This window comes from Hemicordylus capensis, chromosome 1 (genome assembly GCF_027244095.1).
Source record: "Hemicordylus capensis ecotype Gifberg chromosome 1, rHemCap1.1.pri, whole genome shotgun sequence".
In the NCBI taxonomy this organism is placed as follows: Eukaryota; Metazoa; Chordata; class Lepidosauria; order Squamata; family Cordylidae; genus Hemicordylus; species Hemicordylus capensis.
The window spans coordinates 144651737-144723353 of NC_069657.1; the positions used below are offsets into that span (position 1 = coordinate 144651737).

At 44.1% G+C, this 71617-nt stretch overlaps 6 protein-coding genes across 6 annotated transcripts in view; 4 read left to right on the forward strand and 2 right to left on the reverse strand.

The window, feature by feature from the left end:
• The window catches only part of LOC128326877 (olfactory receptor-like protein COR4), a 10394-nt gene extending 6282 nt beyond the window's left edge, over positions 1 to 4112 (forward strand). The window contains exon 2 of the mRNA XM_053254729.1: positions 3674 to 4112. Within this exon, the coding sequence (XP_053110704.1) occupies positions 3674 to 4112 (439 nt within the window). The remainder of the gene's footprint in view (positions 1 to 3673) is intronic.
• A 10525-nt stretch (positions 4113 to 14637) lies between these two features.
• On the forward strand, positions 14638 to 15579 carry LOC128326922 (olfactory receptor 1020-like). Its single transcript, XM_053254850.1, has one exon. The coding sequence runs from the start codon at positions 14638 to 14640 to the stop codon at positions 15577 to 15579; it is 942 nt and encodes a 313-aa protein (XP_053110825.1).
• A 14283-nt stretch (positions 15580 to 29862) lies between these two features.
• On the forward strand, positions 29863 to 30801 carry LOC128340445 (olfactory receptor 1052-like). Its single transcript, XM_053285546.1, has one exon. The coding sequence runs from the start codon at positions 29863 to 29865 to the stop codon at positions 30799 to 30801; it is 939 nt and encodes a 312-aa protein (XP_053141521.1).
• Positions 30802 to 43484: 12683 nt separating this feature from the next.
• Positions 43485 to 45651, forward strand: LOC128339376 (olfactory receptor 1052-like). The gene is made up of 2 exons (XM_053283173.1): positions 43485 to 43500; positions 44726 to 45651. Exon 2 carries the CDS (start codon positions 44731 to 44733, stop codon positions 45649 to 45651), a length of 921 nt encoding a protein of 306 aa, XP_053139148.1. The 5' UTR covers positions 43485 to 43500; positions 44726 to 44730.
• Positions 45652 to 57280: 11629 nt separating this feature from the next.
• On the reverse strand, positions 57281 to 58216 carry LOC128326967 (olfactory receptor 1019-like). The gene has a single exon (XM_053254971.1). The coding sequence runs from the start codon at positions 58214 to 58216 to the stop codon at positions 57281 to 57283; it is 936 nt and encodes a 311-aa protein (XP_053110946.1).
• Positions 58217 to 68604: 10388 nt separating this feature from the next.
• On the reverse strand, positions 68605 to 69543 carry LOC128340919 (olfactory receptor 1019-like). Its single transcript, XM_053286784.1, has one exon. It carries the CDS (start codon positions 69541 to 69543, stop codon positions 68605 to 68607), a length of 939 nt encoding a protein of 312 aa, XP_053142759.1.
• Between the last annotated feature and the right edge of the window lie 2074 nt (positions 69544 to 71617).

Genomic DNA, 71617 nt, shown 5'->3' on the forward strand with positions numbered 1-71617 from the left:
GGAAAGAGCTGCTAGCTGACCTACAGCACAAGGAAACACAAGTGGCTGGAGCACTGCACTGCCTACACTTCTCTGTGTGTATCACTTATGCTGTTGCAAAACAGGGCAATTCTGCTTCACTGTAAAGCAGCACAAACTCAGTTACATGACACACATTGAAAATGATGGGTGTTGTGTTGCACAACTGCTTTTGCGCAACTTTCCACTGAACTGTCACAAGCTTACTTGACGGAAGATGCTGGCCAGAAATATATGACACAATAGCCAGTAGCTCAAGTTTCCATTTTACTCCTAAATAATCAGGTTTAACAGTCTCACCAAGAATACAGAAGTAAGGAGTGAGAAGCCCAGATTCCAAAGTCACAATCTCTCCGACAAAAGCTCCAAGCAGATTTGATGTGTTGTTTCCAGCAGTCTGCTCAAGGTACAGGCTGCCTGATTTATAGTCAGCAGCCACATGCACTTAATCAACACTCCACCCCCACCAGCTGCCATAGATTCAATCCGGCTCCTGCTGCCTCCTTGTGAGCCGAAGACTCCTCTGTAATTCCCTCACCTGCTGCTGATATTTTCCCCATCTGTGTCCTTGAGGAGATAGTGGCTGTTCAAACTCTGGCTCAGATCCTGACCCTTCTCTTCAAAGCCCTGCTGGCCCCTCCTGTGCCAAACACTCTCCCTGGCCTGTCTCAGTTACTTCCCCATTCACATCACCGGCCTGCTCCTCCTCAGGTACCTCCACACTTTCTAGTAAGTCGCCTGCCTCCTACTCCTCTCCAATGTCCTTGAGTAGGGGCCTGGCATGAACGGAACCTCCCTGTTCTCCAACACTGTTGGCAGTGTTTATACTGACATAGGAGTGTGGGGCAGTATTCCAACTACTTGCATTTACTTCTGGAGTATGTCAGACACTAAGCCTAACTACACAGGGTTTCTGTGAGTACAGATTTGAAAACATAGCTTGTAAAGTGTTATGCAATTAATATAAGAGTATTAGGAAGTAAACATTGTTAGGTAAAGGCTGCATTCTCCCAATGACGGCAAACATGGTTAAAGAATTAACCAAGATTGGCAAGCCCCTGTGGAGTGTAATGTGAGAATGCAGATTTCCTGGGAAATCCTGGTCAAATTGCTGAGCTAGATATTGATCTATCATCGACAGCATCTGAGCCAAAAGAGAGCAGAAATTTGGAACACAGCAGGACTAAGAAATATACAAAGATCACCTGTGGACTGAAGGAGTATTTCACCACAGGGATAAATAAAACATTCAGAATTACTCTTGAGGTCAATTGCCTGGGGTTTTTTTAGAAACACACCACAGGGAGGAACCCTAATTGTCTTGAAGATGCACTAGGGATTTAAAAAATAACAAAAAAACAAAACACATCACAACATATGATTTGTCTTGAATCTTTCTGTGCTAGATATAAGCACTTCAGTAAGCCATGTCTTTATTATCTGAATGAGTTTTGAAGCTATAGAAGATGTTTCTCCTTCCTTCCACAGGTAGGCATCACATTTTTTCTACAAGAGTTTTCTTCCTAGAGTTATCTAAATATTCTGTATAGCTCAGCTGCAGTTTTTATAGACATAAAACCAAATGTGGTGTAGTAGTCAACTTAATCCGTGGCTGACTCTGCTTCCTTTATTACAAATTTGGAAAGCATAAAAGGAACCTTAAGGAGAGGAGAGCTGGTCTTGTGGTAGCAAGCATGACTTGTCCCCATAGCTAAGCAGGGTTGCATCTGAATGGGAGACTTGATGTGTGAGCACTGCAAGATATTCCCCTCAAGGGATGAAGCCGCTCTGGGAAGAGCATAAGGTTTCAAGTTCCCTCCCTGGCTTCTCCAAGATAGCGCTGAGAGAGATTCCTGCCTGCAACCTTGGAGAAGCCACTGCCAGTCTGTGAAGACAATACTGAGCTAGATAAACCAATGGTCTGACTCAGTATATGGCCGTTTCCTATGTTCCTATGTAACCTCTGAATAACCTGGACTCAACATCAGGCGTCTACAACATCAGATCAGCCAAGACAAAAGAAGCCCACCAGTGAATGGTTAAACCATTTGGTTTTACTGTCTACCTTCAACTTCAAAATCAGCAGCTGGAGCAGAGTTCAAACACCTGGCTGGCCAATGCAGGCTTGAACCAATGCTCCCCCACGCAATTTCTGAAATCCAAGGAGGCAGCAAGATCAAAACAGTGGGTCACAAGTTGAGGTCGTTCTCACAACCTCTGGCTGCTACTTGGAAGGGCTGTGGGGAAAGCAGGAGCTCGACCATCTTCCCCAGCAGATGTGTGGTGGCCACCTTTGCCTTTGCCATGCCACCCACCCAAACAAGCGGCAGTGCAGCATAGGCAAACACTGGAAGCAGGAGAACTTCCCCCTCCCACTTCCCAGAGTGCCTCACGCTAAGTGTGCAGTGGCTGTTCTCATTAGAGCAGCCGCTGCACTTGACATGGCTGCTCCTTCCTCCCCCTGGCTCCCTGCCGGAAATGGCGGCAGGACGGGGGAAGCTTTTTTCTCTAGCAGTGATCATCCATATGGTCGCCTATGAAATTTAAACAATCCACAGGTTTGTTTAACCTCGGTTAAACCCTGGGACACAATGTCGGGCTACCCAGGACTGCAGTAGCTGAGAGTGGAGGGCTCCCAGTGCTCCAGACAACACAAGCCGCCTGGGTTACCCCAGATGGCTCGTGTCGTGTACATAGCTTTGTTGTGTTGGGAAGTCATTTTTTTGCTTATTTCACATTGTTTCCATAGTTGGTTAGGTTTTTGGTTTAGCTTTTTAGTGATAACTTTTAATTTCTGTTTTAAAACTTGTTATTTTAATTGTGGCTTTAGCTTTTAACTTTTTAAGATTATTAATTTTTTAGCTTATATTGTTTCTATTTTATTAATGTTGTAAGCCACCCCAACAGTAGTGCACTGAAAGGGTGGGGTATAAATATTGAAAATAATAATAAGTAATAATAATACGTCTCCTGGGTCTCCATGATCAAAAAAGCAGGTACAGTATGGGTCAGTGGATACCTAGGTTAGTTTAATGGTGAGCACCTTAAGGCATATGTTTGGCATGACAAAGAGTTCTAGTCATTCCCTAGAGGTTTTTTGGCTAATGGAGTTTATATGTGGGTGGGGGAACACTGCCAACCTCAAAGGCTGCAGAGCTTGGTGGGGCAATGTCCTCTGCCAAAACCTTGACCTTGTCAGGATGTCTAAGAAGAGTAGCAAACAAATTTAGGGCTGTGGTACTGCTCTGAGCCAGGGTGTAATCACCTATAAAACACAGGCTAGGGGCTCATAGCTGGACCTTTCTATTATTCATTATAATCAAGGGTGGAGCGCCAATCCCCTTCATCTTCTCTAATAACTGAGTATTCTGAATTAATAGAGTTATGGCCCATCTTATCCAATTTTGTTGCCTCATTTGCCTTCATTGGGTGTGGGGGCAAAGTTAATTTCCACCAACACTCAACTGCTAAGCTTGCTTTTGGGTTGTGTTAGCTTTCAAATTACAATCTAAAAGTAGCAAAGTAAGTTTCCATCGTTAATCTGGGTGCTATTAAGCTAATTTCAGTGGGTCACTGATTAAATTTAGGGCTATGCATGGATGAAATTATTGGATCCAATCTGATGCAAGCTTTACACTGCTGTCATGACAAAGAGACTTTGCGCAGGGCTGGTGGCAGGATCGTACCTTTGGGGTTTGGTGAACTCTCTGATTCACACAGGTGGATTGTTGAGATTATCCTTTCGTGGCTCCAACATCATCAATCACTATTTTTGTGATCTCACACCCCTCCTGAAACTGTCTTGCAGTGATATTTATATAAATGAGATGCTTCTTTTTACTTTTGGCAGCTTGTTTGAAATGAGCACCTTGCTGATCATTATCGTCTCTTACATATTCATCCTAATGGCTGTTCTGAGGATTCGCTCTGCTAAGGGGAGGCATAAAGCATTTTCCACCTGTGCTTCCCATCTCACAGCTGTGGCCATATTCCACGGGACCATTTTGTTCATGTATTTCCATCCCAGTTCCAGCTATTCGCTTGACACTGACAAAATGGCCTCTGTGTTTTACACTGTGATAATACCCATGTAGAACCCCTTGATCTACAGCTTGAGGAACAAGGATGTGAAATGTGCTGTAAAAAAAGTGATGGGGAGAAAAGTGTTGTCTTAATAAATATATTTTCTGGAGAGTGACCAGGAATACCTGAAAAATGTGCATAGCTTTCACTAAAATACCTAGCTCTGACCTTGACTTGTATTAATAAGAACATATCTAAATGTCTTACATTTAGTAATGCAGAATTACATAAGAATAAACTCCTGGCATTGTAATTTATTCAGTCTTCATATGTAGCGCTTTAAGACTTCATGAAGCTTCAGTGGTCAGACTTCAGCGGACCATCAATTCTTGGAACCATCAGTTCTCTGCAAATAAGGAACTGATACACTCATAAGAGATGCTATTCAGTCTCATACAACATACTTTTACTGTCCAGCTTTAATGTGTGGCCAACTTTATTAAACATGGAAATCCATTTGTTAGTTGTTGCAGTTTAGTTTTCAGGAAAATCTGTTCTTAGGGACAAAGTAACTTGGTAGAAGAGCAAGGAGAGGATCTCTTCATTCGTTTTTCCTCTTCTTACTTAATCATTACACATTTATTGGAAAAGCAAAAAAAGAACAAGTCTTTAGAATTCTGCATTAGGGTCCTGAGGGAATCGGGGACCAGTTCTGCAGAAATACAAAAATACCCTGCGTTCAATCCTGAGGGAGAAACAGCTTCATTTTTCCTACAGTGCCCCCCCCCCACACACACTCTTTTTAGCAAAGAGCAACTTCAGTAAGTGTGACCAAGACTAAAAAGGACAGGAGAGGGCACTATACAGGAGCTTTAGAAATAGATTTTACCATCTGTAAGGCTTTGTGGGTTGAGGCGTAACTATAGGGGGGCATTACCAGAGGCGTAACTATAGGGGGCACGGGGGGCACGTGCCCCGGGCGCCATCTTTTCTGGTCACGTGGGGGGTGCCGCCATGATAAAAAAAAATTTGTTAATACAAATGTTTCCTGCTCAGTGCAGCAGCGCTGCAGCAGTCAAGGGAGTGTGTCAGCGCCCCCTCCCCCACAAGCGGTCCCTTGCACGCAGCCCGTCCCCCCCCCCATTGCTTTGCTGGAGCCTGGCGGCCAGTCAGTGGCCTGGCTTGGCGGCGGCGTCCGGCACTTGTGAGGAAAAACCTAAGTATAATGTAGTATGTTGGGGGGGGCGGGGGGCACCATTTCAGTGCTTGCCCTGGGCGCCGTTTTCCCTAGTTACACTTCTGGATTTTACCATCTGTAAGGCTTTGTGGGTTGATGTTGCATATAGATTATTTCTGTGGAGCAACTTGAAGGCACTGCACTGGCTACCAGTCTATTTCCAGGTACAATTCAAGGTGCTGGTTATTATCTTTAAAGCCCTAAAAACTGGCTTGGGCCCTGGGTACCTTAGGGACCACTGGCTCCCAAATGTATCTACCCACCTGACTAGATCAGCTGGGAGAGCTCTGCTCCACATGCCAACACCTGCTGAGGCCTGTTTGTCAAGAATGAAGGACAGGCTGCCCCCAGGCTGTGGAACTAGCTGGCAGATGTGACCCACATGGCAAACTCACTTGTGGGTAAGACCTGCACAGCTCCCTGAACAGCATGGTTTGTGATGATACCATGCAGCCCAATGCAAGATGGTGGCTGTGTGGAAAGTAGGAAGTGGTGCACCTAGGTGATTTTGGAGCCTGGACCTAAAGGCCTTTGGAGCCCCCCACCCCCCACCCCGCCACACACACACACACACACACACACACACACACTCCCACCCACTGCAAGTTAAGCATCATCACCTAAAGGCCTTTGGAGCTCCTCTCCACAGAAAGTTAAGCATCATCCTACACATTTACACACACTGTGATACTCACAGTATTTTAAAGACATGGATTCTTGAGCACACAAACAGCAACTAAACTCACAAGAATGTAAGAATATTTACCTGAAGTATATTTAAGCAAATATGCATTAACAGAAACATTATAACACGCAACTTAACATATTCCCATTCCATCCGACATGTTTCTTTCCACACTCCCCACTTTGTCTTTAAAGGATCAAATTTAAGCAACTGAACCCCCCAAACCAGACTAAAAATGAAACAGGCATGATCAATTTTGATATTATTATTATTTATTATTATTATTATTATTATTATTATTATTATTATTAATTCATTCAATTTCTATACCGCCCTTCCAAAAATGGCTCAGGGCAGTTTACACAGAGAAATAATAAGATGGCTCCCTGTCCCCAAAGGGCTCACAATCTAAAAGAAACATAAAACAGACACCAGCAACAGTCACTGGAGGTACTGTGCTGGGGGTGGATAGGGCCAGTTACTCTCCCCTGCTAAATAAAGAGATATCTCCACATTAAAAGGTGCCTCTCTGCCAAGTTAGCAGGGGTTTCAAATGGGGGATGAAAAGACCAAGAAAAGACCCCCGGCTCAGCTTGAATTTGAGCCAGTTCAGGGGTTCTAAAGTAAAAAGAAAAGGAAAAGAAAAAACACTCACCATTGGATCTGGTGGTCTCTGGGGGTGCTGCTGCTGGGTGGGGTTCTCTGCCATTTCTTGCTCTTCCAAGGGCCATTGCACATGCACCCTGGCCATTTGCATGGTCTGGGTCATGACCTGACCACAACAGGGGGCATGCACAGTGGCCTCTAAAATGGCCACTACCCCTGGAGAAAGTGCCAGAAAGGCACGAAAATGGGCCGAAATGGCCTTTCACGGCTGCGGAGGGGGACTTGGCGGGAGGGACAGCAATACACACACAGAGAGCCATAGCAGCACCCTGGAGACCACCGGACCTGGCAGTGACTGAGTTTTTAAATATATATATATATATATATATATATATATATATATATATATATATATAACATTAGACCCCCTGAACCAGCCCTGAGCCAGCCCGGGGGGATCGGCTCAAGGTCAAGCCGAATCAATTCGATGGTGAATCAGCTCGACCTTGAGCCGGTTTGCACATCCCTAACTAGCAGAAACATTCCAACGTGTAATTTGAAATAGTCAAGTCAGGAGAAAGGGTGGGCAAAGGGCCCAATGGGGGAATGGATCACAACTAGGCTTGTGCCCGAAACGTTTCGGCGGCCATTGAAAAGGCCGCCGAAACATTTCGGGTGTGGGGGCTGATTCGGTGATTCGGCGCCAGCGGGGGTAGGGCTTTAAGGGTGGGGGAGAGTGTACTCACCCCCCGCCACGTTTACCCCACCGGCGCTCTCCGAATTTGAAGCCCCTCGGGGCGGCAGCGTTCCTCCCTGCAGCCCCATTCCCCCTGTCGGCCGGAAGTGTCCGGAAGTCCTGGGCGTGCGCACAACGGGCGCACGCGTGCTCGGGACTTCCAGCCACTTCCGGCTGATGGGGGGAATGGGGCGGCAGGGAGGAACGCTGCTGCCCCGAGGGGCTTCAAATTCGGAGAGCGCCGGTGGGGGAAACGTGGGGGGGTGAGTAAACTCTCCCCCACCCTTAAAGCCCTACCCCCGCCAGCACCAAGAATTTTTCGTGCACATCCCTAATCACAATGCCCCTCCCCTCCTGCTTTATCAATGAATGTAAGCATTCCATCTTTGTAATGCGCCCTGGCAATACTAATTCATCTGAACTGCAAATTCAGAACTTAAAGCAAGCTCCTTGCACCCCCCACCCCCACCCAACAACCAATCTTTTATTTTCTGAAGGCCTTTTCTTGCAAATGGCAGACATGTTTACTTTTTACAGACTTTCTATTTTTGCTAGCCTGCCTTTCCTCTTATCTTTGCTCCTTGGAGGGGGAAACTAGCTGTGGGGTGTTGTATTTAGTGGGAAAGCCAGAAGAGGGAAAGCCAAACTTCCTACCCTTTCCCACCCTGTGCTGCTGCTCTGCTTTAGATTTCAGTCTCATCAGCATCTGCATTTTATCAAAGGAAGAAACCTCCAACATTTGAGAACAGTTTGGTTCTCAACAGCTTCTACTAATTTTTAAAGCTTTCAAATTTCCCAAGGGCTCTCCTATCCTCCAAGAATTTCGCTCAACTTATTCACCAACCACTCATAACTCAGGGGAACTCTCTCAGTCACTCTAGAGCCCCTCCAACACCCCCACCATCCTCCCTCCATGGCCTTCCAAGACCCCAGACCACACAGCCACCATAGCATAACAGACAGGAGAGGAGAATAACCAGAGGCGTATCTAGGGAAAATAGCGCCTAGGGCAAGCACTCAAATTGCACCCCCTGTCCAAACATCGGACACCCATCTTTCAGATAACTTGACCATAATATCAGCTGAAAAATACAAGTCAAGCTCGTTAATCTTTTAATATTTCAAAAATGATTTAGCAGTGGACATAGGCAGACCAAAAATGCTGGAAAACTACAAATTTCAGTATGCTGGGGCTCATGAATACCCAAATACTATGTGGAGGTATACTTAGAAAAATAAACAGAAGTGCCTGTCTAATTCTCTACTATGCATTGTAGCATCTTTATTACATACATTTTAAAAATAAATGGAGAATTTGACTTTTCCCAGATACTCTGAAAATAATTCAAAGATATACAGAGTAAACTGTGTCACTGCTTGGAATACATTCTAGTATTTCAGAAAGACAGTTAAAAAGAGAGAAAGAGAGCAAGAAACTCCCAGTGGGCCTTAATACTAAGGATTTCACACTGATTCAAAGACAAACTTACCATTAATAGCCATATTATTAAGACATCACATTTAACTCACTTATCACAAGAAGCAAAGTAAGAGCAAATGAATACAATCCTAGCCCATAAGCTTCAGCTCAGTATTCACAAGCCCTGATTCTCTTTATATAGTGCCAATCTGAATATGTGTACAGTGACATATTATATTAATTTTTAAACAAAAAATTACTTGTAGCCTCTTTGGGGGGCTTCCTAAAGGCCATGGGGGGTCCGGCAAAGGTTCCTCCTCCCCCCGCTGGCCTCTAGGGCCTCACAGGGACCATTTGAGCATGTGCTGTGGCCATTTTTTTTAAAAAAAATATTTAATGGCCGCTGAAAACAAAATGGCCACCACGCATGCTCAGATGGCCTCTGTGAGGCCTGGCATGGCCTAGGGCCTCACAGAGGCCATTTGAGCATGTGTGGTGGCCATTTTGTTTTCCACAGCCATTTTTAATTTTTTTTTATTTTTAAAAATGGCTCCCTCCTTCAACTGGTGCCCAGGGCATGTGCCCTGCCTGCCCTACGCTAGACACACCCCTGAGAATAACATAGACAGACTGAGTGATTTTACTGGCTCATTCGCTGATCTCTCACTAAAAAAAAAAGTAAAACCTTTAAAGATAGTTCCATACCACTACTGGGCAGGGAATGAGTGAGTGAGTGAGTAATTATATATAATTTTGCATTTACAACAGAGATAGTGAGGGGATCAAAATATATATGTTGTGTCAGTGACAAACCTTCAATGCTACTTAGATTTTGTAAATCTATTGTCAATTCACAATTTCATGAACAATATGGGCAATGTATCAGGTAGCAATTTTTACCAAGCCGGTTTAGTTCAGCCTGTTATGTCCCATGTAAAACACAGATACCTTCTGCTCATATGAGAGGGACAATTAACTAGTTTCAACTAATAATGCATGCAGCTGCCCAGCAGAAACCAATTAGACTTTTAACTTAATGCACTGTCCTAATTCAAATCCAAAGACTGATCAGAACTCATTGCTCTATACTCAAGAGCATAAGGATTCCACAGAAAGTAGTCTGCAATAACTGAGAAACACAAGGTCCAATGAGAATTGAGGGTTAATTGCTGTGTAAACCTTTGAGAGTGGAAGGTGTTGTAGAAAACATTAAAGGCTGCTTATCAAAGGAACCAAACAAGAAACTGTCCCTTGAATTTCCCATTTCTCAAGAACCTTGAACACCAGTTCTCCAGTATTTCAAGGGCAGCTATATACAGGAGAGAAGGATGTATAAGCAGTACTACCATGGAAGTACTACCTTCTGCAGTCCAAACCAAGGCAGCAAGCTGCACTTCTGAACGATTAAATGACAATGAAAAACTCATTTTGGACGTTGCTTGAGGAAGATACAGAGAAGCTGCTGAAGCTTGGAGGTAGGTTTTTAGCTGGATAGATTTTTAGATTAAATAATTTTCCAGTGTCCCTTCTAGTCATTTTGTAGTACAACTCGTCAAAGGTTCACACAAGTGCTTCAAAAAGGCGCATTAAGGTCTTGTTTGCATACAATACGAACAATATGATATGATAAAATAAATCTTTATTGTCATTGTCCTGTACAGAACAACGAGATTGAAAGAATCTACAACAACCTCTACAGGACCTAACAAGAAATAGCTAAATATATCCCAATATACCCCGCCCCCCCCATATACCCATTGCCCTAAAAAACTCTAAAAAGAAACACTGTATTTTGCTGCATTCAAAGCTAAAACCGCTTTTGGATAGAAACTATTTCTCAAGCGGCTGGTCCTGGCCTTTATGACCCTGTACCTCCTTCTCGAAGGCAGAAGCTGAAAGAGATCATTTCCAGGGTGCGTGGGATCCTGCACTATCTCTACCGCTTTGTTAAAACTCCTGGTGGCATAAATTTGGTCTAAAGTGGGAAGGGTACACCCAATTATTCTCTCCGCAGTCTTGACAACCTTGGACAGCAGTGCTCTTTCCCTGACTGTGCAACTCCCAAACCACACACAGATCCCATAGGTTAACACACTCTCTATGGTACAGCAGTAGAACATCAGCAGTAGATTATTTGAAAGACTATTCTTCCTGAGAATTCTCAAGAAGTATAATCTCCGCTGTGCTCTCTTCACCAAATCTTTGGTGTTTGCTCCCCAAGTCAGATCATCTCTCAACTCCATTCCCAGAAATCTAAACACTGAAACCCGTTCCACACAAATCCCTTCAATAATGAGTGGCTGAATGTCCGAATTACATTTCCTAAAATCCACAATGATCTCCTTTGTTTTTTTTAAATTGAGGAATAAGTTATTCTCCCCACACCACTCTGTCAGCCCCTCCACTTCCTTCCTGTAGGCCGACTCCCCTTCTCCAGCAGTAATCAGGCCAATCACAGTTGTGTCGTCTGCAAACTTAATGATCTTATTGCTGGGGTATTTGGGAACACATTCATATGTGTAAAGCGTGTACAAAAGTGGGCTCAACACGCACCCCTGCGGCGTCCCCGTGTTTATACTGAGATCCGCCGAGACATGAGAACCCATCCTAACCCGTTGAGAACGATCTAATAAAAAATCTAATATCCACCTGCATAAGCACGGTGGAAGCCCCAGATCTAATAATTTGGGCACCAATCTATGTGGAAGAATAGTATTAAATGCAGAGCTAAAGTCCACAAAAAGCAATCTTGCATAGCTCCCTTGTTCCTCCAGGTGGGTCAGGACAGTGTGTAGGGCCATAGCCACAGCATCCTCCGTGGATCTCTTCTTCTTATATGCAAATTGACCGGAGTCAAGTCCAACTGGCAGACACGCCATAATACGATTTTGCACCAATTTCTCAAAACATTTCATTATAATGGGTGTAAGTGCCACAGGACGAAAGTCATTCAGACTATCTATGTTAGATTTTTTTGGTAACGGTATAATGGTAGAGGATTTCAGGCAAGGTGGAACAGTAGCTTGGGACAGAGATCGATTAAAAATCTTCATAAAAATTTCAGCCAGTTGTTCCGAGCAGTCTCTCAGCGCCCTACCAAACACTCCGTCAGGGCCCATGGCCTTCCTCGTATTTATTTCCTTCAGTATCCATCTCACTTCCCCCTCTTCCACCTTAACAACAACTGGACACAAAATGGACACATAGGACACAAAATGAGGTGGAAATGGTGAGCTGTCAACTCAAAATGAACCTATGTCTGGATATCCCCCCCCCTTAACATTTCCTTATTTCATCTTGTCAAGCCATTAAAATGTCCAGAAATCTTTTCATTAATCACCTGGAGGCTCATATTGATTTCCGGAGACTCCAGGTTAATTCTGGACAGTTGGCTAATCTATGGAAATCAGATGGTAAGATAAACTGGGTTGTATCACTTCAGAGTGCAGATGGGGGAATTACACTAAAAAGAAAAATGTCCCCTTATATAGAGGGGGGAAAACCCAACCACTGTAAAGGGACATACCAGCAGTTTGGACTAGAATCTTTCTCTCCACAGTCTCTCTCCCAACTGTGCTGGTTTCTTTTGGTTACAAAAAGCAGTCCATCTGGAAACAAGCTGGGGTCTGCAAATGTGCGCTCTCTTTGCACTTTCTTTTGATTTTAAAAAAATCAACCCGTTCATCCAGGAACTGTGGTGCTGGTATTTGTGAATCTGGGACTTCTTTGCCCATTTTCCTGGCCATAGCCCACACACATGTCAGGGAGGAGAGCTGGTCTTGTGGTAGCAAGCATGACTTGACCCCATAGCTAAGCAGGGTCTGCCCTGGTTGCATATGAATGGGAGATTACATGTGTGAGCACTACAAGATATTCCCCTTATGGGATGGAGCTGCTCTGGGTTCCAAGTTCCCTCCTTGGCATCTCTAAGACAGGGCTGAGAGAGATTACTGCCTGCAACCTTGGAGAAGCCGCTGACAGTCTGTGCAGACAATACTGAGCTAGATGGACCTGTGGTCTGACTCAGTATATGGCAGCTTCCTATGTTCCTATACCCCTGTGTTGTTGTTGTTGTTGTTGTTGTTGTTGTTTGGGGGGGGGATCTCCAAGAATGACTTCAGCTGGAGTTGGCAACCTTACACCCCAGCATCCTATTTCCTGATCTCAGTTATGCCTTTAACAGTGGCATAAAGAGCAGGAACTTAACAGGTGGAGCTTTCCCCAAAATGGAGATGCAGGGATGTATGCAGCATATCTCAAATTTGTAGTTATAGAACTCTTGTCAAGAGGGGAAAAGGCACTCCCCCCACATAACACCTTTCAACATTCAACAGCTAACAAGCTGGGGGAGAAGGATGGTTCTTTAGGTGTTTCATCTTCTATTTTGATTTTACCTTGTATTATCTACAGGAATGTGGGAGATGGGGACTTGAACTGACACAGACATTGCAGAAAGAGAATAAGGCTATTCACACAATCAGCCTAACCCAGGCTAGGACAGCCTGGGTTAGGCTGCTCGTGTGCAGTGCTGGGATTGGAACTGCCCAGTGGCCCGATGAATAGCCTTAATATATAATATACAACATGGAGAAATTGAACTTACAATAAGGTTTATGTGAATTATCTCACTTTGTTCCAGAGCATGCATACTGCCATTTCCAAGTTCGGATGGAGTCACCATGATTTGGCTGCAAGTGTTTGGGCAGAGGGGAATGGCTGAGTAGTTGAGGAGAGTGTCTGGTCCAGTTGCTGTCAACTTCACTTAAAATGATCTTGGGTAGCTGCAGGATAGAGAAAGACTCCTGTTCCAGACCACACAGCATTGCTACTAGCCAATCAGACGGTACTAGACTAGAGAAGCAAAACTGCCATGCTGTGCTGGGCTACTAGACAGACAATTCTGTACTCCCACTCCTCTTTTCTTTAGGATTCGAGCAAGCCAAACAAGTATTTCTTCAGCGGTTGGATAAGATGGAATACCGAAATAGAATACCGCAGAATATGAAAGTTTGGGCTGTAAACTTTGTATGGGGACCTGCAAACTACCTAACAATGCTTCATTTCTCAGGTAACGGAAGGAGTTATTTTGGCTAAACAGAATGTTCTCCCTTCTGCACTCCTGCAGGGTGGATACTCCAAAGTGCCATTAGTGAAGTGGATTTGCCCATGTGGGTCAATGATGCAGCATGTTTTGCTGTAATGTCCCTTCTATAAGGACTCCTGTACAAAGAATATCACTCCTCAGTTGTTGAGGAATCCAGGTAGGTTGGAGGGGTTTTATATTATGTTACTACTTTCAGATACAGATCAATCTACAACCTGTAAGGTAGCTACGTTTTGCATAGCTGTGGTGAAAATACGACAACAATGGACTCACTCATGATCCAGTTGGATGTGATACTTTTGTGTTTGTTGCTGTCCTCAAATTTTGTATTGATCCTTGATTGTAAATAAAGATTGGATTGGACAATTCTCCCAGTCAGACTATACTGGGCTAGATAAACAAATGATCAGACTATGTCAGGCAGTATAGACTGGGAGGATTGTCTGTCTAGCCCAGCACAGCTTGGCAGTTTTGCTTTCTAGTCCAGTCCAGTATGACTGACTTGCAGCAATGCTGTGTGGTTTGGAACAGGAGTCTTTCTCTATCCTGCAGCTACCCAAGATCATTTTAAGTGAAGATGTATGACTTAATTCGCTCTGTTGAACCATCTGGACCATTATGCTGTACTGCAGTATAACCTGGCTCAAGTGAGCTGCTCTGTAGAGAGGTTAACAGACATAGGGAATAATGCTTGGTTAGGTCACAGGAAGCTGTTTAGAATAAGACAGCCATCCAGCTTTATTATCCCATCAATCAATGTTCTGTCAAGCCATTTCTGTCCCTTTCTTGGAAGGTTTCACAGAGAGATATGACTGCCAAAGGGAACAATACCTCAGTGACCCATTTCATCCTGCTGGGCCTCACAGCCCAAGCACACCTACAACCACTACTCTTTGGGATCTTCCTATTGATCTACCTTGTTACGCTAACTGGAAACCTGGGCTTGATAGCCCTGATCAGTACAGACCCTAACCTTAACACTCCCATGTATTTCTTTCTCTGTGCCCTCTCTTTCATTGATGCCTGTTACTCCTCAGTTGTCACTCCCAGGCTTCTGGCTGATCTCATGGCCACAGACAAGTCGATCTCATATACAAGTTGTGTGGCACAGATGGCCTTCCTAGTCCTCCATGGCACGTTAGAGTGCCTAATGCTGGCTGCTATGGCCTATGATAGGTATGTGGCCATCTGCCATCCCCTCTTCTACCATCGGCTTATGTCCAAGAGTGTGTGTGTGAAACTGGTAGCAGTTGCCTATGCCTTGGGCATTGCCAACGCAGCAGTGCAGACCCAAAATGTGTTTCGACTATCCTACTGTGGCCTCAACCGTGTCAATCACTACTTCTGTGACATCCCTCCGGTGCTACAGCTTGCTTGTGGAGACACCAGCCAAGCCAGAATAATCCTCTATATCTTCTCTGCCTTGGCCACAGTCACTACATTTTCTGGCATTGTGATCTCCTACATGTACATCCTGGTCACTGTTGGAAGAATGAGCTCAACTACAGGCCGACAGAAAGCTCTCTCTACCTGTGCCTCCCACTTCACAGCTATCACACTGTTCTACGGAACAGTCTTCTTCATGTACATCAAGCCCAGCACAGGGGATTCAATGGACCAAGACAAAGTGGTTTCAGTGTTCTACTCCATAATCATCCCCATGCTAAACCCATTGATCTACAGCCTGAGGAACAAGGAAGTGAAGGAGGCCTTGAAGAGGAAGACCCATGGGAAGATATTCACACAATAAGAGGAGGACAAATAAGAAAAACTGTCCCCACTGAATTATTCAGTGCAATGCTGGAGAGTTGAGAGAAGTTAAACTATTATTTACACACGCAAACAAACACAAACACAACACAGAGGGAAGTGAAGCTCAGTGAATGGGAAGATGGTTATGTTTCATGGGGCAGTGGTGGTTCTTGGGGTAGGGTCGGCACTAGGCAGGGGTGTTGATGGGTGGAACCAATTGTGGGAGGAGCTGGGGCAGAGCTAGGACTTGGGAGGTGAATTCATGGTAACTATCAATGTTAAGTAATTTTTAGAGCTACCAGAGTATCCCAACGTGTCTGAACAAATAGTTTGAGAGCCCCTGCCATAAGCACTAAGAAGCCGGCAAACTAGATTTTAAGCTTAATGCATGATATAAGGAACAAGTAAAATTAAAATTAAAACACATAAAATAAAAATAGTAACCCATGTGTGACATCCTCTGCACGAGAAAGCTATAGAAGGTTGAGCCACACAATACCATAGTAATCTCCTAAGGAAACACCAAGGAATACATTTAAATGATGCATTTAACATCATGCTACGTTTGCCATGGGGCCAGAAAGCAGAAAAAGGAAAATGATAACAAAAGCAGCCAACATTTAGTTGAAAACAGTTAAAATATTGTGGGACATGGTTAGAGTGTTGAACTAGGACTGGGGAGATCCAAGTTCAATCCCATTTCAGTTCTGAAACTCATTGGGTAATTCTGCGACAGTCACTTTTCTCTCAGCCTAACCTACCTCACAGGGTTGTTGTCAGGATAAACATATTTAAAAAATCAATATGGACTACTATGGGCTCATTGGAGGAGACCAAGTCATATAGTAAATGCCTTAATAGATCAGGTTCATGCTTTCAGGTCAAGGATTTGCTAAAGTCATTAAGAGCAACAGTGACAATGTCCAGATTTGTACAATGTTTTCATATGTGCATCTAATATGAGACAACACATTACAATTTTGGCTGTTAAGGAAAAATAAACTACAAAACAATCCCTGCAAATGCCATAAGGTGTGCATTTATCATTTTTAATACACATTTTGAATGCTTCCAAAAGAGATTAAAAATAAGTATGCCAAAAGACATACTATAGACTATACATATTAACCTTTAATAACTTATAGCTAACAGTTATTAAAGGTTAATCACAGGAGACTATCTTTAAAAGAAGACACACACAGTTTGAGTTTTGGTCAACAAATCTGTCCAGCCATTTTCATTCCTTTATGCCATCTCTCTTCATGATACTGGCTGTGGCTGCTACATATGGCAAAAGTCCACTTCTGTCTAGGGATGTGCGTTTTGTTTCGGATACAAAACGTTTTGTGCACAAAACAGGCCATTGCGGCTGTTTTGTAGCCAAAACAAAACACCCAATGCTCAAAACAGAAAATTTTGTAGTCAAAACAAAACGTCCCTGTTTCAGATACAAAATATTTTGTTGTTTTGGCTGTTTTGGAACTCCATTTTGCAATCGCAAAAAGTCTTTCTGCTTCAGTCTCCATTTTGAGTTTTGACGTCTGTTTGAATTTTCAGCCCTTCCAGCCTGCAGATTGGCCAATAAAAGTGTGGGCCGGTCTGTTGGCAATTGCCTCCTTATTCCTTTTAAGCAAATTTAAGGGTAAATTTTACCCTCATTGGCTAGTGGGGCAGTGTGCATTTACTGTCATTGGCCAGTGGGGCAGTGTGGATTTCGTTGTTGTTGTTTCACACTGTTGTGTGTAGATCAATTGCATTTCGGGTGGGGGTGGGACGTGGATGTGCATGACCTTTGGAAATCTGCCTGATTTTTCCAAAGCTCTGCTGTTGTTAGTGTATGATGTTGATGTTATTTGGGGTGGATTTGGGCAGAAAGGGGGATTTGGAGGCAGAAGAGTAGTTCAGGTGGTAGTGCCCCAATGGGTGCCTGCTGCCACCCCGATTCCAAAGGAATTGGGAAAAGGGGTGATTTTTAAAGAATTTCTGAAGTTGACATGTCTTTGGGGCAGATTCGGGGCAGAAAGGGGGCCTGAGGGGAAAAACAGTGGGTTGGGTGACAGTGCCCCAAGGGGTGCCTGCCACAACCCAGATTCCAAAGGAATAGGGCAAAGGGCTGATTTCTTAGGAATTGTTAAAGTTTACACTTCTTTAAGGCCCCCCCCCAGGAATAATGGAGGTTTCAGCAGACCCATAACTCCAACTGGGGGGCACTGGGGTGGCCAGGAGCGAGTGGTGGTGTAGTGCACATAGGGTGCCAACCACCCCCATGGGTTGCTAACCCATGGGGTGCTGGGTTCTATTGTTTCTGAGGTGTTCTGAGTGTAGATTCTCTGGTAGTATATGAGATTTTCAACAACGAACCATGAATCCACTCTCATATGCTACCAAAGAATTTGAATCTACACTCAACCATGTCAGAAACAACAGAACCCAGTACCTCATGGGTTAGCAACCCATGGGGGTGGTTGGTACCCTATGTGCTCTACACCACCACTCACCCTGGTGCCCCCGAAGTGCAGTTATGGGGCAGGAATTAGGGAGGTCCATCATTCCCTATGGGGAAGAACTTTACAGACGCGCAGACTCCATTACATCTTTAAAAATCAGCCCTCTGCCCAATTCCTTTGAAATAATTCTGGCAGCTTCCTTGCCCCCACTGGGCACTACCACCCACCCTACTCTGCTCTGGGCCACCCCTTCCCCCGCCACACACATGAAGCTATACTTTTGCTGAAACCTCCATTCTTCCCTATGGGAAAAATCCTATGCTTCAAAAATTCACCAAAAATCAACCCTTTGCCCAATTCCTCTGAAATTTGGGTGGTAGTTTCCACCCATTGGACACTACCACCCCCACCCACTAGTTTTTCCCTGGGGCCATTTTTTAAAATCCAAAATGTTTCGGATTTGGATTTTGCAGTTTCGGACAAAGAACAAAATTGGGGTGTTTCGGATTGGCTGATTTCAAACAAAGAACAAAATGGCGGTTTCGGATTTGGGCAAAAAACAAAACAGAAAACAAAACAAAATGCACAACCCTACTTCTGTCATTATTTATTTATTTATTTATTTATTTATCAAATTTATCCCCCACCCAAACTTACGTCTCTGGGTGGCCTTTATTATGTTTTTAAATTAAGCAGACCTGTTGTCACTTCTACTGCAAATGGAGATTTTGAAACCCAATTTTGATTCAACCCCTCCCCCTGTCAGAAACTCTCACTATTCAGCTTTATTTTAGGACACAAGACGCAACAAGGGAGCTCTCTTCTTCTATCTTGTATTGCGCTGATATCAAGATGCTCCTATCAGGTCAAACAAACCTTCATTATGCTCGTGGAAAAGATGCTATAATTAATTTTCCAGATAGTGACTCCATTATTTCATTTAGTTACCCCTTTAGTGCATGTTGTAGTGGAATAAAACCTTTGTCTCAGAGCAAGCTCACGTGAGGGAAATAAATACTGACTCATTCCGGCCAAGCTTTCTGGCAAAGGTTGCTCCTAAAACTCTTCTTTATTTCTGGTGGGTTCTAAAGACTGCCACCACCACCACCACCACCACCACCACCACCCGCTTCTCGATAGAGCTTGACCACCACCACCCCTGGGCTTGGATGGAAAACCCAGGGAAAACTCTCTTTATTTTACTTTTGGAAAAATGCACAAAAATCCTCCACATGCAACCCTACACATGGTGTGAAAACTAATAGCTGCTGAACTCTTGAAGCGTGTTTTGCACAAGAGAAAAAGCCCCCTTTCAGCCCCTCCTTTCTCCTGAGTTAAAAATAGACTCGAATAAGGCTTGTAAAAGAAAAGAACAAAAAGAAAAACAGTTTTATTCAACTGCCACAGACTGCTTCCATCAGTGGTTTTCTCAGGTAAAAATACTCAGTAGGTTACAAGAATACTTCAAAAAGCACCCCAGATGAAGTTGGGGCAGCATGCTCTAGAAATCGTTGTTACACAGTTGTAAGGAACAGGTATGTAGGAAAATACAAAAACACAATTAAAACTTACTGAGTCTTTTGCAACGCCCTGGCTGGATGGGTGAAGGCTAGTGTTCCTTAGTTTAGTTACGTTACAGATAAATAATAATAGACCAGTATCGGGGATATGCAAAACACAGACCAAAGAAACAGAAAGTCTAACGCAAAATCTGACTAAACAAACTTTCCCTAGACTAAATTTCCTGCAGCCAAAACCCTGGCTTTCTTTGTCTTGAACTCACCAAACCCTGGATTGAGAATTCTCAATTGCAATTCTATATTTTATCTACCAGTTGCAGGGGAGTAACAGCAGGAGAGAGGGCATGCCCTCAACTCCTGCCTCTAGACTTCCAGCGGCATCTGGTGGGCCACTGTGTGAAACAGGATGCTCGACTAGATGGGCCTTGGGCCTGATCCAGGAGGGCTGTTCTTATGTTCTTATCTTCGAAGAACTGCAGTCATCTTCCTGCAGACATCCTCCATGGCTGCATGTGTCCTCCTCTCCACACTCCCAGCCTGCTTCTTCTAATAAAGAAACACTCTCTTCCGCCTAACAGTTCCCTAGGTCCCACCCTCCTGGTGTGATGATTGGCTGATCCCTGGAGTTCACCAGCCTGTCATTCAGGACAGGGTTCACTTCCAGTTAACTTTTTAGGGGAGGGCTGGCTGGTCACTGCACATATCAGTTCTGGAAATGAAGTATTTTTTGAAGCATTAATCATTTCACACTTTACTACAATACAGTCAAGAATGGAAACCAAGATTTCTTATGCCACAGGCAAAAGTTTGTTCACCTCATCTGGGCTACAGTGGGGTTGAAGGGAAGGAGAAAGAAGAGAGGAAGTAGGTAGGAAAGGAGGGCAGGAGGGCAGGCAGGGAAGGAAAGATGGGTGGTTGGCAGGCCGAAAAGCAGGCAATTTGGGCTAAGGGGTGGGAAAAGCTGCCAAGTATTCTTTGTGCACCAATGGGCCAGCAGCCCCAAAACACAGTTCCAAATAAGTTAGAGAAGAAGGACGAATCTAGGGCACTTTGACTTTTGCCTCAGGCACATGCCTCTTGCTAGCATTCGGCCACAGCCCCCTAGCAAGCCCAGCAGTAGCACAGATTTCTTTTTGCCTTTCAACCTGTACTTCTAAGGAGACTGACCTTCTCACTAAACACTGCAATCCTCTGGCATATGCTCTTTGCTGCAGAGGTTGTGCTGCACCGAGGCAAGAACCCACTGACTGCTCTGTCTGTGTTCCCAAGTCCCCCACTTTCCCCTCTTTTGCTCTGTGTGAGCAGCATTTAGTGTCTGAAATATGAATTGCAAATAAATAGCATTTTAGTTGGTTTATGTGCTTTTAAAATTGCCTGTGCAGTAGTAGTAATGTTCTTTTCCCTCTCTATTTGAAAGTTGACAGGTGTGATCTATTGGAGTAGTAGTAAAATGACTAAAAATGTCATGCTGAATTGGATGGTAAAGAAGTTACAGGCAGAAGAAAAGCCACTGAGTCTTTCACTGAAAACAATGCTAAATAAAAACAAATGAGAGTAATGAAAATGAATTAAATCGTTGAAATGAATGTAGTTGTAATGAGTCAAATTTCTTCTGAAAATTTAGATGCCACAAACACACACAGTGCTCAGATGAATTCCCATCCATTTTGAATTCCTTCCTCAGTTATTATTTCAGGTTACTAGCTGAACCCGCACAGAGCATCTGTGCAGTAGTTTACTTAGTTTTTGGAGTTTAGTTGCGAGAATTTGTGTGGTTGTTCAGTTGTATCTTCAGTTTCTGATGTGTATTCGATGTTTTTTTGCAGTCCTTTCTGCGCATCAGTGCACTTTGGTCTTGGATTTTTGGGGGGTGGGGGGGGTATTTCAAGTATTTGGTCAGGAGTTGTTGTTTTTTGTCACTGCTGTTTCATTGTTGTTGTCCCCCCCCCCCCAGTTGTTTTTGGCTTGGGTTTTGGTGTGTCTTTGCTTGTTAGTGTATAGTCATCGAGGATTTGATTTGCTGTTCTTCACTTTTTGTGCTTTTCTTGTCTGTGTTCTCTGCAGTCATTTCTTCATTGCTGGTCATGGTGTCTGTAGTATGTGTGGATGGTTTTTTAAAATGTTTTTTGTCAGATGGTCTAAGCATTTTCATAGGGTTTTTTTGTTTTTGTTTTGCTTGAGCAAAGGTGTTGCTCTTCCTGCTTGTTTGGTGTTTTATGCTGGGTTTTCTATGTTATTTAGTATATGTTTGTTTGTTGTGGCTTTTTTGTGTAGTCTTCATTTTGTTTTTGTGTCTGTGTTAATTTTATGCATTTCTCTTTGCAGAGCAGTTTGGTAGAAGTGTGGGGTTGTTTTTGTTACCTGTAGAACCTAGATTAGGACATGATCAGGCCTGGCAGGTTATCAAGCAGCATATTGCTGATACAGAATTACAAGTGGATACAGCCTGTCTAAAGAGCGGTATCTATCTGGGGGAACAACTTTTTAATTCCAAACCTGCAGCATATTTAGATAATATTCTTATCCCTAAATTTAGGCGCCCATTTACTCTTGCCTGCCTAAATGCCCTTCCGACGGCAGTTAGGGATGGTAGATATAAAGGGATTCTATATAATTTATGGATTTGCCCCTGTGGAATGGGTGCTGTAGAAACTACCCCTCATGTTATTTTATATTGTAAATTTTATAGCAATGCTCATTTAAAACTAATTTCTCCTCTCTTGGGGGAGTTTCCAGGTCACGCTGATGAATTTTACTTAGAGTTTTTGTTATCTAACTTTTGTAAAGAGATCACTTTCAACGTGGCTAGGTTTTGTTACATTATTTGTATTATATGCTCTAGTCTTATGTAATGTTTTTTGTTGTACTGTCTGTAATAAAGTTTATCTATCTATCTTTCAGTTAGAGTTCCACAGTTATGTTCTGCAATGCTGTCTTCTGTATAGATATTTGTGGCATCAGGATGGTGGTCTAGTAATCTACATTGTTTTGCTTGTCTTTCTTTGATTAATCGTTCTCTGGATTCTAAACTCTCATTCCTCCATTTCCTTTTTTTGTGCCTGATTTTTGCATTGTTTTTTCTGTTCATTGCGTGTGTTTTCTTTGTTAGCCTCTTTGTTGTAGTCTGCTTGATGATGTTTAGACATTATTTGCTTTATGTCCTCCCCCGCTTTCTGATCTGGTTTTGCTATTTTCTGTGCATTGTAATGAGGGTGTTGTGTTTTTGAATAAGGCAACTCTTTATCTGTTTTCTGTCTTTTGTTAATCTTTTCTGTTTTTAGATTTCTGTCACATAGATTTCTTTCAGTTTTTCTCTGTTCTGCTTCTTCTGCAGATTCATTTTTTCGCTCTAGTCTTCTTTTGGTATTATAGGTGATTTTATATGTTGGGGGGGGCATGTTTTTAACATGCTGTGGTTCTGTTGTGTCAGAAGGCAATTCTCCTTCTGTCCTCTGTCTGGTTTTTTTCTTTCTTATCTGTTCTTTGCTTTCTATCATGTAGATTTCTTTCAGGGGTTTTTTTTGGGGGGGGTTGCATCATAGACAATGTAATATGTTCTTTTTGCTCTCTCCTTCAACTGCTGTTGATCTTGCCTGACCTATATTTGGTTGTCCAGGGAAAATATAAAGTTGAAATAGTTTATCAGAGTAGAGTCTCTCCGTGGCCTTTGTTGAGGTTGCCCCTAGACAAAGGGCAAAATCAATCTGCACTACCAATCACTCTCTGCAGTGGTTCAATTAAAAAAATATTATTATTGGAGCAACTTATAGGGAGCAATCATCCCAAAACCCAACATGCAGCCAGAGGAGGGTTGTCAAAGACTTATGGGTGCAACCTCCCCCCTCCCACTATTTTTTCTTTGGCGGGAAGCTTTGCAACAGTTCGTTCTCACTGTCCCAAGCTGGTTTATTCGTGTGTGTGTGTGTGTGTGTGTGTGTGTGTGTGTGTGTATCAGGCCTTAAAAGAGCTCTGGGGGCTTTGGTAACATATTGTCAGGAGGAACATCTGGTCATCAATTATTCCAAAATGAAAATAGTTTGCTTTAACAATAAAGCTAAGAGTTTTAGATGGACTGTTCGGGGACATCAAGTTGAACAAGTAAAGCAAATAAAACATCTTGGTGTGATATTTCAATATAACAGCAGGTAATGCGCCCATGCTTGAATGGTTTCTGATCTGGCTGAACGAAGCACGGTAGCTATTCTGAGATTTCACCATGTGCAGGGCGGAGGATATATTCCTGCCGCCATTAAATTGTTCCTCGCTAAAACTGTCCCACAACTTTTGTATGGAGTTCAATTGGGCCCCTTTGATAGTTTTATGCCCCTAGAGCGGGTACAGTTGGGCTTTCTAAGAACGCTTTTTGGTACACCTAGATGCACCCCTAATGTTGTGCTATGACAGGAGGCTGGGTTGTGGAGGATTGAGACCAGGGCATGGTTGCAGATTATTTTCTACTGGCTGAAGCGTCACCTCCAGCCAGTGGGACTTGTGCCTGGATTTCTTTCTGCTACACCCCAGCCTATTTGGCTGGTAACAATTATAGATAAACTTTCCAGTATTAGCCTAGATCCTGAATTTTTATTAGAAACTGACCGAGTGAATGCAAAAAAATTAGTTCATCCACGTCTAAATGATATGGTGTTTCAGAACCAGTTGGCTTGTCTGCCAGCATTTTACAGTCAGTTTAAGGCCAGGGTGGGTTTCCCCCCGGCTTATCATAACTGACAGAAAGTTCTGCTGGGCTTTTTCAAGAGCACGCTTTAATGCCTTTCCTTCAGCTGTATTAATGGGGAGATTTCATCATCTACCCCTGGAGGCCCGCTTGTGCCCTTGTGGTTTGGGTGAACCTGAATCAATCGCTCACATTTTATTACGCTGTAGATTCTACAGTAACATTAGATTCATTTGATTCTGCCACTTCTTTCTAGGTTTCAACATCAATCAGATGATTTTCTGGTGAAATTTTTACTTGAAGATAATGTAATTTGTATCTCTCATGTGTTAGCAAAATTTTGTTACATCGCGATTAGAATTCATAGTTCATTGATTGATGCTAAAGTTAATGACTGAGTTAATGATGAATGCTGGAATGTATTCTTTGTGTTGTTGTTTTGTTTTGGCCATTGGCCGTAAATAAAGTATCTATCTATCTAGCTATATATATATTTATTGGTGGACAGACTGGCCACTGTTAGGGCTAATAGTCCCAAGGGTTTAGGGGGGCAGGAAGATTGTCAGTTGTTGGCCCTCACAGTTCATAGGTTATGTTTAAAGTTGTTATTATTATTTGGTTGGCCAGACTGGCTGCTGTTGCCCTTTTCAGTGGCTTGGAGGCGGGGAGGGGAGTCTGGCTGCTGTTGGCCTTCACAGTCTCAAGGTTTTTATCATTTTTATTTTGTTGGACAAACTGGCTGCTGTTGGCCCTTGCAGTCCCCCCTCCGCCTTTTTTTAAGGGAAGGGGAGTCTGGCAGAGAGTCTCCATCTCTTCTTTTTGTGTGTGTTTATGGGCAGAGTGGCTGTTGTTGGCCCTCACAGTCCACCCCTTTTTTTGTAGGGGAGGGGATTCTGACAGCTGTTGCCCTCCATCATTAGTTTGTTGTTCTGTGTTTTGTTTTGTTTTTTGAGGGGGGAGTCTTGCTGCTATTGGCCCTCAGAGTCCCTAGGGGTTTCCCCCCCAGTTTTTGATGTGAGGTCTTGCACTCCCAAGCTTTGTTCCCCCACCGCCTCTCAGTGTTTCCTCCCCTGCCTCTTCTCCTTCCCCCTTTTATACCTAGGTCTGCTTTGTGCACTCAGAAAGCACATCCAACTGTCCGTCAGTCTTCATCTCTCCTGTGTCAGGTACAGTGGGCAACCAACTGCAAAATAACTGCTGCCTCTTGTCTCGCACCTTGCCACCCTCGTCTGCCCAACCGCCATCTGTGTCGCGTGGCCCTTCCCGAAGCAGCCAATTGCTGCCCTCGTTTGTCTCACGCCATGCCGCCCTCGTTTGCAAGCCATTACTCTCACTCCCAGCTTCAAAACTCCTTACCTTTTGCCCACTCCGCTTGCTTTACTCTCCACCAAACTTCCCCAAGCTGCTTACCCACAGCCACCGGCTTTTTTAATTGTTTGCCGCTGCTGTCCATTTGCAGCCGCCTTTCCCCAGCACCTTCCCCAAGTGGCCCGCCACCAGCTGCCCACTTCCCGAACTGGCTTGCCACCTTGGCGCCAAACCCAAGCACGCCCCACCACCTGCTGCCCACTTCCCCCAGCAGGCCACCGACAGCCACACGCTTCCCCAAGCGGCAACCTCTGAAGGGTGCCTGCCGACTGTTGGCCAACCAATCCAGAGAGCCTCCAACACCCATCCAATCCGCTGGGTTGCCTGGACACATCCCCACAGAGACACGTCTACAGGGATTAAATATATAGATGATTCCCAAGGAAATAAAAGCCCACATGCTTTGCCTTATGACTACCTGACTACACAGAGAATATGCTTCTCTTTGTCCTTACAGAAGTGAGCAGGTGAAGCAATATCAATGGAGGGGCAATACCTGGGTTGTGAGGGCAGTGGTCACAGGAGGTACAATGACAAGTCGGATTCACAGAAGAGCTACAGTAAGAGATTGTCCATCAGCTCAGGGGCATATCCTGGATAGATTAAGCCCAGAATGCTAGATGCCCAACCTGCCTGTGAGGGCTCTGCAATGAGGGAATGGTCTTGTTCAGCCCTTGAGGTAACCATCCTGTGGTACCTGGGCAAGATCAATAGTGTGACACTATCACTTTCTAGTAAAGGAGTTTAATGCAAAATCAACTCCTTGATTAAATGAGCTGAAACGACCACAGGTGGCCAGCCTGGTTCTTGGTTATGACAAACCCTGCCCTGGTAGAACTGCTTCCTTGGAGCCTGGATCCCAAAAACAGTATATAAGTATTTTAAATAATAACACAGAGTATTATTATCATTGTACAAGAGATATATTGTCCTATAAATAGAAATAAAAACTAAAATGGAAGACATTCAGAATTACTTTTGAGAACAATTACCCTTATTTTAAGACTTGCAACAGGGAGGAACCTTAATTGCCTCCTTTGTGTGTTAAGGATGCTTTTGAAAACCTCTTGTGATTCTCCTCAGTCTTCTATAAGCTGGATATAAGCACCTCAGCAATCCATACCTACACTTCATGTATATGTTTTGAAGCTGTTGCCTATGTTCCCTGACTCCTAAAGGTAGGTTTCATGGCATTCACACTTTTTCTTTAACATTTGGCTCAGGGTTCCCTAAATATTCTGTAGGCTTGTTCACACAACCATTAGCTGGGTACGACAAGTATTCTACCCAGCTTTGGGAGCTGTGCACATTCCTGATTTTTGGTTGTGTGCAATTAGAAAGCAAGGTAGGAGGCAGGGTGCATGATTCTCTGCTAAGTGTCAACTGGATAGGACAGTTTTTCCTCCTACATGGTTCAACAGCTGGGGATGGAATCTAGATACGGAATTCCCTGTGTCCCTCCTTCCAAAAGTGAGCAGATGAAGCTATATGAATGACCATGTTTTCCCTTGGTTTCAATTTCCAAAGCTAGATTCAAAGTTCGCTTTGGCTGCATTCGCACGTAATGTGGAACTGGAGTTTTAGGGAGCAGAGGTTTTCTCACTGTGTTGTCTGAATGCTTGCAACTCCAGTTCCGTGAGGTGACCCACCCTTGATTTCAATGTTGTAACTGCAATATGAATTCCCAGGTTGTAGTGAGCTTCATCTCTCCAACCTGAGTTTCCATGCAGCCTGTGTGTCATGCAAATTCAGAAACACAAGCTGCATTCACTGTAGCCAGAGTTGAGGGAGGAAGCTCCTCCCTCCCTCCAGCCATGATTGGCTGTGTAGGCCATCTTTCACGACAGAAGGAAGCCTGCACAGCCAGTTCCCCCTCCTCTCTGCAGTCCCACTGACTACAAAGAGATTGCTCTCCATAGCATCCGAATTCGGAGAGCAGTGGGAAGCAGGGAATGAAACCGTGGGTCTATTGGACCTGTGGTTCTGCATTACATGGAAATGTGGCCTTTCAGTCTGTAGGGAGGCTTCACAATAAATTGTGAAACAATCTTTGAACTTATACAAGTTCAAAGCTTTCACTATTCAACATCCTACTCACTACTAGAACATTCATCCATTCCTGGTTCAGCACTTCACACTAAACCAAGAGCACATCAAACGCTACAAAAAAGAGCAAAACAGCTCTTAGAGACAGTGGGACATGCAGCAGACAAGGGATCAATGCATTCCATCCTCTCCCACCACCCCAAAAAAGCACTTCGAGCAGACTTATAATTTAGTGTTCTCAGCTTAGTTACAGTTATGCTGACCTCATTACCAAGCACTGAAATGGAGATGCATCCACTTCCCTAGAAAGTATCCTCAGGTTTTGCCCATCAAAGCAAGAGACCTCGACTTCCATGCCTAGCAAACCGTGGCACCTCCACAAGATGGTTCAAACATTTCAGCAGGGGCCTGAAATATTCCCAGTTACAACCTCCCCCCACCCTGCCAAATACTGAAATGCCAGTCTCTGTTGATTGAGATGCCTACATCTCATGGATATGTTTTAAAGCTTTTGCCTATTGTATGTTCCCTGTCTCCTAAAGGCAGGTTTCATAGCATTCACACCTTTTCTTTCATATTTGTCTCCTCAAGGTTCCCTAAATATTATCTGTACCACAGCTAATGTAAACATACTTAAAAATAAGTAAACCTGACTACTCTATTCATGGCTAACTCTTCATTTATAATATTTTTGAGAAATATCAAAGAAACCACTAAAATAAGTTGAACTGTACACCAGGCCTATGCATTGTATGATCCACCAAGGCAAAAGAAGCCTACCAGTCACATATGGTGATCCATAAGAGGATTAAATAATGTTTTGGTCTTGCTGCCTGCCTTAGAATTAAATGTAAGGGAATTGTCTAACACATATAAATGTAAGAACAGCCCTGCTGGATCAGGCCCAAGGCCTATCTAGTTCAGCATCCTGTTTCACACAGCGGCCCACCAGATGCCTCCGGGGAGCCCACAGGCAAGAGGTGAGGGCATGTTAGTATAACAAGATATGGGTGAGGGACTGTGTTTTATTAGATGGTCAGCTTGATGGCCAGGAGTGCCTACATTCTTCAAAGACTGCATCTTCTCCCATGCTGCATTTCAATGCCAATTGCTATGCCATCCAAAGGCAGAGTCCACATGTATCACAGATTAATAGAGAGGACACAGAAGGGTATATCTTTTGGAAGACCTCTTATTTAGTCAAGTATTTATACTTGATGAATGCTGTTTCACAAACGTTATCTATCTCAAAATGTCAGGGGTAGTAAGCATGTTGTGAATCTCAACAATAAAAACCTACCTATCTAGCAGCAGGAAATAACTTTGTGTGCTTGTGATGATCTCTGTGTTATACATATGCCTTTCTTTGTATTTAGAATGTTCAAGCCAGCTTGCTAAGGGCACACAGAGCATCTCTCATTCAGGCACTATCATGTCTGTGTGACTTCAAAAATGTTATGGCATCAACTGTTTCCTCCCACACTATTTGTTGATAGTGTTTCCAACCAAATTAGATTTATAACCGAAGTCATTACTATGACCATGACTAAAAATATTTATATATGTCTTTTCAACAATGTTCTTGAAGCAGTTTACTTAGAAAAATAAACTATATATAAGATGGTTTCCTCTCCCAAAAGGGCTCACAATCTTTGAAAAAATAAACAAATAAGGTAGACACATCAGCAACAGATACTGGATTGTGTGCTGGTGTTGAATAGGACCAGTTTCTCTCCCACTACTAAATATAAGACAATCACAGTTTTAAAAGGTGCCTTTTATTCAGTTAGCAGGCGAATTACTACACAATGGCTTTGCCACAACTAAGCTGTGAATTAGCTCTCAGATACCTGCACATCATACAGCCAGTGAATAGCTCAACTACTGAGATGAGGGGAAAGGTCACCAAATAAAACAGCAGAACTGTTTCAGATTTAGATTCCACTAGCTGACCGGGCACAGAGCATCTGCACCCCTAGTTCTCCACCACCTCGTCCCGCCAGCTGTCCACCTCCTAATGCCTCCTCTGTGCCCGAGCTCCACCACCCACCCAAAGCCTGAAACTCTCACGAGTGGTGCCATCACTCTCATGAGAGTTCCACCACGCATCCCCATGCATCCCTACATATCCAGGACTTGGAGCTCTTGGAGAATTAATTATATAGATGATGCCCTATGGTTTTTTAAAAACCATTTTTGTTTATCTCAACAGGAATGTGTGAATTATGATTAGAGAAAATTCCACCCTGGTGACCAGCTTCATTCTCTTTGGATTAACAGAACATTTGGAGATGCGACCTCCACTCTTTGCCTTGTTTTTAACAATCTATACCGTCACTCTGGTGGGGAACCTTGGGATAATTGTATTAATCTGGCTAGATCCCCAGCTGCACACCCCCATGTACTTTTTCCTCAGCAGCCTGTCCTTTTTAGATGCCTGCTATTCTACCACCATCACACCTAATATGCTAGTGAACTTTCTAATAGGGAACAAAACTATCTCATATGCTGCCTGCATTACTCAATACTTTTTTTTCGCAATATTTGCCACCACTGAATTTTTCCTCCTGGCTGCCATGGCATATGACCGATATGTGGCCATCTGCAACCCTTTGCTTTACACTGCTGTCATTACAAAGAGAATTTGCATAGGGCTGGTGGCAGGATCATACCTTTGGGGTTTGGTGAACTCACTGATTCACACAAGTGGATTGTTGAGATTGTCATTTTGTGGCTCCAATGTAATCAATCACTTTTTCTGTGATCTCACACCCCTCCTGAAACTATCTTGCAGTGATATCTATATGAATGAAATGCTGATATTCACTTTTGGCAGCTTGTTTGAAATGAGCACCTTGCTGATCATTATTGTCTCTTACATATTCATCCTAATGGCTGTTCTGAGGATTCACTCTGCTAAGGGGAGGCAAAAAGCATTTTCCACCTGTGCTTCCCATCTCACAGCTGTGGCCATATACCACGGGACCATTTTGTTCATGTATTTCCGTCCCAGTTCCAGCTATTCGCTTGACACTGACAAAATGGCCTCTGTGTTTTACACTGTGATAATACCCATGTTGAACCCCTTGATCTACAGCCTGAGGAACAAGGATGTGAAATGTGCTGTAAGAAAGGTTATTGGGAGAAAAGTATTTTCTCAGTAAATATCTTTATTTCAATTTTTGAATAAATGTACAAAAGAAAAAAGAAGTTATGGTAAGAACTAATCTGCCTACTTTCCTTTCACTATAATCTTAATTGATATAACATCTTCACAGGTTAGCTCACTTGTGCCTCAAATATTCATGAGTCCACCATGTTGAACTGGGGTAGATGAGATCATCATAAATCACACTGTTGATGGATCTCTATGTGTCCCTACAACTGTTCCAAATTTGATTCATATAGATTAGGCAGTTCACAGGTTAGCCCACTTTCACCTCAGATGAGGTGAGAAGTCTGGGGTGCACAGTCTGGGGGTGCTTCTGGATCTGAGCCTCTCCCTGGTGTCCCAGGTTGAGGCAGTGACCAGAGGTGCCTTTTATCAGCCTTGGCTGATATGGCAGCTGCATCCGTTTCTTGAGATAAATGACTTCAGGACAGTGGTACATATGCTGGTAACCTCCGGACTGGTTTACTGCAATGCGCTCTATGTGGGGCTGCCTTTGTATGTAGTCAGGAAACTACAGCTGGTTCTGAATGTGGCAGCCAGGTTGGTCTCTGGGTCATCTCAGAGAAACCATATTACTCTTGTATTGAAAGAGTTGCACTGGCTGCCGATAAGTTTCCGGGCAAAATACAAGATGCTGCTTATAACCTATAAAGCCCTAAATGGCTTGGGCCCTGGGTATTTAAGAGAACATCTTCTTCATCATGAACCCCACCACCTATTGAGACCATCAGGACAGGGGCGGCTCATGAACTCACCTCCAGGGGGCGGCGGGCAGCTTCTTTAACTGTAAATGGAGCCAGTGCTCCATGCCGCCCAGCAGCCCCCACGGCGGGGAATCGCCTCCGCCACTCACCTGGCTCTCACAGAGGCGAGCCCCCACCAGTGGCCAGGTGAGTGGAAGAGGCGATTCCCCGCCACAGGGGCTGCTGGGCGGCATGGAGCACCAGCTCCATTTACAGTTAAAGAAGCCGCCTGCCACCACCACCCTGGAGGTGAGTTCACGAGCTGCCCCTGCATCAGGAGAGGTCCGTATGCGGTTGCCGCTGGCTCATCTGGTGGTTACTTGGGGATGGACTTTCTCCGTTGCTGCCCCGATGCTTTGGAATGCACTCCCTGCTGAAATAAGAGCTTCCCTACCTCTGACAACTCTTAAAAAATCTTTAAAGACACATTTGGTCACCCAGGCTTTTAATTAAATATCATTTTAATAGTTTTAACTTTGTTTTAAAATATTATTTCAAGGTTTTAAATTGTTGTAATGTTTTAACTTTTTGCTGTCATTTATTTTAACCAATGTTTTGATTTCTTTGTTGCCATTTATCTGTTTTAACTAATGTTTTAACTTTTGTGTTTTTGTTGTAAACCGCCCAGAAATGTAAGTTTTGGGTGGTATAAAAATATGTTAATAAATAAATACATTAAATAAATGTTCACACATCTGCTGTCTTGAAAGGGGTGGATTACATCATCACAAACTATGTTGCTGATGTGCTGCTATGTGTTCCTACAACTGTACCAAATTTGGTTCTTATCTGTCCAGGCATAGCAAAGTTGATAAGGAGAGGGGGGGAGGGAGGGAGGTGGTTTATTTCATAAGCTTACTTCCCTTAAGGAAAGGTAGCCTAGAAAAATGCAGAGGAAAAGATAGAACTTAGCTAAGGAGCTAATTGGCAATCCTTACTTCCAAGGATGGGGCTGTGGGACATTCCAAGGAGGCGGGGACCAAATCAACAGGCAGAGTCAACGGGCAGAGAAAATGGGAATTCAGCCCATTGATAGGTGAAGGCCATGCCCCTGAAGCCCAGGACTGGCCACAGCAGGTGGGAGCTCCTGACAGAGAGCAAGCACAAGCAGAGTGACTGCTGAGAAGGGCTGCAAAGAAGGCACACAGAGCTGACATCATTAGTGCCTCCCGAGGGGAGGGGGACAGAGAGGGAGGAGGGAGGTGTGGGTAAGACTCAGGTAGCAGCTGTATGGGAGGAGGCATTAATGGGAATAAAGGAGGGCACTGGCCCAACATGAGCGGGGTGGGAGGTGTATAGCCTGTGAGGAGCTATATAAGGGGCCGGATGGGGATGAGAACCTGGCTAGTGGAGAGTGTCCAGGGCCCCTGGAAAGGAGCAGGCACAAGGATCCAAACAGCCAGATAGGCAGAGGAGGAACAGGGTGACGAGCCCCCCACAGGGTGAATGGCCCCCCTACCTGCCCTGTCCTGCTCTGAGGCCTAAACCTTTTAAAGCTCTGCCAGGCTTGAGTTAGGGGGGCAAGGGGGCACCTGCTTCAAAGCCTGTCAAAGGGAAAAGTCACATTGGGAGATGCCGGGTTTCCACTGTGTCTCCTGTTTCGCGCTCTAACAACCAGAAGAGAAAGGAAGCGGGATGGAAGAATAGGCACTATGTGTTTTGGTCGCCAAAAATAAATTGATAAAATAGTATGTTTGTAAGCACATGCAGTTGCAGTGACACTATAAACTGGGCAACCCTATTAGATCTCTACAACGATAGCTTATGGCAGGACAGGGATAGGGGTGTCTGCTTAAAAAGGCATCCACACCCAGGAATTCTTCAATGTCTCTATTCAATTTTTTGGTAGTGAATGGGGGGCAACCCCTTCCCCTTGAGCATAAGAGTACACTCTATGGCATTACTCATGAGAAGAACCGTCCAGGGGTACACAGGGATGGAGATGAATCGCTAATGTGTGATGATAGCCCTTCTCCAAAGGACTGCCCTATCATGAGAGTGAATGGCCATGGAGACACGCATGCGGGCTGGATGGCAGATGCCACCCAGCCTAATTGCTCAAGCAAGCCACAGGGATCGGTACCCTGGCAGTACCTTTCCCTGTCTTGGCAACTGCCATGAAGAAGCAGTCCAAGCAGGCCCTCTGCCACTCCCATCATCCATTGGCACACATCCATGTTTGTTTTTGCCCAGTACGGTGATGCCGCTTTCCTGGGATGCCTGGTAATTGGTGCTCCCCTCTCCCACCATTCCCTGAATAGGTTAATCTGCATACGATGCAACGTCAGTCTAAACTCAGGGGATTTTAATGAGAGTGAGTAAAGATCTATCCCTGGTCCCAGTGTTTTCCTAGTCTGCCTACCCAGGACCGCATGGACACATGGAGTGGGCACTACTCATTGGGAGCATGAAAGCATTGCCTGGAGAGGAGGGGGATCATGGTGTACAAGTTGTATTATTTACCAGAGAAAACAGGGAACCCACACAAGTGACCTCCCTCTTGATTTGGAAAACCTAACTCATAAGAGCACAGTCCAATGGAGGACTGAAGGTCTTGGAGCCTCTGCTCCTTCCAAGTGGACTGTTCCTCTCATGAGAGGACTAATCCCTGGGTGGCAAGCCAACATGGGGGCAGAAACATGCGTGGGTGTTCCTGGACCTCTTTGCCAGAGTCTACCATCACAAGAGCATCCTTGGTCACACTGGACCAGACCCTAGCATCCTTTGCCCCACTTCATAAACATATTCCTTCCTAGGAAGTCATCATGATTCCTTCCCGGAGTAATACGAAAATAGTACCACTCATCCCCCCATTACCAGAAATTGTGTTTGTGTGAGATTGTTTTGGTCCAGGGCTCTTACAAGGGTGGTGGTGCAACTGCAATCACAATAAGCGCTTACATGCCATTTAAAGGTATTACATACATAAGAACAGCCCTGCTGGATCAGGTCCAAGGCCTATCTAGTCCATCATCCTGTATCTCACAGTGGCCCACCAGATGCCTCTGGGGAGCCCACAGGCAAGAGGTATGTTCATGCCCTCTCTCCTGCTGTTGCTCCCCTGCAACTGGTATTGAGAGGCATCGTGACTCTGAGGCTGGAGGTGGCCCACAGTCACCATTGATTAGGGATGTGCAAAACGTTTTGGGCACAGAACGATCTGTGCCCGAAACAACAAATTTCGGGTGATTCGGGGCCGAACCGAATTACCCATGAAAAGATCCGAGAAATTTCGGGCACAAGCCAAATCACCCGAATTTCGGGCCCAAAAATTCAGGTGATTCGGACCTCCTTTTTTTTTTTGCCTTCTTTCCCCCCCTCTGTTTTGAGATATGACGTCTATTTGAATTTCCCGCCTTTTTGCATCCCATTGACTTCAATGCAAAAAGGTTGGATGTGATGCCTGCTTGAATTTCGGGTGCCAGGGGCAAAATAGTGGGGTGGAGTGGTAGTGCCTAATGGGTGGAGGTTACCACCCCAATTGCAGAGGGATTGGGCAAAGGGCTAATTTTTGATGAATTTCTGAAGTTTTAGTGTCTCTGGGGCAGATAGGGGCATAAAGTGGGATCTGTGCCAAAAGGGTGGGGTGAGGTGGTATTGCCTAATGGGTGGAGGCTACCACCCCAATTGCAGAGTGATTGGGCAGAGGGCTGATTTTTGGTGAATTTCTGAAGTTTACGCATCTTTAAGGTTTTCCCCGTGAAGGGTGTATCGCTTCACATCGGGGGGAAAGGGGTGTCCTAGAGCAGGGTGGGGTTGGTGGTAGTGCCGGGTAGGGGCAAGGAAGTTACCTGAATTTTTTCAAAGGATTTGGGCAGAGGGCTGATTTTTGGTTAATTGTTGAAGTTTTCACGTCTTTAAGGTTTTTCCTCATAATAAGTTATAATGGAGCTTTCAGCAGCCCCATAAGTGCACTTAGGGGGTGCTGCGGTGGCCCAGAGCGAGTGGTGGTGTAGTGCACATTGGGTGCCAACCACCCCCATGGGTTTGTTTCTGAGGTTTTCTGAGTGTGGATTCTATGATAGCAAATGAGATTTTCAATGAGACACTATGAATCCACTCTAATTTGCTATCATAGAATCCACACTCAGAAAACCTCTGAAACAACAGAACCCTGTACCCCATGAGTTAGAAACCCATGGGGGTGGTTGGCACCCTATGTGCACTACACCACCACTCTCTCTGGGCCACCCCAGCACCCCCCAAGTGCACTTATGGGGCTGCTGAAAGTTCCATTATAACTTATGAGGAAAAACCTTAAAGATGCGTGAACTTCAACAATTCGCCCTTTGAACTTCAAAAATCAGCCCTTTGACCAATCCCCCTGAAATTTGGGTGGTAGCCTCCACCCATTGGGCACTACCACCCCACCCCACTATTTTGCCCCTGGGACCCACTTTTTTGCCCCGAATCAGGGGTGATTCGGGCAGCCCATATTCGGGCACAGAACAGGGGTGATTTGGTTCGGGTCCCGAACCGAATAACCAAAAACCCGAATTGCACACCCCTACCATTGACAGACCTGTCCTTCATGAATTTGTTTAAGCCTGTTTTAAAGCCATCCAAGCAGGTGGCCATTATCACATCCCAAGGCAAAGAATTCCATACATTAAGTATGTGCTGTGTGAAAAAGTACTTTCTCTTGTTGGTCCTAAGTTTCCAGACCTTCAGTTTCATGGGGTGACGCTGGTTCTAGTGTTGTGAGAGAGGGGGGGAAATTTCTCTCTGTCCACCCTTTCCACTCCATGCATAATTTTATACACCTCTATCATGTCTCCCCTTAGTTGTCTCTTTTCTAAACTAAAGAGCCCCAAGTGCTGTAGTCTTGCCTCATAAGGAAGGTGCTCCAGGCCCCTGATCATCTTGGTTGCCCTCTTCTGCATCTTTTTCAATTCAAAAATGTCCTTCTTATGATATAGAGACCAAAGCTGTACGCAGATGTGACTGCACCATAGATTTGTACAAGGGCATGATAATATTAGCATTTTTATTTTCAGTTCCCTTCCTAATGACTCCTAGCACGGAATTAGCCTTTTTCACAGCTGCCGCACACTGGGATGACACTTTCCATGAGCTGTCCACCATGACCCCAAGATCTCTCTCCTGGTCAGTCACTGACAGCACAGACCCCATCAGCAGAAATTTGAAGCTGTTTCTTTTCTTTTTTTCTTTTTTCTTTTTTTGCCCCAATGTGCATCACTTTACAATTTCTTACATTGCCATTTGTCGCCCACTCCCCCAGTTTGGTGAGATCTTTTTGCACCTCCTCACAATCTGTTGTGGATTTCACTACCCTAAATAATTTAGTGTCATCTGCAAATTTGACCACTTCGCTGGTCACCCCAGCTTCTAGATCATTTATGAACAAGAGCACTGGTCCCAGTATCGATCCCTGGGGGACCCCACTTCCTACCGCCTTCCATTGTGAAAACTGTCCATTTATTCCTACTCTCTGTTTCCTGTCCTTCAGCCAGTTACCAATCCACACATGAACCTGTCCCCTTATTCCATGACTACTAAGTGAGCCTTTGGTGGGGAAGTTGTCAAAAGCTTTTTGGAAGTCCAAGTATACTATGTTAAATGCATCACCTCTATCCACATGCCTGTTGACATTCTCAAAGAACTCCAAAAGGTTAGTGAGGCAAAACTTGATTGTGAATATGATTGTAAACTGCCCCGAGACTTTGGTTTGGTTATAAATGTATTAAATCAATCAATCAATCAATCAATCAATCAATCAATCAATCATAACACTTGCCCTTGCAGAAGCCATGCTGGTTCTCCTTCTTTTCTTCTATATGTTTAACAATTTTGTCCTTAAGTATGCTTTTCATCAATTTATTCGGCACCGAAGTTAAGCTGACCGACCTGTAATTTCCCGGATCCACCCCCCCACCCCCCTGGATCCATTTTTGAAAATCGAAGTCACGTTGGCTACTTTCCAGTCTTCTGGTACAGCCTACAGCCTGATTGTAGGGACAAGTTATATATTCTTGCTAGGAGATTGGCAATTTCACATCTGAGTTCTTTCAGGACTCTTGAGTGGATGCCATCTGGCCCTGGCGATTTGTACACTTTTAGTTTTTCAAGACAGTTTAGAACATCTTCTCTTGTCACCTCAAATTGGCCCAGTTCTTCAGCCGCTAAACCTGAAAAGCTCAATTCTGGAGAGGGTATATGGTCAGTATCCTCTGCCATGAAGACAGATGCAAATAACTCATTCAGCTTCTCTGCAATCTCTTTATGCTCCTTAATAATCCCTTTCACATCCTCATCATCTAAGGGGCTAACTTCCTACCAGGCAGAGATTTTTTTTCCTTCTGATATATTTAAAGACTTTTTATTATTCTCCTTGACACTTCTAGCTATATGATCCTCAAATTCTCTTTTTGCATCCCTTATTGTTGCCTTGAATTTCTTTTGCCAGAGTTTATGTTCCTTTCTGTTCTCTTCATTTGGACAGGACTTCCATTTTCTGAAGGAAGTCCTCTTCCCTTTTATAGCTTCCCTGATTCTGCTTGTTAGCCATGCTGGTATCCTCCTGAAATTGGTAGTACCTTTCCTTCTTCTTGGTAAACATTCCAACTGTGCTTCAACTGTGCTTCTAGTATTGTGGTTTTAAATAAGTTCAATGCTTTCTGGAGTGATTTGACCCTCCTGACTTTCCCTTTCAGCTTCCTTTTTACCAGCCCCCTCATTTTTTTGAGAAGTTTCTTCATCTGAAGCACAATGCATCTGTGTTGGACTTCCTTGACAATTCTCCACTTGCATATATGCTGAATTGGATCACACTATGGCCACTGCTACCCAATGGTTCTGCAACTCTGACATCTCACACCAGGTCCTGGGCACCATTCAGGATTATGTCCAAAGTCACCATCTCTCTGGTTGGTTCTGCGACTAACAGTTCTAAGGCACAGTCATTAAGAATGTCTAGAAATCTGGCCTCTCTTTCATTACCTGAATGTGAATTTACCCAGACTATGTGTGGGTAGTTGAAGTCACCCATTATTACTGCCCTGACTCTCTTTGACACCTCTCTTATCTGTTTCTCCAACTCCAGGTCACTCTCAGAGCTTTGATCCAGAGGGCAACAGCATGTCCCTAGTAACACATTTCCTTTCAGTCATTGTAATATTACCTATAATGATTTTGTGGAGGACTCCGGTCCACCTTGGTTTTCTAGTTTATTGGAATCTATCCCTCCTTTGATATACAGTGCCACTCCTCCCACACTCCTCCCCTCCCTGCCCCTTCTATAGAGTTTATATCCAGGAATAATCATGCCCCACTGGTTCTAACCATTTCACCAGGTTTCCATTACACCCACTATATCTATGTTTTCGTTAGTAACCAAGTATTCCAGCTCACTCATCTTGGCTTGGAGGCTTCTGGCATTGGTATATATACACCTATATGCTGAGTCCCTAACCTGGTGTTGGAGTGTGCTATCTCCCTTACCATCATTCAACCTATTTGGCAAGCTGTCATGGGTTCCCTTCTGCTCAACTCCCTTCTGGTTTATACAAAACATGTTCACTTTCACGCCTTAGGGGATTTTGCCAGTGGAAGCATATACCACCCAGTTCCTGTCGACAATCTCCCAGGAGTCATTTTAAAAGCTGCTCTGTGACCTTCTTGATATTAAGCACCAGCAGTCTGGTTGCATCTTGGCTCAAATGAAGCCTGTCCCTTTTGCACAGGCATTGCTTTCCCCAAAATGTATCCCAGTGCCTAAGAAATCTAAACCCCCTCTTCCTGGCACCACTGTCTTATCCACGCACCACTGTCTTATCCACGCATTGAGACCCTTCAGCGCTGCCTGTCTCATTGGCCCTGTGCGTGGAACAGGTAGCACTTCAGAGAATGCTACCCTGGGGACTCTGTACTTCAGTATACTACCTAGCACCCTAGATTTGGCTTCTAGGACCTCCCGACTGCATTTCCCAACATCATTGGTGCCAATGTGCACCACAACAGCTGACTACACCCCAGCACTGCCTAACAGCCTACCTGGACGCAGCATGATGTCCACAACCTTCACACCAGGCAGGCAAGTCACTGTGCGGTCTATATGTGGGTCACAGACCCATCTCTATATGCCCCTAATGATTGAATCATCCACTACTAATAGGCCCCCACCCCTTGGGGGGGTTTCAACTCTTTTTTGCATTCCTATATTTGTAGTTACAGTGTGGTGAGAAAAGGAGTACAGGTTTGTCTCTGGGATAAGCCTCAGGGCATTAAGGTTGGGCACTAAGCTTTGGATAAAACCCAAAGCAATGTGAAGTAAGTTGCTCCAAAATCTTGCTCCTCAAATGGACTCACAGTTGCCCTCTGCCCTGTCTTGCCCCTCCCTGGTCCTGGATTCTTCTGCCACACCATTCCAGCATTCCCAGCAATATGCTTGAGCACTGGAATATGGTATGTGTGCACAAGTATAGCTGTCAAAATAAACAAACACGACGCCACACATAATTCACCCTTATCCAGTTAGCCCCCAGGAAATGCATTTTTTGGCCTGCTTCAATATGATCTTGTTCCAGAAATTCTTCCATGAAATACCCAGTGACAAGATTAATTTAAATACCACGCATTTTGATTGAATTGAAAATACACAGAGAGGCTATTTCGACGATCAGGTGAAATCGAGCTAGGAGACCCTAGCCTGATTTCACCTGACTGTGTGAACCACCGGGCTCACAGGCAAGCCTGGTGGCCTCCAGGCGGTTAACCGGCCAAAGTAACCCTCCCATTAAACCGGGTTTGCGGAGCAAGCACTCTGCAAGCCCGGGTTTGTTGCTCGTGAGTTGCTGCTGCGTGGTTCCGTGGCGTGGCTACTCATGAGTAGACCCCCGACCCAGGAGGCTGAAAAGGGCATGCTGGAGCTTCCGGGGGCTGCGCGGCCCTTGAACTCCCCAGCCTTGGCCAGCTCCATGATGGAGCCAGCAGTTGTGTGGGCGGCCGCTGTAGCCGCCCAGAACAGACTGTATGCTCATCTGCGGGGAGAGTGGTCTAAGCTTGCTCTCCCCACAACCCCCCTAGAGGCTCTTCACACTAATCATGTGAAGAGCCTCAGAATGTGTGCATCTGCAAGTCCAAATATAGTTTATTAGTTTGCGGTGGCAGGCTTTATGCCATGATATATCCTGTTGGATCTTCCCAAGGAGGGAGTTCCATAATGGCCACATGTTCACTATGACAAGGAGTGTGGCTAAAGAGTTAACCAGGATTGCCAAACCTCATGTGCTCCCACAAAACCTTTTCTTGTCATGATCTGTGGAAGTGTGTGAGGCTTGGTGATTCCAGTTAACTCTTTAACTCTGCTCCTTATCATCATGAGAACACGGCCTATATTAACCAAAATAATGGTTATGATGGAGTTTGCTTACTTATAGCATTTTCTGGGAAGTTCGGAAAGCTTTGTTAATAGTTTTCATACAAAAAGAGAAAAAGAAAAGCAAATTAGCTATTAATGAACTGAAAAGTAATTAAAGCTTCTTTTTACAGCTCCCTCCCACAAGGGCATTCTTAATTATCTTCTCTGAGACTCCAAGAAGGGAGTTGCTTCAGGGATTTCACTGCTTAATGTCACTTAAAGAAATAAAATGTCCCCCCATTTCATCCTAACTAATTTCCTTTGTGATTAACCCTTCTCTCCGATATGCATGTATGCCATGATGAGATGCACTCATTCCAGGCCACTAGGTAGACTGTGTTCTTCCATTCACTTGGGGTGGTGTCAGCTATAACTGCGATTTCCAGTTTGCCACTTTATGATTTAAGATACAGCACAATATCAATGTGTAGGCAAAAAACTCATTGCATGATTTCCATTTCAGAGTGAATTCAAAGGAAGATGTATGTGATTCATATCTGAACCTGAAAAATCCAACCAGGTTGCTGGTAAGAGCTGATTTTATTTAATGAAAAATCCTTGATTTGCATGATTAATAATATTAGAGTTTCAGGGATCTAAGAAGAACTACATGTTACCTCAGTAAATATATTTGGGGCCTCCCCCCCTCTTTTAGCAGATGATTGTTGTTGTTTTTCTCCCCTACAGACAATAATTTTTCTCGGTCTGGGAGCTGAGATTACTTGCCCGGTTGTTCAGGTTCCCAGCTGTGTGCCTAGGACTGTTCTACAGCTGGAAGCAGGGTTGCTCAAAGTAGAGGCTATTGCTGGGATTATTATTTTTGAATTCTGGCTTAAACTGCTTTTTCATCCCACTGGTTTAGCTCCACTTGTGTTAAAGGACATCTGTCACTCAAGGTGGGGAAAAGGGGTGGAGGAAAGGCTATAGCATTCTGGCTTTTCTCCCACTGCATTGCTAACCTTGGATCATGAAAGCACCAGAGTCAAAATAAAGGAAAGAGTTTATGGTATGGAGTGGCAAATTGATCAGAGCTCCATTCTGGCTGGTGTCTTTGGGGGCAATCAAATTTTGAGCTTTACCCGTGCCAACTAACAGTCCCAAAGTACAGCGGAGCTCTGACACTGGCCCGATGCAATGCCTTGCACACAGCTGTGATGGGTGGAAGATACAAAAAAATTCCACATGGAGAGCGTATTTGCCCCTGTAGCTCTGGTGAGATTGAAACAACAGCTCATGTACTTTTGTTCTGTCAGTACTATCATGACATTCGGCATAAGCTTATCTTCCCATATATTAGTGCATATCCAAGCTATACTGATTTTTTTTAAATCTTAATTTCCTTTTGACAGATCAGAATGACTTTAGATCCTGTAATGTGGCCAAGTTCTGCCTCATAGCTAGCAAAATTCGTTCAGAGTTTAATACAAACTAAACATTTTAGCTCTTGTATGTATGTTGTGTCCACTTGTTGGATATGCCGTTGCTATATATAGTATAGAATACAATATGGAATGAGATTTAACACTGTTCTGTTTTAGGCACAGAATTTTACTGTGTTGCCTCCTTTATACTTAGTATCATTCTGATACCAGGGTTGATTAATTTTTACATATAGTTTTGTGTTCATAGTCTTAACTTTTAACTTCTACTCACTCTATTATGTTTTTAGGTACATAGGAAGCTGCCATATACTGAGTCAGACCATTGGTCTATCTAGTTCAGTATTGTCTTTACAGACTGGCAGCGGCTTCTCCAAGGTTGTAGGCAGGAATCTCTTTCAGCCCTATCTTGGAGAAGCCAGAGAGGGAACTTGAAACCTTCTGCTCTTCCCAAAGTGGCTCCATCCCCTAAGGGGAATATCTTTCAGTGCTCACACTTCTAGTCTCCCTTTCATATGCAACCAGGGTGGACCTTGCTTAGCTAAGGGGACAAGTCATGCTTGCTACCACAAGAACAGCTCTCCTCTCCTAAAAATCTTGTCCTATCTTGGAGAAGCCAGGGAGGGAACTTGGAACCTTCTGCTCTTCTCAGAGAGGCTCCATCCCCCAGGGAAAGAGCTCATAGTGCTCACATAGTCTCCCATTCATATGCAACCAGGGCAGACCCTGCTTAGCTAAGGTGACAAGTCATGCTCAGGCGCGGAGCTAGCTGAGCAGCGGCCTGCATCCAGCCCCACTCAGCGGCCCCCTCCAATACGCCCGTGCGTGTGACGTCATGCTGTTGAGAGCCCGGGCAAACTCTTCACCAGTTATTTCAGACATCTCTGACTGCCCGATAGAATGTTATTCCCTTTCAATCCCTCTCTGGAGAGAGAGAAAGGGGGAAACGTCCTATCAGGCAGCCGACACTTTCTGAAATGATGAGGGGAGAGCTCGTTCGGGCTCTCGGCAGCCCAAGCCACTCACCCTAATCACATGCCCGAATGAGCTCTCCCCTCATCATTTCAGGTAGCGTCAGCTGCCTGATGAGACATTTTCCCCTCTCCAGAAAGGGAGAGGAATGGAAAAATGTTCTATCGGGCAGTTGGAGCTGCCTGAAGTAATTGGCAAAAAGCTTGGCGTGGGAGGGGGGAGCATGCTCTGGGCTCCTATGGAGCCCAAGCCATGGGGCTTGGCAGCCTTCTCCCATTGACGGCCTGTTCCTCTCCAGTTCCAGCTCTCCTCTCCAGGTAATTTTACAGAGATCCCTTATTGCCTTGTAGAAGTAGATTGTCTTAACTGTTTTTGTTTATTTTGCTGTTATGCTGGTCAAAGACCGAAATAAAGACTGCTATGCAATGTTCCAAAGCTTTATCATAACTCAATAAGATCCCTTTCAAAGTACCTAGAGTTTATCTGTGATTGAAGGGCTCAGAATTCTGACACCTCACCTTTCTGCCGCTCCTATAAAAATACTCCATCCATTTAACAGAAAGCATAAACTATCATTCTGTTTCTGTAAGGAACCATTTGTAACACTTAAGGAAGAACAAATCTCTATAGATTTTGGTGTTTCACATCACCCTATGTTTCATTGACATGCTATTCACTTGTTGTGTCCATCTGGTGTGTAGCAACAAAGTAGAGTTTGTTCAAAATGGCAAGCAACATGTGGGTTTTTTGGTGTGTTTTCTGCATACACTTTAGATGTAAAAAAGACCGAAGAATAATTTTATAGCTTTTCATTAATTCTTACAAGGAAGCAGACTAGAGAAATTACTCTACAACTAGCATAAACATATCTCTCCATTCTTGATTCTTCATAATGGGTACATAAATTAGGAAGAACGCATAATACAGATAAGGTTGGCAATAAATAGGTGACAATGGAAATAAATCCAAAAGCAATGCAGCAAATGTCAGATTATGAACTTCTGGAGTTCATTTGCTTCCCAGATGGCCTTCAGCTTTTCACTCAAAGCTATTGGACATATTGGGATGGGCCCCATTCTCGAGTGATGGCATAACTCTCCTTGTTCACTTGAAAACATCTACCTATCCATCTCAGGCAAGCTGAGGATATCCCTCAGTTCTCAGAGATATTAAGGTAAATCTGCCTCACAAACAACCTGAGCCCTCAGGAACTGTCACTCAAGCTTGAACATTCTATCACCTCCGCCCACCCCCACCATTCACATCCACACTTCTTGGATAGAAGTGTCTGCAAATTTGACTGCTGACTACTTAAGAGTGGTGTACACATACAATGTATCCTTTGTCCATTCCCAAAGTCTATGGTGTCAATCAGATTCAATGTGTTGACTCAAACCCTTTCCTTCTGTTTAGCAGGTGCAGCATCATGTCATCACCACTAAACGGCTATGAATAATTACACCATGGTGACCAACTTCATCCTCCTTGGGCTAACGAACCAGCAGGAGCTACAGATTCCTCTGTTTGTGCTATTTCTGCTGATCTATGTTTTGACATTGGCTGGGAATATGGGGATGATTGTACTGATCAGGATCAGTCCCCGCCTTCACACTCCTATGTATTTCTTCCTCATAAATCTATCAGTGGTTGATCTCTGCTATTCTTCAGTCTTTGCTCCAAGGCTACTGATGAGCTTAGCACAGTCTAAAACAATTTCTTTTGCTGGATGCATCACTCAACATTGCTTTTTTGTAGTGTTTGTGTCTACTGAAGGCTTCCTGCTAGCTGCTATGGCATATGACCGTTATGTGGCCATTTGTAATCCATTGCTCTATACTGCTATTATGACCAAAAGGGTCTGCATTCACCTAGTAGCAGGGTCATACTTAGGGGGTTTATTGAATTCTCTCACACACACATCTGGCTTGCTGAGACTCTCATTCTGTGCCCCTGCTATAATCAACCATTTCTTTTGTGATACCCCAGCTGTGCTGACAGCTGCATGCTCTGATATCCACATTAATGAACTTTTGTTGGTCACCTTCTCAGGGGTAGTTGCTCTTTCGACACTCTTCATCATTGTAATCTCCTACCTGTGCATCCTCTCTGCTATCATAAAGATCCACTCTTCTGAGGGAAGAATCAAAGCATTCTCCACCTGTGCCTCCCACCTGACAGCTGTAACCTTGTTCTATGGTCCAGTAAGCTTAAGCCATTTGCTGCCCATGTCCATGTACTCTCAGGATCAAGAAAAAGTATCAGCTGTGTTTTACACTCTTGTGGTCCCATTGCTGAACCCATTGATTTACAGTTTGAGGAACAAAGAGGTAAAGGATGCTTTGAAAACAGTCATCAATGTTCAGAAATGAAAATTCTTATGACAGGGTAGTTTAGAGTCATTTTGTAATGAGATGGACATAGTTTGTCTGTTGTACAAATATGATGCATGAATCAATTTTTTTAAATTCAATCGATACCCAAACAAAATCAGTCCCAATTTGTTTTGGGTCTGAATCCCCCCACCCCCACACACACACCAAATCACCCCAGATTCAATTTGTACTCAAATTTTCCAAATCTGAATCTGAATCAATTTGGAGCAAAAAAGGGGTTCTGGTGGCAAAAAAGTGGGTGGGTGGTAGTGCCCAATGGATAGAAGATACCACCCAAATTTCAAAGAATTTGGGCAAAGCGGTGATTTTTAACAATTTTTGAAGTTCACACATCTTTAAGCTTCCCCCCATAGGTAATAATGGGGATTTCAGCAGCCTTATAATTCCATGTGGGGGGCACAAGGGTGGCCAAAAGTGGGTTGTGGTGGGTGGTAATGCCCAGTGGCTGCAAAGAAGATACCACCCAGATTTCAAAGAAATTGGGCAAAGGGTTGACTTCTAACAATTTTTTGAAGTTGGCATGTCTTTATGGCAGATTTGGGGCAGAAAAGGGGTTCCGGGGGCAGAAGAGTGGGTTGGGTGGTAGTGCCCCAATGGGTCCCTGCTACCACTCAGATTTCAAATAAATTGGTGAAAAGGGTGATTGAAGGGGGTGGGGAATGAAGTTGGCTTGTCTTTAAGCTTCCCCCCATAGGGAATAATGGGGATTTCAGCAGCCCCATAAATCCACTTGGGGGGCACCAGGGTGGCCAGAGTGGGTTGTGATGTAGTGCACATAGGGTGCCATCCACCCCAAAAACCACAAACACATGGGGTACTGGGTTTTGTTGTTTTCAGTGTCTGAGGTGTCCTGAGAGTAGATTCTTTGGTGGGAAATGAGAGTGGATTCTAAGTTCATTCATCATTTTGCACCAAAGATGATGAATAAACACCCAACCCACTGTGGTCACAAAATGGAGGTCTCAGTCCCCAAATTTTGGGGTGTCTGAATCTGTGTGATTTGTATTGTACTCAAATCTGATTAGTTTTGATAATTTCACCTAGGTGTGCCTGAAGAAGTCTTGACCTGTAAGGATCCATCTTATGTAGCTTGAGTCCAGACTTGACCATTCAGAGCCATTATTGGCTTTTAAGCCAAGGCAGCATTGAGAACAATGCTGCTTTTTGGATGAGCTAACACTGGTGTATGGGAAACAAAAGAGATGTCAACTGTAACAAGTGAAAAGGCCTTGACTAACTTGTCAGCATACTTGTCAGTCTTCTTCACACTTTGTATCAATCTGGGTTTGTTTGAGTCCCCACATTAAAAAAACAACAGAAAGTAGGGATGTGTGAATTGATTTGGGACAAAACGATTTGTATTCAAATGTACCTGTTTTGGGTGATTTGTGGGAAAACAAGTCACCCTTGTGCTAGCTGGCCAGAATTGGGTACAAAACAAATGGCCCAGATTTTGTACCTGAAAAATTTGTAGATTAAGCCCTCCATTTTGTGGTGATTTTTCTTGCTGTCTCCATTTTGTGTCAGGAAAATATTTTGAAAATTCCACCCTCCCAAGTTTCAGATTCCCCCCTGGTTCCAGATTGGCTCATTTCCATTCAAATCTTGTGTTGCCAGGGGTGACTGACCCCACATTGGCTAGGGAAAGGGTCAAATAAGGGTGGTGGGAGTTTGAAGAAGGGATTTTCAAAAATACTTAAGGAGGCAGGCAGCCACCATTCTGCCTTTCTGCCTCATGGAGGAGAGTGAGTAAGAGAGAGAGAAACAGAGGAGCTTTGCCTTGCCTTGCCTACCTGCTGCCTGGAGTGGATTCTCTACTTTTTGTTCCTGCTTTCCTGTTTGAGGAAAAGAGAAGAGAATTTTTTCTGACCTTCTTCCTGCTGCTGACAGAATCACTGCCTGCGCCTGCTGTCTGTGCAAATTGATTTGGGTACAAAACGATTTGTACCCAAATCTACCTTTTTGGGGAGATGTGTGGACAAAACAAATAGCTCCTGTGCTAGCTGGCCAGATTTGGACCCAAAACAAATCAGAGGTGATTTGATTTGGGTACAAATCAAATTGAAAAAATTAATTTTTGCACATCCCTAATAGAAAGTATTGTTTAACAATCACCCAGCATCCTAACTGCCTAATGCAGAACCTATTTTGTTAATTAATGTGAATATTGCTGAGTTACTAGGGAAGAATTCGGCCAATGGAAGGTCTAGAAAGTTGGAGTATAAAAGACTAGTAATCCAAATTTGGGCAATTTTTTTTGTTTTCCTGTAGGGTTTGTTAGGGCTTTTACTAACCAGTTTGGGGAGAAGGAGTCACTTTTCATGTCTCCCTTCTTCATTTCATTTCTTTTCTTTTTAATCAAGTTTCTTTAGTTTTGCAATAAAGTTTTTATTTTCTCTAAATAGCTTGAATGAGACAATGAGGCTCTACACACGATCCATGTGTATTTCAGACGATCAAACAATGAGCCCTGTGTGGCCGGATCAACCACCCACATGACTACCAGGAGGGGCAGTGGGGATCGGGGGCCGCATGGCCCCCGGAAGTCCCAGGATGCCCTGCACAAGTGGGCAAGGCATCCTGGGGAGACCCCCGAGACCGGGAGGCTGGTGTACTTTCTTGTCACCATGGCACAGAGGTGTGCTGTGGCCGCAAATAATCAACAAAACAAGGTTAATGGAGTGCTCGCTCCATTTACCTCGTTTAAGGGGGGGAGTTGGTAGGTGGGCTAGCTGCTGGCTTGTCTGTGAGCCTGATGGTTCTCAAGCTGGGGGAGAACCAGGCTAGGCTTCCTTAGCCCGGTTCTCCCCCATCGTGAGAATAGCCTCAAAATCTCTATAGGTTTGGGAGATGGTGCTCCCTGGTGTGGGGCATGGGCAGAGCTATAGTTGGATGGATGTGTTCAAAGAACACAAGTCACCCAGCATCTGGGAGCCACTTCTCACCTTCCTCCACTGGCCAGCTGCCCACTCCTGCCCCCAGCTGTTTGCTTGCTGCCACCCATCCCACTGCCCCATCCTGCCCCCACTGCAATTCCACATGCAGTTGACTCCTGGGCAACAGGAAAGGAGGAAAATCCCATATGGTGTCTTCGTCCTTCTGCCCAGCCTGGAACTGGCTGCAAATGAAGGACCCGTGTGCTGTAAAACACATAATGCACTTTAATTCATTTCAATAATACCTGTGATGAGTCAGTATTCTATGAGGTTTTTTTGTGTGTGTGTTTGTGTGTATTTCCAACTACATGTTCTCCCATTGGTTAGCCCACTGGGGCAAATAAAGGAACAGATATTCATCTTGGAGCTGCTTGGGTCACCCAGGGAGGCAAGGGAGACGTCAAAGCAAGTGACGGTTGCTACAACTGTCCCTCTCTGTCACAGGGCTATCACCTGGGTTGTGACTGTTGGGGTTTGTGATTATTTAGTAAATCACCAAAAGGAAGCTACCACTCCAGTTACAGAGTGCAAAGTTTAATTGTTGCAGCTATTTAAGGAACACACATGGAGATCACTGTAGGGTCTAAACTAAATTGATTTATTGGTGAAGTACATTTGAGATAGGAAAGACCTATCCTATTTATCAGCTAGATAATGAATAGGTAGGGGGTCCTCCTCCTTCTCTCCTTCCTCCTTCTCTCTAGGAGGAAAGGAATAGGACTGACTCACTACAGGAAGTACCTGAGGAGTCAAAGCAGGGGTTATAGAGGCAATTTCAACTCCTGGTGTCCACAGAGCCCTGTGGTTTTCTTTTGGTAGAATACAGGGGGGGGGGGTTTACCATTGCCTCCTTCCACGCAGAATGAGATGATGCCTTTCAGCATATTCCTATATGGCTGCTGCCCAATATAGTACCAGCGGGGATTCGAACCGGCAACCTTTTGCTTGTTAGTCAAACATTTCCCCGCTGCACCACTCAAGGTGTCATTAGGATAGTTGGTGCAAAAGGGTGATGCACTGGTACTCTATCTCCAATAGTGAAGTGGCAGATCCTCAGATCAACCCTGCAGGGAGTGGGGGGCGGGAGAGAAACACAATGAAAGGGGGTATCTAGGACTGGATGGACAGATGGGCTTCAACCCTGGCTTTGGATTAGACAAATTCAAGGACCCTAGGGCATCCTGGACAGCACCATCTATGGCGTCTGCCACCATAGTGGGAACACTCCCTGCACCCATAAAGGGCAGGTGTGCCTCCCAGGAGAGGGAGTCAGGGAGAGATAGTTCCCCCCCAGGCAACCTCAGTTGGCAGGAGGCAAGAGGATGGGATCCCCCTCAGGGACCCTTTACTCTCCAGCTACTACAACAACAAATATTTATTTACCTCTCTTCAACAAAATTCTCAAAGTGGTTTACATAGAAAAATAAATAATACATAAATAAGATGGTCCCCTGTCCCCAACGGGCTCACAATCTAAACAGAAACATAAGGTAGACACCAGCAACAGCCACTGGAGGGATGCTGTGCTGGGGTTGGACAGGGATAGCAGGGAGGAGTATGTGCACTCATATGTTTTCTCCCTTCTATCATCTCAACATCTCCCTCCTCCAGCAGCATTATGTGTCCTCCACCTGACTGATGCCATTCCTGGTGTTGCAATGAGTTTTGGGGATGGGGTCTTCTTCCCCTGAATTCCACTAGTGAAAAATAGAAGCACAAAAGAGAATCCCCTTCCAACCAAGGCCACCCTTGGCTAAGGGATATTCAGAAGCCCCCTGTGCAAACCTTCCCATTCCCATCTCTGCCCGTTCATATGTTGCATAATCACACACACACACACATCCTCCACATCCACTTTGTCCTCCCAAATAGGCAAACAGCATCTCACAGCACTGGTCCCACAGGCAGTGGACCTGGCTGCTGTTGAATGAGCAGCCAGATCTCCCTGCTGGCATCTGTCCTGCCCTTGTACATTCCAGGATGAGAAGATGGAAGGAAATGTGGCAATTTGAATATCTGCCACCACAGCTGCCTTCTGAATGGTTGCTTTCTTCACAGAATGCTGGAGCTTCTTTAAAGTAAACCCCCACATCCCAATGCAATGCACTGAGCCAAGACTGTCGGGTAGCTGGGCCATGGGCAGTAGTCCAAGGGTGCAAGTTCAAAGCCAGGATTAGGACATCCAGGAGCACACCGGGGGTCATGCCAGATAGACAGTCAGGAACCAGGAGGGTTAAGACAGGAACGAAGAGCCAGTATTGTAACACAACAGAGGTCAAAATGGACAACATCCTGAGCCAGAGGGCCATGCCAGGAGCCAAGAACATGCTAAAGGTAAAACAGAGTACACCAGAAGACAGAGAGTGAGGCTGTTCTCATGAGCAGCCTGGAGCAGGGCTAAGGCAAGCAACCCCACTCTTAGCTGCTCATTAGAAGCAGCAGCAGGCAAGCGGCTGTGGGTGCTGCAGCAGCAGCAAACCGACCTGCAAAGCCCTCACCTTAAATGTGGTTAGGGGAGCAAGCACTCCCTTTGCCCCATTTTTTCGATCATCTGCCAGCCATGGCTGCTTGCAACCAGGGCAGGCAGACTGCAGGGCTCCTGGCAAGCAGTGGGGGAATCTCCATCAAGCCCAGTGCATTAACACAGGGCATTGTGGGAGTTATGGGGCCTGGAGATTCTTCCAGCCTCCCAGCCCTCCACACTGCCTGAGGAGGCAGCTGCATACCTGTGCACAGAATCTTCATAAAGAGGATCATCTGCAGGTGAAATAAGCTTTCAGAGGCTTGTTCCTCTTGCCCCTTTGAGTCCTTTTCCCAATCATGAGAATCTGGCTGCTCACCACTTGAATGAGCGGCGCAGCCCATTTGCCGCATCCCCCCATGTGGTTATAGCGAGGGCAGAGCAGCCGCTGGGCATGTCCATCCAGTCTAGCAGCCCTTGAGAACTGTGAGGCTCTCCAGTGCACCTGCGCAGTAGGAATTGAGCATTGGGCTTGCAATGCTCGATTCCTACTGCACAGGCTTGCTGGAGTGCCTTGCAGTTCTCAAGGGCTGCTGGGCCGAACAGACAGGCCCAGCAGCTGCTCTTCCCCCGTCGTCACCACATGGGGCAGGCCTGCTTGGTTCGGCTCACCCCTGCCCCCTAGGTGCGCACATGGCAGCTGCAACTGGAGCGGAAATCAGCGTGGCGAGCATGGGGCAGGAACAGGGCAGCGGCGGAGCAGTGGCAGGCTTCTGAGGAGGCTCTCCATGACATTTGGAGCCCCCCCCATTCAGATTTTTTCTTTAAAAAACTCAAAAACTTAAGGGGGACCTAGTGGCTTATGGCTGCGGGGGCGGGTAGTGCCTCCGAAACCCTGCAAGTCCAGGCACCTAAATTACCTAGGTGCACCACTGCTTAAAAGACCATTCTCATATTTTGATTTTGGCAGAAAGAAAGCCTCACTGAACATATTGGGACTTCTGAATATGCTGAAAGATGAAATTTTAACTGTTTGTTTGTAGGGATGTGCACAAAACCAGTTTGCCCGGTTGGGTTCGAATTCGAACCAGGTTCGAACCAGGAGGGGGTGGTTCGGTTTTGGTTTTGTTCGAACCCCCCCAGTTCAGTTTGAATTTGAACCATTTCAAACCATTTCAAACTGTTTCAAACTGGTTTGAACGTCTAAAGGTGGGTGGGGTGGTAGCTGGCACCCATGGATACCTGCTACCCAACTGCCAAAGCAATCGGACACTCATATGATTTATTATGAATTTTTGAAATTAATTTTTATTTTTCTCTCATAGGGTATAATGGGACTCCAACCAGCCCATTATTCCCCTTTGTGGAGCACCCATGGGGTCCAACAACCACCCAAACCCCGAAGCAATTGGATACCCCTATGATTTTTTATGAATATTTGAAATATTTTTAATTATTATTCTCATAGGGTATAATGGGACCCGAACCAGCCCATATAGCCTATTGAAGAGCACCTAGGGGCACAAAAGTGGGGTGGGTGGTAGGCACCAAGGGTTTCCAACCACCCACAAAACCCCAAGGCAATCGGACACTCCTCTGATTATTGGTGAATTTTAAAAGTCTTTTGGAATTCCTCATAGGGCATAATAAAGATTGCAGCAAATGTATAGCTTCACGTCGGGGGGAAAGGGATGTCCTAGAGTGCAATGTGGTGGATGGTAGTTCCCAAGGTGGGCAAGGAAGCTATCAGAATTATTTGAAAGGAATTGGGCAAAGGGCTGATTTTTAAGTGATGTTTGAAGTTTATGTGTCTTTAAGGTCAGCAATGAGAGTGGATTCATGGTTTGTCATTGAAAAGCTTATATGCTACCAAAGAATCTACACTAAGAACACTTCAGAAACAACAAAACCCAGTACCCCATGGGTCAGAAACCCATGGGAATGGTTGGTACCCTCACTCTGGGCCACCCCAGCACCCTCCACGTGCAGTTATGGGTCTGCTGAAACTTCCATTCTTTATGGAGAAAAACCTTAAAGCCACTTGTGGGGTGCTGGGGTGGCCCAGAGTGAGTGGTGCACAGAGTGTGTTACTCTGAGTGCACAGAGGGTGTTAACCACTCCCATGGTTAAATTCATAAAAAATCGTACGAGTGTCCGATTGCTTTGGGGTTTGTGTAGTAGGTACCCTGGGTGCCAGCTACCACCCCACCCACTTTTGGAAGTTTGAACCAGTTGTAACCAATTCAAATCAAACCACCCCCTGTTTGGTTCAAATTCGAACCTGCAGCTCAAACCTGATGGCTGGTTTGGTTCGAATTCGAACCTTCAAACCATCCTGGTTCAAATTTGAACCAGGTTGAGTTTGAACCAGTTTGCACATCCCTATTTGTTTGTTTGTCATGCATATTTTAATACTTTTTTCATGCTGCCAAAAAAATCAACAACAATAAAAACAACCCTTAGGTTAGCACTGTAATTAAAACTAACTTAACCTGCACAGAGCATCTGTGTGCTAGTACTTGATTACTCCCCTCACCCCCTGCCACAGCCCCCCTCACCTAAGAGATCTCCCCACCCTCACCTGAGCTGCACTGCTGCTGCTGCTGCTCCTCCTCCTCCTCTTCCATCCCATTGCTTCCATCCACCTCACCCCTCTTGGTCATGGCTGCAGCGTTGGCCAAGCTGCAGCCACCTATCCCCAGAGACCTCCCCACCCTCATCCGAGCCCCGCTCCTGCTCCTCCCCACAGGAGCAGCAGCAGCAGTGGTTGACTGGGCCCTTCCTCACTGCTGCCACCACCATGGCCACTCATTCCCCTCAGGCCACTGACAGGCCTCGGCCCGTTCCTTGCCTCCCTGCCTCCCTCCACCAATGGCCTCGGTAGCCCCAAATAACAGCAGTGGTTGACTGGGCCTTTCCTTGCTGCCGCCGCCACCATGGCCACTCATTCCCCACAAGTCTCTGACAGGTTTGAGCCCATCCCTCGCCCTTTCTTCTTTCTCTCTTCCCCTCCCTTCTTTTCCTCTTTTCCTTTCTCCTCCACTTGCTCTTCACCTGTCTTTCTTCCCCTGCTCTTCTTTTTTTCTCTCTTTCTCTCTTTCTCTCTCTTCCTGAGTTAACAGTCCTTGTTCATCTTGTTTCCTCATCTAATTCACACAAAGGCATCCTCATTCTCCTGAAGGGCCTCTTTCCTCCCTCACAACCCCTCTCTTCACAGACCCCTGCTGACTATTCTTTTAGATTCCTCTCCTCTACAATCAAGAACATCTTCCAACTAGTAATAGTTACAGTGAGGGAAATAAGTATTTGATCCCCTGCTGATTTTGTCCATTTGCCCTCTGACACAGAAATGACCAGGCTATAATTGGAATGGTAGGTTTATTGTAGCTGTGAGAGACAGAATAACAACAAACAAACCCTCAAAAGCCCAGTGCCCAAAAGTCAGCGATGGATTTGCATTGTAGTGAGGGAAATAAGTATTCGATCCCCTATCAACCAGCAAGATTTCAGGCTCCCAGGTGTCTTTTCACTATATGCAGGTAACGAGCTGAGATGAGGAACACCCTCTGTAAGGGAGTGCTCCTAATCCCAGCTTGTTACAGTACCTGTATAAAAGACACCTCTCCATAGAAGCAAGCAATCACTCAGCTTCCAAACTCACCACCATTCCCAAGACCAAAGAGCTGTCGAAGGATGTCAGGGACAAGGTTGTAGACCTGCACAAGGCTGGACTGGGCTACAAGACTATCACCAAGCAGCTTGGTGAGAAGGTGACTACAGTTGGCACGATAACTCGCAAATGGAAGAAACACAAAACAACTGTCAATCTCCCTCGGTCTGGGGCTCCATGCAAGATCTCACCTCGTGGAGTTGCAATGATCATGAGAACGGTGACAAAGCAGCCCAGAACTACACAGGGGGAACTTGTCAATGATCTCAGGGCAGCTGGAACCATAGTCACCAAGAAAACAATTGGTAACACACTATGCCGTGAAGGACTGAAATCTTGCAGTGCCAGCAAGGTCCCCCTGCTCAAGGCAGCACATTTACAGGCCCGTCTGCAGTTTGCCAATGCACATCTGAATGATCCAGAGGAGAACTGGGCGAAAGTGTTGTGGTCAGATGAGACCAAAATCGAGCTCTTTGGCATCAACTCAACTTGCCGTGTGTGGAAGAGGAGAAATGCTGCCTATGAACCCAAGAACACCATCCCCACCGTCAAACATGGAGGTGGACACATTATGCTTTGGGGGTGTTTTTCTGCTAAGGGGACAGGACACCTTCACCGCATCAAAGGGACGATGGATGGGACCATGTACCGTCAGATCTTGGGTGAGCACCTCCTTCCCTCAGCCAGGGCATTGAGAATGGGTCGTGGATGGGTATTCCAGCATGACAATGACCCAAAACACACAGCCAAGGCAACAAAGAAGTGGCTCAAGAAGAAGCACATGAAGGTCCTGGAGTGGCCCAGCCAGTCTCCAGACCTTAATCCCATAGAAAATCTGTGGAGGGAGCTGAAGGTTCAGGTTGCCAAACATCAGCCTTGAAACCTTTCTGACTTGGAGAGGATCTGCAAAGAGGAGTGGGACAACATCCCTCCTGGGTTGTGTGCAAACCTGGTGGCCAACTACAAGAAACGTCTGACCTCTGTGATTGCCAACAAGGGTTTTGCCACCAAGTACTAAGACATCTTTTGTGAAGGGATCGAATACTTATTTCCCTCACTACAATGCAAATCCATCGCTGACTTTTGGGCACTGGGCTTTTGAGGGTTTGTTTGTTGTTATTCTGTCTCTCACAGCTACAATAAACCTACCATTCCAATTATAGCCTGGTCATTTCTGTGTCAGAGGGCAAACGGACAAAATCAGCAGGGGATCAAATACTTATTTCCCTCACTGTACATTCCAACTGAACTTATCCATCACAGGCTCCTCCTCCCTATTTGCATATGGAATCCACAGTGCCCGATCAGGCGCTTGTGTTCACAAACTCTCACGAGAGCTGCCACACACAGGATTAGCCACAGGTATGCCTTATAGAACTATCTATATAGAAGATACAATTAGCTCACTATTTGACCTTCTTTCCCTGATTGTGCTTCATTTCATCAGTGTTATGAACTGTGCCTTCTGAGTCAGTCCAACTCAATAATATTTTTATGATAAGGCAGAATAACCAATATGCAATATTACATTCAAATATTATATTGATTATAAGGAACTGGACCTCCAAGTGACAAAACAGGCAGAATAGCTATTTACAGAAGGCCCTTTTTCAATAATCATCATAGTGATTTTTAAATTCCCTTTGAGCCCACTTATTGTCTGAGGCTTCTTGTCTCCAGGCTCCTAAACAGGTCTACCTAATGTCACCACTTACTATTTTTTATTTTGATGAACTGAGTTCATCAGCCTAAAAATCTAGAATGTTATATGGCTTCAAACTACCCAACTTCAAATTCTCTAGATTATCCAGGAATATGTGGAAACCCAACCTGTGGAAAATCTTTAGGAATGATATACAGTATATATCTTTAACACACACAAAGCTGTTTGAATTTTTACTTAGGCTCTAAATAATATCCAGTTTGGGTGACTGAACACCCCATACCTCATTTTGTGGGTTTTGGAGGAGCAAGGCAACTAAACTATCTGGAAATTATGGGAGAAACTCAAGGAAAACAATTGACTTTAATAAGCCAGGCTTTGCACTCTGGTTTCTCCACAGTAGGTACCCAGTGTTAAGCAGCCTGCCTCAGTGAACAAATTTATATGTGGATAGACTTGAAAGGATACCTTGAAAATGAAGGGATATCTGCTTCTTGATAGACTCACAGGACATAATTCCTGAAGGAGAAGCTGCAACATGCATCTGGCAAGAGAAGCAACATAAAATAACTAGTAAAACAAGCAAGAGGTTTAAATTTATATTTTAAAACAATAGTCATACATAAAAGAGGTTGTGTTCCAAAAGTTCATTTGTAAGTTGGATGTTTATATCTCAGAATACATATAGATCCTATGAGGGGTGACTTGCTTGTATTTGCGAATTGGTGTTTGTAAGTTGGAGACTTGATTAATTTAATATGATATGGAGCTTTATTGGTAGGTATGGATCAATTATAAGTTGGGGAGTGCCTGTAATCATACACAGAAAATTGCTTCTCAGATTAGCTTCTCCATAAATGCATTTTCCTGATTATTTACTGAAAACTCGTTATGCCTATCATCCTTTTCACAGCTTCCTTCACTTCCTTGTTTCTTAAACTATAAATCAAGGGATTTAGCATAGGGATCAGCAGAGTATAAAACACAGAGACGAATTTGTCCTGGTCCATTGTGTAACCTGAGGTGGGTCGCAAATACATAAAGATCAGAGTCCCATAGAATATAGTGACTGCTGTGAGGTGAGAAGCACAGGTAGAGAATGCTTTGTGCCTACCCTCAGAAGATCGGATTTTCAAGATGGTAGTGACAATGTAAATGTAGGAGACTACAACAATCAAAATAGTACTCATGACAACTATAGAAGACAAGGTAAAGTGAACGATGTCTGTGTTGTGGATGTCAGAACAGGACAGCTTCAGGATGGGAGGGATATCACAGAAGAAGTGATTGATTACATTGGAACCACAGAATGACAAAGAAAATATAAAACTGGCTTGTGTAGTAGAATTAACAAAGCCAGTTATGTATGATACAATAACAAGCACGACACAAAGTCTCTTGGACATTGCCGTGCTATAAAGTAGTGGATTACAAATGGCTACAAAGCGGTCATAGGCCATTACACCCAAGAGGCAGCATTCATTAGTCACAAAGATACAGATGAAATAAAACTGCACAGCACACTCAATAAAGGATATAGTCCTGTTGTCAGATGTAAAAGTCATAAGCAACTTAGGGGCAATGACAGATGAGTAACCAACATCTACAATTGATAGGTTACAGAGGAAGAAGTACATTGGAGTATGAAGTCGGGCATCAACATGGATTAAAATAATCATTCCAAAATTCCCCACCAGGGTGACCATGTAGATGCCAAGGAACAGCACAAAGAGGGGAATCTGCAGCTGTGGATAATCCATGAATCCCACCAAAATGAATTCTGTCACAGTGGTATGATTTCTTTTCTCCATTGATCTTCATTTGCACTGCACTATAAAACAAAAATAAAACTTCCTGTTAAATGAGCACCTACAGTAAATGAGCACTAGGGATGTGCACAAAACTGGTTTGCCAGGTTTGGTTCAAATTCAAACTAAGTTCGAACTGAGAGGGGGAGGTTTGGGTTTGGTTTTGCTTGAACCCCCCCCCCCCGTTCAGTTCAAATTTGAACCTCTTTGAACCTCCAAAAGTGGTTGGGGTGGTAGTTGGCACCCATGGGTACCTACTACCTAACCACCAAAGCAATTGGACACTCGTACGATTCCATCCAAACCTCAAAGCAATCAGACACTCCTATGATTTTTAATGAATTTTTGAAATATTATTAATCATTTTTCTCAGAGGGTATAATGGGACTCGAAGCAGCCCATTATCCCCTATTGTGGAGTACCTAGGGGCACAAAAGTGGGGTGGGTGGTAAGCACCCTGGGGTGCCTACCACCCACAAAATACCAAGGCAATCAGACACTCCTCCAATTATTGGTGCATTTTTAAAGTATTTTTGAATTCCTCATAGGGAATAATGAGGATTGCAGCAAATGTATAGCTTCACATCGGGGGGGGGAGGGGTGGCCTAGAGCGGAGTGTGGTGGGTGGTAGTTCCCAAGGGGAGCAAGGAAGCTATCAGAATTATTTGAAAGAAATTGGGCAGAGGGCTTTTTAAAAAAGTGATATTTGAAGTTTACGTGTCTTTAAGGTTTTTCTCCATAGGGAAGAATGGAGGTTTCAGCAGCCCCATAACTGCACTTGGGGGTTTCTGGGATGGCCCAGAGCGAGTGGTGGTGTAGTGCACAGAGGGTGCCAACCACCCCCACAGGGTTTTGTTGTTTCTGAGGTGTTCTGAGTAGTAGATTCTCTGGTAGCAAATTCTCTGGTAGCAAATGAGAGTGGATTCATGGTTTGTCATTGAAAATCTTGTATGCAAAGAGAAACATCTCTTTGGGAAGCACAGTAGACTTCAGAGGGAAGAGGAGATAAATGACCTCTTTCCTTGCCCATGTGATGGTGCATTGTTGGTTTGGATGTCAGGCCCTGCTGCATTACAACAGTGCTAATTTGTATATCTGTCAGTAAGTTTTGCTTCTGAGAAAACATGGTTAGGATCAGGTTATAAGAATTCCTTTTGGAACTGCAACAAGACCACAAGCAGAGAAGAAATTCTTATTATAAAAGGTTCACTTGGAGCCAGTTCAGGCAAGCGTCCACTAGCACATTAGCTATGAACCTGCTGGCCCCAATGTCACTAAAGAATGTTCCAATGTGCTTTCGGGATATCGTTTAATCATGTGAGAGAGGTGTCTATTTGAATCGCCCCTCATACATGATTTAAACCACCCTGAGCCATTTTTGGAAGGGCAGTACAGAAATCAAATATATACATACATACATACATACATACATACACAGACACACACACAGAGACATACATACACAGAGAGAGAGAGAGAGAGAGAGAGAGAGAGAGAGAGAGAATGAATCCCAACAGGGTGTCAGGGTGTCCTTTAGTGATATCAGGGTGGGTGTGTTCTCAACGCATCCCCACCTGGACACATGGGTCAGCAAATGCTCATCCAAACTGGCTCCTGGAGCATTTTTGGATACATGCTGTTGGCAAATAATAGTGGGAAGGCTGTTGTCTGTGTGGTTTATGAGCTTCCCAGAAGCATCTATCTACCTTGCCACTGTTGGAAGCAGTGTGTACTCAAGTACAAGGACTTCTGGTCTTACCTAGCAGGGTTTCATTTTTAGATGATGGTAGTATATATACATGAATCTTACTAAAAATCATACAAAGCAAGACCTATTCCTATCAAGACATATTCCAGAAAAATAAACTGTGCGTTACTTTGAAGAGCATGCTGAAGGAATGTCAAGAGAGATCCAGAACATGTCGAGATTCCTATTCCCATATTGGATAGTGCCAGAAGGAATCGTTGGCTGTCATTATGAAGAAAATTATGCAAAGTAGTCCCACTGAAGGCATTAAGGGTTAGGCATTGCCTAACCTGTCCTTTTAATTTCAATGGCACTACTTTGAATAATTTTCCTCCTCATCTCAGCCATTTTGATTAGCAGTTCCGATAGTAGGGATACCCAGAATTCCTTAATGTAAAACCACTAGTCTCTCAATGAAGAATATTACTTCAAAATAAATTTAATTAATTAATTCAAATAACTAGTTGATTCATAAGAATTTTCACTGAAGAATCCAGCACCATCATCACATGTATGTTTCATATGGTAACATTCTGACACTGTAAGTTTTTAGACAATCAATTATGGGCCAGAGTGGTGTCAAAGGTTGACCAGGTCAGACACAGGCTATGGATCTATGGTGATAAACAAGCCCACTTTGCTGACCCTTGAAGCCTCAGTCACCAAGTCAGTCACCCCAATAGGAGGCTCTGGCAAACATACCAGATGAGAGTGGACTGTAGATGAAGACTGAAGACCCAGCATTTATTTGGGGGCCAGAACAGAGATTTGCACCGGGGTCCCCTACAACCTGGCACCTACCCTGCATATATCTATTCAACACATTCTGTTCATCACCTTATATGTAAGTCCACCTCATCCAGTCCGTCACTGCTAAATGAAAATAAAACAACCTTGACTGATTGAGACTGAAAAAATTCTAAACAAATGTTCTAGAAAGCAAGCCCCACTGAACACGTTGGGACTTACTTCTGGTTCCACACAGACAGGCTTACACTGTATTCAAAATAAAAGAACTAGATGAAGCTATCCTGTTTGGCCCATCTTTTCCCTGCTGAACATTCCATTGTCCTAATGACTGAAATTAGATAAAAATGCTGGACCTTCTGGGTAGGCCCAACTCAGCAACATTTTTATAAAGAGGTAAAATAACTCAATATATATTAGAATTCCAAACATCACAGCAGATGTAAGAAATTGGGCATGCAAGACAAAAATGAGGCAAAATAGCTATTTAAGCTGTTATCAATAAAGCTGGAGGAACCTACCCATAAAAAGAAGAGATATTTCATCCATGAATGCAAGTATGTTGTACAAATTAGCAAGGAGAGTTTATATTTTCTTCACTGGCAACAAGGGAAAGAAACCCTAAGGCCTTTTTCCCCCGTAAGACATCTTAGTGGTTTTAAAATTCCCTTTGGGCCCAATGGAAATTTGGTATGATTGTACTGAGGCTTCTTGTCTCCGTTCTATTGCTCCAGTCCACCTGAAGTCAACACTTGTTATTCTTTAGTTCCAAGCTTTGAAGCCAGCTATCTAAGCCAAAATTTCTTCCCTACTAATTGAGAAATAAAGATGTAAGTCCTTGAGTGTATACAGAAGCACACTGGGGAAGACAGATAATTGATTCTACCTTGGATAATGAGACAATGAAGAAAATAGGGAGGCGTGGAGCTGGGGAGCCCTCTGGAGCTCGGGGGCCCAGGTTCATTGAACCTACCTGTAGGGATGTGCGTTTTGTTTTGGGTACAAAATGTTTTGTGCACAAAACAGGCCATTTCAGCTGTTTTGTAGCCAAAACAAAACACCCAGTGCTCAAAACAGAAAATTTTGTAGCCAAAATGAAACGTCCCTGTTGCGGATACAAAACATTTTGTTGTTTGGGATGTTTTGGAACTCCATTTAGCAATCGCAAAAAGTCTTTCTCCTTCAGTCTCCATTTTGAGTTTTAACATCTGTTTGAATTTCCAGCCCTTCCAGCCTACAGATTGGCCAGCAAAAGCATGGGCTGATCTGCTGGCAATTGCCTCCTTATTCCTTTAAAGGAAATTTAAGGGTATATTTTACCCTCATTGGCCAGTGCGCATTTCACTGTTGTTGTTTCACACTGTTGTGTGTAGATCAATTGCATTTTGGTTGGGGGGGGGCTGTAGATGTGCATGACCTTTGGAAATCTGCCTGATTTTTTCCAAAGCTCTGCTGTTGTTAATGTGTGATGTTGATGTCATCATCAGTTTTATTATGGCCATTGGCCAGCAGATGATGTTGATGTTATTTGGGGTGGATTTGGGGCAGAAAGGGGGATTTGGGGGCAGAAGAGTGGTTCAGGTGGTAGTGCCCCAATGGGTGCCTGCTACCACCCAGATTCCAAAGGAATTGGGAAAAGGGCTAATTTTTAAATAATTTCTGAAGTTGACATGTCTTTGGGGCAGAAAGGGGGCCTGAGGGGAAAAACAGTGGGTTGGGTGGCAGTGCCCCAAGGGGTGCCTGCCACAACCCAGATTCCAAAGGAATAGGGCAAAGGGCTGATTTCTTAGGAATTGTTGACATTTACGCTTCTTTAAGGTTTCCCCCTGCCCTATGAGATAATGGAGGTTTCAGCAGACCCATAACTCTACCTGGGGGGCACTGAGGTGGCTGGGAGCGAGTGGTGGTGTAGTGAACATAGGGTGCCAAACACCCCCATGGGTTGCTAACCCATGGGGTGCTGGGTGCTGTTGTTTCTGAGGTGTTCTGAGTGTAGATTCTCTGGTAGCATATGAGATTTTCAACAACAAACCATGAATCCACTCTCGTATGCTACCAGAGAATCTGAATCTACACTCAAAACATCTCAGAAACAACAGAACCCAGTACCCCATGGGTTAGCAACCCATGGGGGTGGTTGGCACCCTATGTGCTCTACACCACCACTCGCTCTGGGCCACCCTGGTGCCCCCAAGTGCAGTTATGGGGCAGCAATTTTGGAGGTCCATCATTCCCTATGGGGAAGAACTTTACAGACACACAAATTCCATCACATCTTTAAAAATCAGCCCTCTGCCCAATTCCTTTGAAATAATTCTGGCAGCTTCCTTGCCCCCACTGGACACTACCACCCACCCCACTCTGCTCTGGGCCACCCCTTTCCCCCCAGCATGAAGCTATACTTTTGCTGAAACCTCCATTCTACCCTATGGGAAAAATCCTATACTTCAAAAATTCACCAAAAATCAGCCCTTTGCCCAATTCCTCTGAAATGTGGGTGGTAGTTTCCACCCATTGGACACTACCACCCCCACTCACTAGTTTTCCCCTCGGGCCATTTTTAAAAATCCAAAATGTTTCGGATTTGGATTTTGCAATTTCGAACAAAGAACACAATTGGGGTGTTTCAGATTGGCTGATTTTGAACAAAGAACAAAATGGGGGTGTTTCAGATTCGGGCCAAAAGCAAAACAGGAAAAAACCAAAATGCGCAACCCTACCCATCTGCTCAATTATAGGTACACCCCTAGCTGTAATCAGAACAATAATTGGTTCTGATGCTATGCAAAGCAAATCAGGGCATTCTTCATTGCAATGAAAAATTCTATTTAAAATGTCCCCAATATAAGCAATAGATTTGATTCAATCCTGCATTGTATCCACATTGCATCCAAGTGTTGGATTGTGAAGGGGGGGTTACCTTTAAATAAGATCCAACATTCTGCAAAGAAAGCAGCTTCAGCAATTTAAATTGTTGCCATTCCCTCCATATTCTTGCCCTAGATCCACCAGGGAAGGAAGCAACATCATTCAGTTGCATCCTTTTCCAGGTGCATTCATTACTGGGTGAAAAATGGCTGTGTACCCTTTGATTCCAGGTGCAGCTATCCCACCCCCCAAGTCACATTCCCCCAATGTAATTATGTTGCCTCCTGCTCTTGCATTCCAGGGTGAGAAGATGGAGGGAAAGGTGGCAATTTGAATCACTGCCACCACAGCTGCCTTCTGGATAGCTGCTTTCTTCACAAAATGCTGGAACTTCTTTAAAGTTAAGCCCCCACATCCCAACTGAATGCACTGAGCCAAGACTGTCAGGAATCTGGGCCATGGGCAGTAGTCCAAGGGTGCAAGTTCGAAGCTAGGGATGTGCGAACCAGTTTGGATCCGAACCGTTTCCGGCTCGGAGGTTCGGATCCGAACCGAACTGGGGTGGTTTGTTTAGAACCGGTTCGGACAAGTTTGGATCAGTTTGGACACCTGAAAATTGGTAGGATGGTAGCTGGCACCCAGGGGTACGTGTCACCCAAACCCCAAAGCAATCGGACACTCGTACGATTTTTTTATGAATTTTTGAAAAAAAATCTATTTTTTTTCTCATAAGATATAATGGGACTCGAACCAGGCCATTATTCCTTATTGGGGAGCACCCATGGGTGCCAACAACCATGCAAACCCAGAAGCAATCAGACACCCCTATGATTTTTTAATGAATATTTGAAATATTTTTAATTATTTTTCTCATTGAGTATAATGGGACATAAACCAGTCCATATCACCTATTGTGGAGCACCTAGGGACACAAAAGTGGGGTGGGTGGTAGACAGACAGGGCTGCCTACCACCCAAAAAATCCCAAGGCAATTGGACACTCCTCTGATTATTGGTGAATTGTTAAAGTATTTTTGAATTCCTCATAGAGAATAATTAGGATTGCAGCAAATGTATAGCTTCACGGTGGGGGGAAAGGGGTGTCGTAGAGTGCAGTGTGGTGGGTGGTAGTTCCTAGGGTGGGCAAGGAAGCTATCAGAATTATTTGAAAGGAATTGGGCAAAAGGGTTATTTTTAAGTGATTTTTGAAGTTTACGCGTCTTTAAGGTTTTTCTCCATAAAGAAGCATGGAGGTGTCAGCAAATGTATAGCTTCACGTCGGGGGCAAAGGGGTGGCCTAGAGCAGTGTGGGGTTGGTGGTAGTGCCAGGTAGGGGCAAGGAAGCTATCAGAATTATTTGAAAGGATTTGGGCACAGGGATGATTTTAAAGTGATTTTTGAAGTTTACGCGTCTTTAAGGTTTTCCCCCATTAGGTATAATGAAGGGTGTATCGCTTCACGTCGGGGGGAAAAGAAGAGATGTTTCTCTTTGCATACAAGATTTTCAATGACAAACCATGAATCCACTCTCATTTGCCACCAGAGAATTTGCTACCAGAGAATCTGCTACTCAGAACACCTCAGAAACAACAAAACCCTGTGGGGGTGGTTGGCACCCTCTGTGCACTACACCACCACTTGCTCTGGGCCATCCCAGAAACCCCCAAGTGCAGTTATGGGGCTGCTGAAACCTCCATTCTTCCCTATGGAGAAAAACCTTAAAGACACGTAAACTTCAAATATCACTTTTTTTAAAAGCCCTCTGCCCAATTTCTTTCAAATAATTCTGATAGCTTCCTTGCTCCCCTTGGGAACTACCACCCACCACACTCCGCTCTAGGCCACCCCTTTCCCCCCGATGTGAAGCTATACATTTGCTGCAATCCTCATTATTCCCTATGAGGAATTCAAAAATACTTTAAAAATGCACCAATAATTGGAGGAGTGTCCGATTGCCTTGGTATTTTGTGGGTGGTAGGCACCCCAGGGTGCCTACCACCCACCCCACTTTTGTGCCCCTAGGTATTCCACAATAGGGGATAATGGGCTGCTTCGAGTCCCATTATACCCTCTGAGAAAAATGATTAATAATATTTCAAAAATTCATTAAAAATCATAGGAGTGTCTGATTGCTTTGAGGTTTGGATGGAATCGTACGAGTGTCCAACTGCTTTGGGGGTTAGGTAGTAGGTACCCATGGGTGCCAACTACCACCCCAACCACTTTTGGAGGTTCAAAAAGGTTCAAATTTGAACTGAACGGGGGGGGGGAGGTCAAGCAAAACCAAACCCAAACATTCCCCTTCTCAGTTCGAACTTAGTTTAATTCGAACCAAACCTGGCAAACCAGTTTTGTGAACATCCCTAGTGCTCATTTACTGTAGGTGCCCATTTAACAGGAAGTTTTATTTTTGTTTTATAGTGCAGTGCAAATGAAGATCAATGGAGAAAAAAAATCATACCACTGTGACAGAATTCATTTTGGTGGGATTCATGGATAATCCACAGCTGCAGATTCCCCTCTTTGTGCTGTTCCTTGGCATCTACATGGTCACCCTGGTCTCTACATGGGGCCAGGGTGACCATAAAATAATTTCAAATATTCATAAAAAATCATAGGGGTGTCCGATTGCTTCGAGGTTTGGGTGGTTGTTGGAACCCATGGGTGCTCCACAATAGGGAATAATGGGCTGGTTGGAGTCCCATTATACCTTATGAGAGAAAAATAAAAATTAATTTCAAAAATTCATTAAAAAAATTGTACGAGTGTCCGATTGCTTTGGGATTTGGGTGGCAGGTACCCATGGGTGCCAGCTACCACCCCACCCACCTTTAGAGGTTCAAACCAGTTTGAAATGGTTTGAAATGGTTCAAATTCAAACTGAACTGGGGGGGTTCGAACAAAACCAAAACCGAACCACCCCCTCCTGGTTCGAACCTGGTTCAAATTTGAACCCAACCGGGCAAACTGGTTTTGTGCACATCCCTACAAACAAACAGTTAAAATTTCATCTTTCGGCATATTCAGATGTCCCAATATATTCAGTGAGGCTTTCTTTCTGCCAAAATCAAAATATGAGAATGGTCTTTTAAGCAAAGTCTATCATAGAGGTACCCAGCAACTCCTCTTGTAGGATTGAATTGGATCATTTTCAGTTTGCTACTTCTGATGATGTGGACAAACTGCTTCAGACTGTACGCCCCGCCACCTGCTCTCTTGACCCTTGCCTATCTTGGCTTTTCACCTGAAAGTCATATTCTGACTCTGGGCCAGTCACTTCTCTCTCAGCCTAGCCTACTTCACAGGGCTGTTGTGAAAGAGAAACTTAAGTATGTAGTACACTGCTCTGGGCTCCTTGGAGGAAGAGCGGGATATAAATGTAACAACACTGACAATACAATTCAGCCATCCCAGGTCCTTGAGAAGGACTCAATGTCTGGATAAAACTAACCAGCCAATAACACCTGTCTGACTGTGTAAAGAAGAAATAATAATAATAATAATAATAATAATAATAATAAGAAGAAGAAGAAGAAGAAGAAGAAGAAGAAGAAGAAGAAGCCAAAAATTGGTGGGACCATAAAATTGGTGGGACCATAAAATAATAATAAGCCAAAAATTGGTGGGACCATAAAATTGAAAAAGTTGAAGAAAATGAAGATGTAAAAATATTATGGGACTTCCGACTACAAACAGACAAACATCTGCCACACAATACACCGGATATAACTGTAGTCAAGAAGAAAGAAAAACAAGTTAAAATAATCGACCCGGCGATTATAATCATTACTATTTCATTTTGCTTTGTGCTTGTCACAGTAACTCATATATAAATAAGTTACATATTGTCTTTTTAATAAGTTTGTAAGAGACTAAAATACCACAACTTTTTGAAAGTAGTTTCACAAATTGCTAAAATGAACATAAAGCATTTCCCCTCCCGCATCGAAAGTCTATTTTTATACACTTGCTTCAAAATAAGTTTTGTTTCGGGCCTTGCTGAGTCTCAGAGCTAAGAGTGAAGAGATACAGCACCCTCAGCCTTCACCTCCCAAAGCTGCTTGCCTTCCCTCAGCCTCTGTTTGCTTCTCAGGCTAACTCCAGTCTGCTTACATCACCCTCACCATTGGCTCTGTGATCCTTATAGATCACACCCTGGCTTTCTGGCCCTGCCTCTTCCTCACTCCTTGTCCATGTATGAGCTTCCTCGTGTTCAGTTGCACTTTATTTGTTATCTCCTTTCACATGTAGCAGCCCTTGTTTAAACAGCAAATACTTTCCCACCACCCCACTACCTATTTCCCAGCCACCCTTTTCTCCCTGACGTCACCCACACCCTTTGTTTGGAATCGCTGCTTCTTGTTTGTGTGTTGCCTTGAGCAGCACAAAAGGTTGTGCTGGCAATAGGTTTATGAGATGTATGTAATGATAGATGGGGTATCTTTACAAGCTTCTTGTGAGCTTCTTGATAGGCTCATGGAACACACCTAGTGAAGGAGGAGCTGCAACATGCAAGAAGGGAAATAAATGAAATTATTTTATAAAAACATTTTAATGTTTTATTCTTGTAGGGTTTGTAAATGTGTTTTAATTTGGTCTGTTTTTAACTGAGTTTTATTCACTTTGTCGTGTTTTATTTGTTTTATTGTTGTGAGGCGCTCCAAACAGAAGTGCACTGGATATAAACTGGATATAAATATTTTAAACATTGTATTTATTGTTTGTTTGTTTGTTTGATTGATTGATTATTGAACAGATTTATATACCGCCACTACCAAAGTCTCTAGTCAGTTTACAACAACAAAACAAATTAAAAAAATTAACACATTTTAATATATATATAAAATTTAAAGTTAAAACAAAAAAATTCAACTAAGAAACATCAGCTGAAACTTCAACTAAAAAACAATATAATGAATAAGATAAAACCAGCAAATGTGTTTTAATAGATTTTTAAACAGAAAGCAGTACTTGTACATAAATAATTATTTCTCAAATTATCTTCTCTGCAAATGCACTTGGCTGATTTTTCAATGAAAAGAGATTTTTCTGCCTATTACCCTTTTCACAGCTTCCTTCACTTCCTTGTTTCTTAAACTATAAACCAAGGGATTTAGCATGGGGATCACCAGGGTATAAAACACAGCGATGACTTTGTCTTGGTCCATTGTGTAACCTGAGGTGGGTCGCAAATACATAAAGATCAGAGTCCCATAGAATATAGTAACTGCTGTGAGGTGAGAGGCACAGGTAGAGAAGGCTTTGCATCTACCCTCAACAGACTGGATTTGTACGATTGTAATAACAATGTAAACATAGGAGACTACAACAATCAAAATAGTACTCATGACAACTATAGAAGAAAATGTAAAATGAACAAGGTCTGCCTTATGGATATCTGAACAGGACAGCTTTAAGATGGGAGAGATATCACAGAAGAAGTTATTGATTATATTGGAACCACAGAAAGGCAAAGAAAATATAAAAAATGTTTGTGCAGTCGAATTTGCAAAACTCGTTATGTATGATATAATAACAAGCATGACACAAAGTCTCTTGGATATCGCCGTGCTATAAAGTAGTGGATTACAAATGGCTACAAAGCGGTCATAGGCCATCATGCCCAAGAGACAGCATTCGTTGGTCAAAAAGAAACAAACAAAATAATACTGTATAGCACATTCAATAAAGGAAATGGTCCTGCTGTCAGATAAAAAAGACAGGAGCATCTTAGGACCAGTGACAGATGAATGACCAGCATCTACAATTGATAGGTTACTGAGGAAGAAGTACATTGGGGTCTGAAGTTGGGCATCAACATGGATTAAAATAACCATCCCAAGGTTCCCCACCAGGGCAACAATGTAAATGCCAAGGAACAACACAAAGAAGGGGATCTGCAGCTCTGGATAATCCATGAATCCCATCAAAATGAATTCTGTCACAGTGGTATGATTTCTTCCCTCCATTTATCCTCATTTGTTCTCCACTACAAGACAAAAATATCACTTGCTATTAAATGAGATCCTACTATGGATATTTATATACTGCTTTTCAACCAAAAAGTATGTAATCCTGTTTAATGCATCCTATGTAATTTGCTCTAGTCAGGATTTAAGCATGCTTGTTCTGTCTCTTATGTCTGAATAATGTTTCACCTCTGTTTTATGGCTGGATTTTACATGTACAATGTGTAATGCATATATCAAAAGCTAATCATTTTCATGACATTCACCTGCAGTATTAGTTTGTTCCTACATAGCCTCAAGCGCTGAACTCTAAACATACTTCATGACCCTCAAGTCATACTTCAAAACATGTCTAAAGCCACAAAGTTTTGGAAATCAAAAAGTATTGCTTCTGTGTAAACCTGACTAGGATCAGACTGTATGAATTCTGTACTGAACTGAAACAAGACTGTATGCAGAAAGGAAACTCTTACCATAGAAGAGTCACTTGATGGGTCTTTTGGAAGAGAATGAATCCCACACACCTGGGCAAGTATTAATGAGAGGGTTGCTGCCTTTATGCCCTATTTGTGAACTTCCTAAAAACATATACCTGGACACGCTTGGAAGCAATGTGCATGGACATTGTATGATCCAGAAGCGTTTTTCTTGTTTCCTTATTTTTATTTAGGTTGCTGCTGTTGTTATTTCACAATAAAATATTTCAATGCTATCCTACTAATAGCACACAAACAAATGTTTCATGCACACTATCCTATTACATATAACAGTTTAAAATCAATTTAAGTTAAAAGCCTGAGAAAAGTGTGTCCTGAGGGACTTCCTAAAAGCAATCAGAGAAGGACATGCTCTTATTTTGATAGGGAGGATATTCCGAAGTCCTGGGGCAGCCACAGAGAAGGCCCAGTCCCGAATCAACACCAAACAAGCCTGTGGCAATCATAACTGGAGTTAGATGATCTTAATAGGTGACAGGGTTCATGACAAAGAAGGTGCTCTCTTAAGTACGCTACACCCAAGCCATTCAGGGCTTTATAGGTAGCACTTTGTATTTCGTCTGTAATACAGTACAAACCAGCACTTTGTATTTCATTCAGAAACATATTGACAGTCAGTGCAATTCTTTTAGAATTGGTGCTATATGTGTTGTCCCAGAGACCAGTTTGTTTTGTCCCAGAGACCAGTTTGTCTGTTGCATTTGTTACAAAGGACTTTGGTTGATCCCTGTGAAATGGCATTTTAGTGGCCTGTTAGAGGAAAGACTGTGGGCAAAGCTAGGCTGGCCGAGGCCTAAGGGGGATTTTAACTGATAGCTTTTGTATTTTGCATTTTTGCATCCTGTTTGAAACCAAACTTGCACAAACAAGTTGGATGTGGCAGCCTGACCACCATAAATAAGACAGGATAAGTGAGATGTTAAGGAGAGGCCTGCCAGCAGCATTGGGCCAAACCACTAAGGCTATTTCCAAGAAGAGCCGAGACAAGAAGCAAAATTTACCGAATTAAGTGGAAAAGTACCGATCTGGGTGGCATAGTAAGATGGGCATCAGCAAGTCACAAGAGTCCAGATGGATGTCACGGTCCAAAGGAGCAAACCACCCAGTCACTGAGAAGTCACATTCTAGATGGCCAGGGCTACACCCCCAATAAATGGGACAAGCCAGAAAGTTGAACTCTAGCAGAGACCAGAAGCCTGATTGGAAAGCATTGACCATAAGGAGGTTATCAGGATCTGCATTTCCATCGCCCAGCCAGTCCAGGTATAAAAGATGGTCAGCCCTTGACCAAGGGCCTTCAGCTTCCCATCGAAACCAAGAGTGTGTTGGTGCGCCGTGCTGTTGGTCTGCTCTCCACAAGCACCCTGCTGGACCTGGTGATCTCTGGCATTGGCCACGCTTGACCTAACCAAGCGTAGGTATGATGGGTAGCTTGATGGTTGCTAAAAGAATGTTTTGCTGATAGAAAGAATACTCAATGTATTATGAGAATATCATATATTGGTCTTGCTTTCTTGCTGTATTGTTGATAGTTGTAATAGGAATTATCATCTGCCTTGCCAAAATTGTGTGTATTC

Excerpts from the sequence above, each read along its gene's own strand:
- LOC128340445 (XM_053285546.1), top strand. The coding sequence starts at position 29,863 with ATGATTAGAGAAAATTCCACCCTGGTGACCAGCTTCATTCTCTTTGGA.
- LOC128326922 (XM_053254850.1), top strand. The coding sequence starts at position 14,638 with ATGACTGCCAAAGGGAACAATACCTCAGTGACCCATTTCATCCTGCTG.
- LOC128326967 (XM_053254971.1), bottom strand. The coding sequence starts at position 58,216 with ATGGAGAAAAGAAATCATACCACTGTGACAGAATTCATTTTGGTGGGA.
- LOC128339376 (XM_053283173.1), top strand. The coding sequence starts at position 44,731 with ATGAATAATTACACCATGGTGACCAACTTCATCCTCCTTGGGCTAACG.
- LOC128340919 (XM_053286784.1), bottom strand. The coding sequence starts at position 69,543 with ATGGAGGGAAGAAATCATACCACTGTGACAGAATTCATTTTGATGGGA.